The sequence below is a fragment of the Gamsiella multidivaricata genome (assembly GCF_025024155.1).
Source record: "Gamsiella multidivaricata strain RSA 2152 chromosome Unknown BC939scaffold_134, whole genome shotgun sequence".
In the NCBI taxonomy this organism is placed as follows: Eukaryota; Fungi; Mortierellomycota; class Mortierellomycetes; order Mortierellales; family Mortierellaceae; genus Gamsiella; species Gamsiella multidivaricata.
The window spans coordinates 1-63961 of record NW_026251842.1 but is presented as its reverse complement, the minus strand read 5'-3'; the positions used below and the strand labels follow the sequence as shown (position 1 = coordinate 63961).

The 63961-nt window shown below is 48.9% G+C and overlaps 15 protein-coding genes across 15 annotated transcripts; 5 read left to right on the top strand and 10 right to left on the bottom strand.

Moving 5' to 3' along the window:
- Nucleotides 1-4831: 4831 nt before the first annotated feature.
- On the top strand, nt 4832-6361 carry BC939DRAFT_482197 (uncharacterized protein; the record flags this gene model as incomplete). Its single annotated transcript, XM_051559097.1, has 1 exon — nt 4832-6361. The coding sequence occupies one exon, from the start codon at nt 4832-4834 to the stop codon at nt 6359-6361; it is 1530 nt and encodes a 509-aa protein (XP_051406327.1).
- Nucleotides 6362-10951: 4590 nt separating this feature from the next.
- On the top strand, nt 10952-11272 carry BC939DRAFT_508497 (uncharacterized protein; the record flags this gene model as incomplete). The annotated part of the gene is made up of 1 exon (XM_051561008.1): nt 10952-11272. The coding sequence occupies one exon, from the start codon at nt 10952-10954 to the stop codon at nt 11270-11272; it is 321 nt and encodes a 106-aa protein (XP_051406326.1).
- Nucleotides 11273-20395: 9123 nt separating this feature from the next.
- On the top strand, nt 20396-21008 carry BC939DRAFT_469843 (uncharacterized protein). The gene has a single exon (XM_051558049.1). The coding sequence runs from the start codon at nt 20450-20452 to the stop codon at nt 20996-20998; it is 549 nt and encodes a 182-aa protein (XP_051406325.1). The 5' UTR covers nt 20396-20449; the 3' UTR covers nt 20999-21008.
- Nucleotides 21009-25201: 4193 nt separating this feature from the next.
- Nucleotides 25202-27853, bottom strand: BC939DRAFT_469835 (HotDog domain-containing protein). Its single transcript, XM_051558048.1, has 6 exons — nt 27559-27853; nt 26946-27007; nt 26772-26839; nt 25840-26609; nt 25721-25758; nt 25202-25643 (listed from the first exon to the last, which is right to left on the bottom strand). Exons 1-6 carry the CDS (start codon nt 27717-27719, stop codon nt 25288-25290), a joined length of 1455 nt encoding a protein of 484 aa, XP_051406324.1. The 5' UTR covers nt 27720-27853; the 3' UTR covers nt 25202-25287.
- A 761-nt stretch (nt 27854-28614) lies between these two features.
- BC939DRAFT_54584 (uncharacterized protein) lies at nt 28615-31112 on the top strand. Its single transcript, XM_051561741.1, has one exon. It carries the CDS (start codon nt 28839-28841, stop codon nt 31068-31070), a length of 2232 nt encoding a protein of 743 aa, XP_051406323.1. The 5' UTR covers nt 28615-28838; the 3' UTR covers nt 31071-31112.
- A 1989-nt stretch (nt 31113-33101) lies between these two features.
- On the bottom strand, nt 33102-41423 carry BC939DRAFT_469809 (uncharacterized protein). Its single transcript, XM_051558047.1, has 20 exons — nt 41401-41423; nt 40762-41322; nt 40584-40691; nt 37645-40474; nt 37008-37554; nt 36761-36920; nt 36560-36678; nt 36415-36472; nt 36158-36331; nt 35722-36078; nt 35574-35631; nt 35390-35485; nt 35272-35296; nt 34983-35181; nt 34534-34881; nt 34292-34443; nt 34086-34194; nt 33873-33964; nt 33211-33757; nt 33102-33124 (listed from the first exon to the last, which is right to left on the bottom strand). Exons 2-19 carry the CDS (start codon nt 41294-41296, stop codon nt 33338-33340), a joined length of 6387 nt encoding a protein of 2128 aa, XP_051406322.1. The 5' UTR covers nt 41297-41322; nt 41401-41423; the 3' UTR covers nt 33102-33124; nt 33211-33337.
- Nucleotides 41424-43625: 2202 nt separating this feature from the next.
- BC939DRAFT_508488 (uncharacterized protein) lies at nt 43626-45023 on the top strand (the record flags this gene model as incomplete). Its single annotated transcript, XM_051561007.1, has 1 exon — nt 43626-45023. One exon carries the CDS (start codon nt 43626-43628, stop codon nt 45021-45023), a length of 1398 nt encoding a protein of 465 aa, XP_051406321.1.
- A 1482-nt stretch (nt 45024-46505) lies between these two features.
- Nucleotides 46506-47504, bottom strand: BC939DRAFT_54681 (uncharacterized protein). Its single transcript, XM_051561743.1, has one exon. The coding sequence runs from the start codon at nt 47239-47241 to the stop codon at nt 46606-46608; it is 636 nt and encodes a 211-aa protein (XP_051406320.1). The 5' UTR covers nt 47242-47504; the 3' UTR covers nt 46506-46605.
- On the bottom strand, nt 47428-48344 carry BC939DRAFT_55206 (uncharacterized protein). The gene has a single exon (XM_051561745.1). It carries the CDS (start codon nt 48238-48240, stop codon nt 47767-47769), a length of 474 nt encoding a protein of 157 aa, XP_051406319.1. The 5' UTR covers nt 48241-48344; the 3' UTR covers nt 47428-47766.
- Nucleotides 48345-48680: 336 nt separating this feature from the next.
- On the bottom strand, nt 48681-50555 carry BC939DRAFT_54626 (uncharacterized protein). The gene has a single exon (XM_051561742.1). The coding sequence runs from the start codon at nt 50189-50191 to the stop codon at nt 49007-49009; it is 1185 nt and encodes a 394-aa protein (XP_051406318.1). The 5' UTR covers nt 50192-50555; the 3' UTR covers nt 48681-49006.
- Nucleotides 50453-53823, bottom strand: BC939DRAFT_55058 (uncharacterized protein). The gene is made up of 8 exons (XM_051561744.1): nt 53624-53823; nt 53253-53332; nt 53085-53166; nt 52863-52989; nt 52517-52727; nt 51655-51865; nt 50931-51582; nt 50453-50834 (listed from the first exon to the last, which is right to left on the bottom strand). The coding sequence occupies exons 1-8, from the start codon at nt 53676-53678 to the stop codon at nt 50714-50716; spliced, it is 1539 nt and encodes a 512-aa protein (XP_051406317.1). The 5' UTR covers nt 53679-53823; the 3' UTR covers nt 50453-50713.
- Nucleotides 53824-54928: 1105 nt separating this feature from the next.
- Nucleotides 54929-55174, bottom strand: BC939DRAFT_380023 (uncharacterized protein; the record flags this gene model as incomplete). The annotated part of the gene is made up of 1 exon (XM_051551734.1): nt 54929-55174. A coding segment is annotated over one exon (246 nt), but the record flags the coding sequence as incomplete, so codon positions are not given.
- Nucleotides 55175-59141: 3967 nt separating this feature from the next.
- Nucleotides 59142-60298, bottom strand: BC939DRAFT_469734 (thioredoxin-like protein). Its single transcript, XM_051558046.1, has one exon. The coding sequence runs from the start codon at nt 60018-60020 to the stop codon at nt 59343-59345; it is 678 nt and encodes a 225-aa protein (XP_051406315.1). The 5' UTR covers nt 60021-60298; the 3' UTR covers nt 59142-59342.
- Nucleotides 60299-61031: 733 nt separating this feature from the next.
- BC939DRAFT_508483 (mannosyltransferase putative-domain-containing protein) lies at nt 61032-62251 on the bottom strand (the record flags this gene model as incomplete). Its single annotated transcript, XM_051561006.1, has 3 exons — nt 61032-61217; nt 61569-61898; nt 61934-62251. 3 exons carry the CDS (start codon nt 62249-62251, stop codon nt 61032-61034), a joined length of 834 nt encoding a protein of 277 aa, XP_051406314.1.
- A 697-nt stretch (nt 62252-62948) lies between these two features.
- Nucleotides 62949-63906, bottom strand: BC939DRAFT_469732 (peptidase C19, ubiquitin-specific peptidase; the record flags this gene model as incomplete). Its single annotated transcript, XM_051558045.1, has 4 exons — nt 62949-63287; nt 63407-63487; nt 63587-63661; nt 63762-63906. Coding segments are annotated over 4 exons (525 nt in total), but the record flags the coding sequence as incomplete, so codon positions are not given.
- Nucleotides 63907-63961: the final 55 nt, after the last annotated feature.

Here is a 63961-nt window from a genome sequence, read left to right as displayed (position 1 = left end):
TCGTAAAGAAGAAGGATGGATCTCTTAGGATGTGTGTCGATTACAGAGGACTCAACAAGATAACAAGGAAGAATCGACATCCACTACCGCGAATTGACGAACTCATTGATCGCTTCAGAACAGCACGCCACTTCACCAAGCTGGATCTTTTGTCAGGATACCATCAGATGCGTGTTCACCCGGACGACAAACACAAGACGGCGTTCAGGACACGATACGGTCACTATGAATTCAACGTCGTTCCATTTGGTTTAACCAACGCCCCGGCCGCTTTTTCTACCATGATGCGCAATGTGCTAGACCCTGTCTTGGATAAGTGTGTCGTAGTATATCTGGACGACATATTGATTTACTCTAACAGCGAGAAGGAACACTTGCAGCACATCCGGCAAGTCTTAGCCCTCCTGCGCGAGGCAGGCCTCTATTGCAAGTTGTCCAAGTGCTCCTTCATGCAGGACGAGACCGAATTCTTGGGCCATGTTATCTCGAAGGACGGACTCAAGACTAATGCTGGACTCGTGAAGGCGATCAGGGAATGGCCAGTTCCCTCGACTCAGCGCCAAGTTATGCAGTTTCTGGGCTTGACAAACTTCTACCATCAATACATTTACCGCCACGCAGATATTGCTCTCCCTCTCACCACGTTACTAGGCTCCACGACTCCGTTCACTTGGGACAAGCCCCAGCAGGATGCCTTCGACGCTCTGAAAAACGCTGTGACTACAGCCCCAGTCCTCCGCATCTTCGACCCGGCCCTCTCCACAGCTGTCGAAACTGATGCCTCCGGCTTTGCCATCGGTGCTGTTTTATTTCAGACGGATAGCAACGGTGAATCTCGACCCGTCGCATTCACTTCACGCAAATTGTGCCCAGCAGAACGGAATTATCCGACACATGAGCAAGAATTGCTGGCTGTGGTGCACGCCCTCAAGACATGGCGGTATTATTTGGACGGATCGCACTTCATCGTCTACACGGATCATGCGACTCTACAACACTTTCCAACCCAGCCTAATTTGACGCGGAGACAGGCTACATGGATGGAGGTCCTCCAGGAATACGATTTCTGTTATGTTTTGGGCTCACAAGATATAATTGGGACAAAGAGAGGGATCAGAACCGGCCCCGTCCAGCTCAGTCTTTTAAGGCTGAGCTGAAGTGATTCGGTATTGCTCTGGTCTACTTGTTTTATTAAGAAGTGTCGTTCTAGCGGACTGACGACCCAAATATACGACAATTTCGACTTCAGATACAAGCGAGGCAAAGACAACATCGTCCCCGATGCACTTTCAAGAAGACCCGACCACAAGGACGAGAACCCTGCCGGCACAGCATTTAATTCCATGGACGTTCAGGTGGACCTCGACTTACGGAAACGCCCGATCGAGAGCTACCCTTCAGACTGCACCTTAGGCCCAGTATACAACAAGTCGTCCAGCGCAGGCCCAACGGACCGCTACTTTGTTGCAGATGGACTACTCTGGATCAATGCTGGTGGCGAGCCACGCCTATGCATCCCAAACGACAACAAGCTCCGAGCAACCCTCCTCCATGACGCACACGATTCGCCCATTGCTGGCCACCTGGGTTTCGAGAAAACATACGAGAACATGAGACGAACCTTTTTCTGGCCACGAATGGCTCGTGACACAAAAGCATATGTGGGATCATGCGAGCAATGCCAACGCAACAAACCATTGCTTCAGCACCCTGCCGGTCTATTCAAGCCTCTGGACATACCGAGCCAGCGATGGGATACAGTCTCCATGGATTTCATCGTGTCACTTCCCAAAACAAGCCGTGGAGTCGATGCGATCACGGTCATTGTAGATAAGTTGTCCAAGCAGGTCCATTTTTGTGCTAGCCATACCACGGACTCCGCCACCGACGTCGCCCGATTATTTTTCGAGCAAGTCTTCCGCTTGCATGGTATGCCGCGCGCCATCGTCTCGGACCGCGACTCTCGCTTCACAGGCAAATTCTGGACGGCATTAATGAAGATGATGGGGACCAAATTGAACATGTCAACGGCATATCACCCTCAGACGGACGGCCAAACGGAACGTGCCAATCGAACGCTCGAAGAGATGCTGCGCTCTTACATTTCGTATAACCAAAAGGACTGGGATCTGTTCTTGCCGATGCTCGAGTTTGCATACAACAATTCGGTAAACCCAACGACAGGATTTTCGCCCTTTTTTCTCAATCATGGTCACCACCCTCTCGTGCCTGCATCACTTCTGAAGCCGTCCACCACCAACGTGCCATCAGTCTCATACTTCGTGGCTGCTCAGTCGGCTGCTCTCGCTCGCGCCCAGGATGCCATCGTCGCTGCTCAGGACCGCCAGAAGCAGCAAGCAGATAAATTCCGCAGTAACGTGCCGTTCGGCGTCGGAGACAGGGTACCTCTCAGCACAGAACACCTCTCGGTCGCAGCACATGCCAATCGACCCTCAAGCATACCGCCTCGGCCTTCACCGGAGCTCATTGATGGAGAAGAAGAGTTCGAAGTAGAACGCATTCTGGATCACAAAATATTTGGTAGGACACCTAAATGGCTCGTTCAATGGAAAGGATACCCACTGGAAGAGGCAACCTGGGAGCCAAAGGCGCCATTGGTCAATGCTAAGGAGGCCCTAGCAGAGTTCGAGGCCAAGCGTGAAAAGGAGTAACGTTTTTTTTTTAAGATGGGGAGGTGCAACAGGTACAACTGTTTATTCGAGAATGATGTCATGGTCATAACCATGCTGCGCCTAGTTTCTAGAGTATTCCAACACAACTGTGTTTAGTATATAAGAGCCCTTCAAACGTAGGATTAGACAGCAATCAATCATCGAATAAACCTCTGATTCCACCCTAGAACCCCTCCGACTCCTGACTATTTGCAGTACCAAGCAGCCGATTACGAAGACTTCGAGCAGGCACGTGAATTCGCCTGCTACTTGACGGCCAAAGACGCGGAAGATTACGTGAATGATCGTAACGCATTGGAGGGGCAGGATTTTTACAGTCCACGGAAAAAGTGTTAGCATGTTTTCATAATTTCGACCTTTTTTCTTTGATACTTACATCAATACCGCCTACTGCTACGAGGCTTCACGCGATCAATCTCGTATATTTGTTAAGATTACCTGCCAAGTTACGAGCCAATGGATGCACTCTATCCGGCTAATTGAGGACATGAACATATTGACCCCATTCTAACACTTTTTCGAAATATGACCACCCTCTGATTCTGTTAGCTACTTTTCTGCCATTAATAATCGATATGGCCTCCTTTATTTGCGTGAAGCCTCTTCATGCGCTCGGGCATGCTCTCATATAGCTCGTGAATGAATTTGATATCTATTGTTGTCCATATATCCTGAACACGCTCCCAGAGGTCGTCCAAAGAGCTTGGTGCCTCTGGGTACTGATCAAGTCGGTACTTGAGGTGCGACCATAGATGCTCGATCGGGTTGAGGTCCGGAGAATTCGCAGGCCATTCCATGACTGCGATCTTGGATTTCCTAAGGAAGTCTTCGACTATGCCTGCTGTATGCACTTTGGCATTGTCCTGCTGAAAAATGAATTTTGCTGGATCCATACCAAACCAATCCCGAGATGCGCAAAGATAGTCCTTCAGTACATCGAGGTAGGTTTGTGCATCCATACTTCCTGGGATCCAGCAGGCATCGCCCAAGCCATAAAATGTCATGCAACCCCAGACCATAATTTTGCCCCCTCCGCCCTGCTTTGTTTTCTGCACTTGGTGAGGTTGGATATCCTTCCTGTTGGGCTTCTTGTAATAGAATTTCCTGCCGAAGGACGCAATCCTGCTGATTATAGTTTCGTCCGAGAACATCACATTCTTCCAGTCGTCCACGGTCCATTTCAAGTGCGCCTTAGCAAATTCGTAGCGTGCTCTGATTTGATCCGGTGTCAGATCACGCTTCCTAGGCTGGACGTATGCTTTTAAGCCCTCCTGTTTAAGGTAGTTCCGGACACTGTCTACATGAACCTGCACTCCTTGCACCGATTGGATAAGTCGCTGGCCGTCGCGGAGGGTCACGGCTTTTCCTGTGACGAAATGACGAGCAAGTAAGGTCTTGGTCTTCTTCGAAACCTTCGAAGGACGCCCTATTTTAGGGGATGGAACGTTCTCCTTGTCCCTTTGACGAATCTTGGAAACGGAGAAAGTACAGATATGCAAGGATCTTGAAACCTCGCGGACAGATTTTCCTTGCCGAAGTTGGATAATCGCATCGCGTACGGTTTGTTCTCGCAGCCGCTTCATGTTTGATGTAAACTTGGGATGAATGTGGCGTAGGATGGGAGTAGTGGATAACTGTGCAGTTGTATTGTTCTAGTTGCGAGTGAGGATGCAGACCGTAAGGGAAGAGCACAATTTATAGGATTTTTTAAAAAGTGTTAGAGTGCACCTCATGACTTTCGAGATCCTTCGTTCCTCAGCTGAAGGTCATTCAAGCCTGGAACATTCTAGAAAACTCCTTGTAAATTACGACATTGTCCACCAGACATCTCGGTCCTTGGTAATAGCGTAATAGGGAGATAAAGGAGTATAAGTCCAAAATAGCAAAACATGCTAACACTTTTTCCGTGGACTGTAGATGGGGTGAGACACCAAGGTCCCAGTTCTCACCCCTCCGGCAAAGGACCCCCGTACGTGTACGCTACCTTCCGCGGCCGACCAAAACCCCACGAAAATACACCATACCAGAGGAACGAAGTAGACGAGATAGCGAAAGCAAAGAAGGAGCTTGCCGCAGCAGCCATCGGACCGAAAATCGACCGCATCGCACAAAGAGAGGCCACTGAGGCCAAACACCGCATGGAAGTCGACAACTCTGCTCACAATCCCACGAACGATGCCAAGGGAGACCCTCCGAGTCCCAGTCCGCCTCCAATCGACAATACAGCCCGTGGTTCTCCTGTCACTATCGCTCCCCCAGGAAAAGAGTTCGATCGTTCACGTCAATGGATGACTCATGTAGAGATTCCGTCAAGACCACGCCCAACGGCTGCACTACCGAACAAGGCTCCGCCCCCATCCCGAGCGGTCGATACATTCACGCCCGACATCCATCAACGCCCTTTGCTTCGCGCCATCGATCGAGAGAAGAAACTATCGGAACAAGTAAAATGGGCAGACGCATTAAGAGCCGAAAAAGAGGCAAGAGAAAAATCCGAAAAAGAGGCGAAACGACGAGCCAAGGAAAAACAGAAACAAAAACAGAAAGAGATTCAGAGCAACAAGACCCCGGCCAAGAAGGTGCCAGAGAAGAAACGTACCACGACGACCACGACGAGGATAAACAAGAATGATAAGGTTACGAGCCTGAGAAACCGTCTGAAGAAGGCCGTTACGGAGAGCAAGGATGACGATGAACAGCTGGCCAAGGTGGCGGAGATGTTGCCTCGCGGGAGTAGACTCACGTGGAAGGAAAAGCCTTTCGATATTCTGCAGTTTGTTCGGGATGTAGAAGTGACCAAATTGAGTCTAGGACAACTTTTGGCTGTGTCCCCGGCTTTGCGACGCATCCTCGGAGACTCATTCAAGGTGTTGCCCTCTAAAGAGCAAAACGTCCTCCTGGCCAAGTATCCAGGCTTTGGAATCGATAACCATGACCCAGAAGTATGCGCATATTTGGCTCGGACGGACCTCTCCAAGAACTCCACACACCATTTCCTTGCGACCGTGAACGGGCATCTCATCAAACCACTGATGGACGGAGGAGCCTGCGTGAATGTTTGTAGCCCAGAATTCCTCAAACGTGCGAATATCACCAATGTATCGAACCTCTCCAAGATCTCCGTACGATCCCTGGGTGGATTGTTACCAGCTGTTGGTGAAGCCAGTCAGATCCCGTTGAACATAGCCGGGCAGACCGTGATCATCGGATGCATCATCATGAACAATGTCCCATTTGAGCTACTGCTCGGCCGAGGATTCTTGGAGATGACCAAGTGTGTCACACATTGGGATAGTAGCGTCTATCAGATTCAGGTTGGAGGCAAAACGATCCAGATTGACGGCGGGAACGGCTCTGCGCCTGTCGTGGTCAAGGACGAAGAGACGCAACTGCAGATACAACCTCGCGTGAAGAAGGGATACAGAGGATTGTTGCAGAACGAGAACGGCACCGATTCCGACGGATATGAGACCGAAAGTGAATCCAGTGCCACCGAAACATCTGCGTCCGATACATCCTCCGAGAGCGAAGTCGATCCGGAAGCAGCTGATTATTCCGATGTCTTCCTCGCTGCGATAGCTGACCTGCAGACCGAAAACCCCTCATACGCCACCGTCGAGGAACTCATCGCTGAAAAAGAAGCTGGATCAATCCAGGACGTTCTGTGATAGTATCTTAGGCTAACCTTCTGCTTAGCCCTCAAACACGCCCCCATCACCGCGCCTCCATCACCGCGCCTCCACCACTGCGCCCCCTGTATACACTGACTCCGGGAATTGAGTAAATGTTTTCTCGGTTTATCATTGGCGCTCCATAATTTTATAACGGAAGGTAGAATGAACTTACGTTTCATTACCAAATTAGCATTACTACGTCTAAGCAGTATAGTGAAGTTTGAAATCATTCTGACATCATTCCAAGGAGAACGCAAGGTATTTGTCTATCTGCTGCATTTACTCAATTTCCGGCCTCTCATTCCAAAATATTTAAATCGTTTACACTTTCCTCGCCTTACCATCTGCATTCTCGCCGTTTCCCACAGCTTGTAGCTCCTTCTACCATTTTCTCTCCTACGCAATGAAGAAGCTCAGTTCCATCGTTGAGGGTCTCATCATCGAGAACCTAAAGTCCGGTATGACCACAAGACAGATTGCTCGGAAGCACTCTGTTTCTCAGTCCAAAGTGTCCCAAATTGCGCAAACAGTCAAACAGAGCATTCCTCCAGCCAAAGCCGGCCGTCGAAGCCAGGTATCCCCAACCACTCGACGCGCAATCGTACGACGTATCACAAACGGCGATCTCAAAACGGCCGTTGATGCGCAGAAGCATCTCTCTGAGCAACTGGGCATCAACATCTCTACCAACAGGGTCAGAGAGATCTTCAGGGAGGAGGGACTGACGGCAATGCGAAAGGTCAAGCGCCCCAAACTGACCGCCAATCATCGCAGGGAACGTATGGATTTTGTCCGCATGTACACTACCGAAAATAATGAGTAAATGTTTTGGTATAAGTGCCGATAAAATTTTATGCCTCGATATCCAAGACCACTAGTGCTGTGCATGTTCGCCAGTAATATCATGGTCCATTCAGCATCGCGTGGAATGACTACCAGGTGTGTCTAATACAGCGAGCCATATATATCTCAAATTAAAAATTATGACGTCATTTACTCATTATTACCCCCATGCACTTTTGAACCTCGTTTTGCTCTTTCTTCTCCACTTCAGCTACCCACACACTCCTACTACCATAATATCGACTACCTTACGCCACGACTTTAAATCCTACATGAAGAAGCTCAATCATAACATTGAACAGGGGATCATTGCTGACCTCCGGTTGAAAATGACCACACGAGCCATTGCCAAGAGACGTGGAGTATCACAGGCCAAGGTCTCTCAGCTCGCGCAGACCATCAAGGAGACCCTTCCGCCGCGAAAATCCGGCCGCCCTGGGAAAGTATCCGAGGCAACCAAACGTTTGATGGTTCGAGAAATCACAAATGGTACACTTCAAATCGCTGTAGACGTGCAGGAACGGCTTAGTAGAGACTTTGGGACGGACTTGACGGCAGCAAGAGTTCGACAGATCTTGAGACAGGAGGGTCTGACCGCCGTGCGCAAACGGCGAAGGCCAAAACTTACCTCCAAGCACAAGGCGGAGCGCATGGATTTCGTGCGAAAGTACGAGCACTGGACAATCGATGATTGGAAACGAGTCGTTTGGTCCGACGAGACTAGGGTCAACCGCATTGGGTCCGATGGAGTCCTGTGGGTCTGGAAAAAGGGAGGTGACAAGTCTCTGGACGATCGGCTTGTCCAGGAGGAGGTCAAGTTCGGCGGCGGTTCCATCATGCTATGGGGGTGCATGACCTGGCATGGTGCTGGATTCATTTCCAGGATCGAGGGGATCATGGACGCCAGTCTCTATGTCGAAATCCTGGAGGAATGTCTCCCACTCACCCAGCGCTGGTACAAGATCAAGCCTAAGGATATGATCTTTCAACAGGACAACGACTCGAAACACACTTCCAGCACTGCGATGAATTTCTTTAAGCAGCACAAGTACAATTTGTTGTTCTGGCCGCCCAACTCTCCTGACCTAAATCCGATCGAGCACCTCTGGGACTACGCAAAACGCCAGTTAGGCAAGTACCCGGTGCCTCCGAAGGGCATGATTGAACTATGGGAAAGATTTCAGGCGGAGTGGAACAAGATTCCCCCTTCTGTCTGCCAAGGCTTGATTGAGAGTATGCCCAGAAGGATCGAAGCTGTTAAGAATGCCAAGGGAGGCCACACTAGGTACTAAGCAGGCCATCAGTAAACTTGATATCGAAGATGAATAAAAAAAAATAAAAACCATGTCCATGGGAGAAATAATGAGTAAATTGAACAGTTTAAACTTAATTCTGTATACAACGCGCAATAATTTTCTCCGCATCTCCCAAATGCTGTAGATTACTTTTCATTGCACTGGCATGTTATCCTGTAACTATCACCAACTATATAACCCGGGTTCGGAAACAACTGACAAATGTGCTACAAAAGTGAAAATCATTTACTCATTATTTTCGGTAGTGTATGAGCATTGGACTATCGATGACTGGAAACGGGTTCTATGGACAGATGAAACCAGGATCAACCAATACGGGTCCGATGGGAAGGTCTGGGTTTGGAAGAACACAAAAATCGGCGACCAGGACCGGCTCGTTGACGAGACGCTCAAGTACGGAGGAGGTCATCTTTTTATGTGGGGTTGCATGAAATATTACGGGCCAGGCTTCATCTCTCAAATCCATGGGACAATGGATGCTGAGTTGTATGTCGAGATCCTTGAAGAGTGTGTTCCATTGACGCAAGAGTGGTATGGGATCCGGCCACAGGATATGATTTTCCAGCAGGATAATGACTCCAAGCATACCGCGGGAGTATCAAGGAGATTTTTCGAGAAAAAGAACTACAACTTGCTCTTTTGGCCCGCACGCTCTCCAGATATGAATCCGATAGAGCACCTCTGGGAGCATCTCGAGAGGCAACTAGCCAAGTATCCTAAGCCTCCTGAGGGAATGATCGAATTGTGGGAACGATTGCAAGTCGAATGGAACAATATTCCGGCTTTAGTCTGCCAGACCCTAATTGAAAGCATGCCGCGAAGGATTGAGGCGCTGAAGAACGCTAATGGAGGTCACACTGGCTACTGAGAATAATGACTTGGTAGGGACTTGGTGGGGAAAGATCCGAGTACGAAATAAAAACACCAGGGGCCGGAAATTGAGTAAATGACATGGTATCAAACATTTATTCGTACCTTCTTTAGTAATGTAGTAGGCAGTTCAAATGAACTATGCTTGACGCTTTGGAGGCAGCACTACAACATGGTTGAATTTCACAAAGGAGGGTCCATCATATAAATTATTCTGATAAGAAGAATGAAAATCGGAAAACATTTACTCAATTCCCGGAGTTAGTGTATTAGGGGAAGGTGTGATAGTATCCTAGGCTAACCTTCTGCTTAACCCTCAACCACGCCCCCATCACCGCGCCTCCATCACCGCGCCTCCACCACTGCGCCCCCTGTATATTAGTATAAATACCTCTATCTCTCTGTATAATAAAGATCATCCGTTCTAGCCCTTGTCTCTTGTCCCCTGCCTCTCGTGTTCCTATCTCGTGTCCTTTTGTTCCTGCACTTGTTCCCTCCTTCGTTCTGTTGCTATTACACCTGGACAGGGGCAGGGGCGGTGGTGGGGGTAGGTTCGTTCATAGTGAGGGACGAAAAAAGGGACAACAGTTGGTCGATCAGGGTGTGATTTAATTGGTGGATCAGGGTAAAAATTTAACAGAGTATCGTGGTACAGGGAAAACGTGGTTCAGGGACAGAGGGACAGGGTATCGAAAAACCTTTGCTACCATGTAATAGCTTTAGGCAACTGAGGGCAGGGGGTCGAGGTGGACAGGGTGGAATGCGTGCTGTATTTAGGTGGTAACTAGCTGGTCTATTTATCTATGTCTACGGACCGGTTCCGGTGTGGTGCGGTAAATCCACACGGAGTATAGACGGGGTATCCAGGTACAAGGGACGGATACAACACCTGATATGACACGATGGGAGGAATAGGTACAGGACACTCATACGATCATACCAGGCACGTACTGCACGTGCAGTTACAGGATGTGCAAGTAGAAGGACATGCAGTTAGACAAGAGTCAATAGGGTTTGCATTTATAGAAATTTTCTTTGGTCAATAAATATCACAGAACGACAGGACCAAATGGTTCCTGGTCTGTTTCCTCACTATACTTTGCTCAACACTTGCCCCCGCACGACACTCCAAGTCGCTCCACGCATCCCTGTCCCAACACACTGTAGCCTTCGATCGGTATACTCTGCCACAGCTGGCCTTCATAGCATATCGCCCAGCAAGAGTAGAGACGGGACCCGTGTGTCGCGTGCCACGACACGATCGATCGATACTTGGCAAGTGATCGGTCGACTCTTGGCAACGCGTACGACCGTTACACGAAGGCAATGAGAAACATATATATATATCCCGTAGTTCTGTATCTTTTATTCCTTATCTAGCAACTTCAATATATCTACGCTTTCTTGACCCTGTTTCCCAAACTGCATCTCCTCTCCCTTGTTCTGTCCTGCCACGCTTAAGAAGGTCATCTTGACTCTGAATAAGCATAGGTTCGTGACATTGCTAGATCACACAACCTTGACCTTTTTACTATTTTTTTGATTTTGTCCTGCCATGGCCGCTACTCCTAACGCTCTTCAGCTCCTCACCGCCATGGATGCACGCATCACTGCCATTGAAAACGACATTAAGAGTCTCACGACCATCGAACCGTCTCTTCTGTTCCTACACAACCACTTTGAATTCTTCCGAAACCTTGTTAATGGCCTGGATCCGAGACTAGCTATGATTGAGAACGCCGTAACCGTCGGTATCCCCGCCCAAATCCACAAGCAAACCGAGATGGACAAGACCGAGGTGGTTACCCAGGCTAGTAATTTGATCCATGTCGCCATCCGCGCGGACTTACAGTATGGTGCAAAACTGATTCAATGATGCGATGGTTTTTGCGTTGGCACTCGCCTACAAGGAACCAATGCCTCAGCCATCGTCATATTCACCACAAATGTAGCCCATCCAATGACGAACAGGGCTGCTTGCTTTGGAGCCAGAAGTATGCACACCCATTGCTGCATGGCGATTGTGCCATCCGTCATCATTGAATCAGTTTTGCACCTACTCCTTGAATACGAAGAACAGATTTTTTTTTTATTCAAAATGGTACCTCTTTAGTACTTAGTTTGCTTGCCCTTCGCTCTATGGACCGCGCTGAGCCTCCTCGGCATGCTCCTGATGAGTTCCCGGCAGAAATCAACTGGTATCTTGTACCATTCCGTTGATATTCTCTCCCATAGCTCCTTGCAGCTTTTTGGCGGATTTGGATACTTTCCCAGCTGTACTTTGAGATAGGCCCACATATGCTCGATCGGCTTCAGATCAGGAGACTGTGCTGGCCAATATAGAAGGCGCTCATCAGCCTCAGTCATATGGACGGACTCCAGAAATGCCTTGGTGACCTTGGCCATATGCTTCGGATCGTTGTCGTGCTGGAAGATGAATTCGTCCTTGGCCATGCCCCACTCCTCGACAGACATCTGTAGATCCTCCGTCAGAATCTGGATATACAACTGGGAGTCCAGGGTCTCATCGATCTTTGCGATATAGCCAGGTCCGTACCATGACATACAAGACCATACCATGACGCTTCCGCCGCCAAACTTGACTGTTCCCTGGACTGTACGGCTTGTCAGTCGCCCCGGCGCGTCGTCCCAGACCCACTTAATGCCATCAGAACAGATCCTATTGATTTTGCACCCGTCTGACCATACAACTGTGGCCCAGTCCTCTTCCGTCCACTCTTTGTATTTCTTGACAAACTGCATCCGACCTCTAATGTGCTTTGTTTTGAGTGCTGGTCGCTTGACAATCGTTTTGGCCACTAGTCCAGCTTCCCGAAGTCGCCGTCGAACTGTCCACACCGATATAGGTCGTGCCAACATCCTGTTGGCCTCGCTCTTGGCCTCCACGGCAGTCCTAAGAAGTCCGCGCTTCATGTTCAGCTTGAGGTGCTCCACGGTTTCTTGACCAATCTTTCTCGGACGGCCTCCCTTGTTGCTCGGCATGTTTTCTTTGTAACCTGAACGTATTCTGCTAGCCGTTGCCTGAGAGATGGTAAGACGTTGGGCTGTCTCACGAGTGGAAATACCCTCAGACATGAGGCTTATTGCTTCCTTAACAGTGGATGGAGGTACGGGCTTCATTTTTTGCAGATAGATAGAGTAGAATAAGGCAAACAGGAAAACGAAACACAAAATGGGTTCATTTATAATGAATCTGATGAAAATGACGATGGTATTTAAAATTACATAAAAATGAGGTTAAGGTGCAAAACTGATTCAATGATGACGGATGGCACAATCGTCATGCAGCAATGGGTGTGCATACTTCTGGCTCCAAAGCAAGCAGCCCTGTTTGTCATTGGATGGGCTACATTTGTGGTGAATATGACGATGGCTGAGGCATTGGTTCCTTGTAGGCGAGTGCCAACGCAAAAACCATCGCATCATTGAATCAGTTTTGCACCATACTGTACAATGGGTTGAATGGAAAGTAACTATATGCTTTTCCCAGTCAATACTAGGGTTATGCGTGGCGAGCCAGTCCATCCCGAGGATGATAGGGTACTGGCCGAGCTTGGTGACTTTTAGCAGGATCTGTTCATGGTGCTTCTCAGCGAGGGTCAGGCATACAGAGGCTTCATGCAAGACAGGTCCAGCGGTGCTCAAAGAGCCGTCCCCCGTGGTCAGGTTCATGGGTCGGGGGAGGTTACGCACAGGGATACAGTGGTTCAGGAGGAATTTTCGATCGATGAAGGAGCGGGCGGCGCCGGAGTCGATTAATACTTGGATGTTTTTTAAGGGTCCTTGGGTCAGATACAGGGTGGCAGGCAACATAAGAGGTGGCATGGACGGCACCTAGGGAACAGTCCTCCAGCTGCCCTAGGCGCTGAAGTTTTCCGACACGTCGGTGTCGAAAGCATACTCGATCGTGGCTTCTTGGACTGCAGCGAGGCCCAGACCGGAGGGGCGCTTGTTGGGGCACTTGTTGGCAAAGTGGCCGGCTTGGCCACAGTACATGCAGAGGCCTTCTCTGCGGCGACGATCTTTTTCAGCGGCGGTAAGAGGGCCGCGCATGGTTCCTAGTTCCATGTCGTTTGGACCTGGACGAGCAACGGTGACTGGACGTGGAGACGGAGTAGACTGAGGGATGCTGCGAGGAGGCTGGGGTCGCCAAGGCTGTTGGGGGCGACGAGCCGAGGTCAGGCGCAAGTTCAGATACGCGGTGGTAGCAGCCTCAGTCACAGTACTCATGGTGGTCAGGGAATGCCATTGGCCTTGCAACAGGGTGCGCACACCCTCGGAAAGGCCAAACTTGAATTGGAACACGAGAGCAGACTGATTCCAGCGGACCTGGCTTTGCAAAGCGGAGAACTCCGAGATGTATTCTTGCATTGCACTGTCAAGATCTGGACTGGCAGGCAAGTGGAGAATGTAAGAGCAAGAGTGAGTACAGGGCAGGAAAGTATTTTATTGCAGACTGAGGTTTGATTATGGCAGCTAGTTATGTCTTTTATATGTGAATAAAACTTGACTCGGGACCCCAGCTCGGTAGCTTATGTCCTATAAGCTCCCGTACTCGGGACCGAAACATAATGGAATGGACAAGGGTGGACGCGGGCAATCGACTACTTGAAACGGGCAAGCAACGTTAAACCAGTTATGCTTTCCGTGTGGGGTAATTCTGGAGACGCGACGTGATTTGGGCTCGCGTAGCAGACGCAAGGTAATCACAAGCCACTAGGGTCAATTGAGGTGAGCGCAAGTCTGTCCTCAACCTTAATTCGTGACATGTACCTCGTTGCTTAAGGAAACGGATTTTCTCTTCGGCTTCCTGGATGCTCAGGCGATCACCGTAAGCGGCCTCGATAGCGGTCATGAAAGCGTCGTAATCGTTCAGGAGTCCTTCTTCGTCCTCGATGTCTTGGTTGTACAGCGGGGCAAAATGTTCGAGGGGAGGTCCTGCCATACAGCCCATGGCGAAAGTCACGCACTGGTCATCCGATTCAAAGGCAGGACCGAAGCGCTGGAAGACACCGTGCGAAGTATATATGAACCAGGAGTCAATGAGAACAAGAGAGGGATCTTTAATATTAATCCACCGAGAACATTATATGTTACTCGGTGGCTTAAGTAAATTGATAGGACTCGCTGGATCTAATTAAATACACGCGGTGGCAGCATGTAATATGGCTATATGCCACACGACTCCCCTCCTATGGAAGAGTGAGACCTGTCGTGTGAACTCTATATGATGCCACAGATATGATGAGGGAAAAGGGAAAACCTCATGTGTAGTGAATGAATATTATGGTTGAGGGAAAATGTACAAAACCTCGATTGTTGAATTATGTTGTGAGGGAAAATATAAAAAAAACCTCGATTGTTAAATTATGTTGTGAGGGAAAAAGCTCTTGGAGCAAAACCTCTTGTTATGACGCGCCATCAATTGCGGGCACGTCGTTGCCTTGTATAGGGGCTTTGCCTCTGTGTTGGCGTTTTCTTCTGCGACTTTGATTGCGAATCTTTCTGCTTCTTTGTCTTGTCTTCTGGTGATGCATGCTTATTGCCGTGCTTGTTCCAGTATTCTCGGATGCATTGTTTTTCTACGAAATGATCTGCAGGCTCCCAAGTGCATTCCTTGTCGGAAAAGCTCTTCCATTTGGTTCTGTACTCCCACTCCCCCTTTTTAGTAGGATGTGGACGGTGATGGAGAATTTTCTCAACCTCGTAGGTTTTCGTTTCACCAAAATCTTCGAGAACAAGTTTCAGTTGAGAAGGAGCGTACTTTCGTCCAAGCAGGGCACCTGTGCCATCTTTTAGCTCGTATGCGCCTCCAGTTGATCGGCGTATTACGGTATAAGGTCCTTCGTAACGAGGGGATAGCTTGTCGCCTCTGATAGGGTCGAGTGTCATGACCTTCGCGCCTTCAGGGAAATCGTTATGCAGAATGGTAGCGTTAAATCGCTCAACCATTTTTCGTTGTGTTTCCTTAGACTTCTTGTCAATAGCAGGAAAGACGATTGTTGTCATATATTCAAGACGTTTGCAGAGTTCGTCGTGGGTAAGCATTTGATCTTTGTCATTCGAAAAGTTATGGAATCCATTAAATTTGCGTGCAAAAAATAAAGAGAACGGCGATGAGTTGTGCAAAGCAACTATGCGTGTGTTCATTGCTAATTGCGCCATGGGTACGTGTTCGTCCCAGGTATCGCTTTTTTGTTTGAACTCTTTCTTTATAATGTCCACAGCAACCTTGACATGCCTTTCAGCAACGCCATTGCCGCGGGGATGATACGGAGTGACCAAACGGTGTTGGGTGCCCATTTCAGTGCTGATAGTATTCATGAGAGCGTTAACAAACTCAGTACCGTTGTCAGATTGCAAAACACGGGGAAAACCAATGAGACAGAATATGTCAAAAAGGGCACGTCCGATGGTGATCGCTTGCTTATCGCGTATTGGTTTCAGGAACACGAAGCGTGTGCACACATCGACTAGAATCAGCACGTATTGATGACCATTAACTGAAGTGGGAAGTTTCCCTGCTAGGTCTATTGCCATATGTTCACCAGGCAATTGTGCGTGGATGGCTTTCAGAGGGTGATAACCTTTTTGAGCAATATTGTAACGTTGACATTCCGGGCATTTCTTAACCCACGTCAGGCAATCATCTGCTAGACGAGGCCATGTAATATGATCGGCATGAATGTTTTTCACCATGACGTTCGTACCAAAGTGACCAAGAGAATGGGCTTTGTCCAATATCTCTTCACGTTGTTTTTCATCGCTTATGACCTTGTAAGGATTATCCTCATTTTGCAGGACATGCATGTATGCGTTGATGATATGTCCTTTACTGGACTCGTATCGGTTATGCATGGATGCGGGGAACAATCGTGATAAGTGATCAGGTAGGACGTTCATGACACCAGGTCTATACTCGACTTTGAAGTCATAGCTGAGGATTGTTTCATGCCATCCAGTCAGCATCGAGTTCATTTCTTTTTGAGTATGAATGAATGTGAGTGCACGATGGTCTGTAAATAGAGTGAATGACCTACTCCACAGATAGTAATGGAATTTTGTTAGAGCAAACACAATGCCTAGTAATTCTTTTTGTGTTGCAGAATATCGGCGTTCGCGCTCTTGAAGAGATCTCGCCATGAATGATATGTATTGCTTTTCCCATTTATTCTTTTTCTCGTTCCGAGTTTGCTGATAGAGGACAGCGCCAATGCCAACGTTGGATGCGTCTGTTGCGACATAAAATGGCTTTGAGAAGTCCGGAAAGTGTAAGATAGGTGCACCAGCAAGGAGTTTCTTGAAGGTGTTGAAGGCTTCTAGTTCTTCTCTATTCAGCTGGAACGGCTTTGTTACGTTGCGCAGTTTGTCTAATGGAGCAGCTAGTGTGCTAAATAGCGGAATGTACTCGCGGAAAAAATTGAACGTTCCCATATAGGATTGAATTTGTGTGTTGGTGGTAGGAGGAACCCACTGATCAATATTTGCTAATTTCATTGGATCGATACGCTTGCCTTTCAAGTCGATGACGAACCCAAGGAGTACAATTTGGGTGGCATAGAAATGAGACTTCTCCTGGTTGATAATGAGCTTTGCTCTAGTTAATCGTTCAATTACGCATTTCACTTGTTCTGCGTGTTCTTCCCGCGTTTTTGAGAATATGACAATGTCATCAATAAATATAAGGACAAAAGGCAGGTCGCCCAGGATTCTAGTCATTCCTCTTTGGAAGATACTTGATAGCGGTTTGAGCCCGAATGGTGCTCTGCAGAACATATATTGCGTTCCTCTATGCATGAATGCAGTTAAAGGTTGATCATCTTTGTCCACTGGCAGACGGTGATACGCTTGCGTTAAATCAATTGTGGAGTATACTGCATGGCCTCCAATTTGTTGCAAAATATCGGATATCAATGGCACTGGGTGATTATCGTCTGGTAGTAATTTGTTCAGTGGACGCGGATCAAGACAGACACGCCATTTTGTTTTGTTGCCCAGCAAGTCTTTCTTTGCAGCTAATGTCAAAGTATTATTATGAGGGTTTCCAGCTGGGGCCGTGGTGATCACGCCATCCTTTAGCCATTTTTCGACCTGCTCATTAAAGATTTGTTGTTGCTGCTCGGCGAACACGCGCGGTCGTCTAAAAAGCGTTGTGCCTCTGGGAACTCGAAGAGAAACTCTCATCTCTGGTAATGGACAATGGCTCGAACGTGGGATCTCATCGTTTTGCTTGAGTGCAGCCGTTATTGTGGTCAAGAAGGCTGTCTTCTCTTTTTTGTATTCTTCGGTCAGTTCTATCGCCGGTATTTTTAGAGGCAAAATGGAAGGTCGTTCATCGTCGACTGGTCGAGGCAGGCTTTGGGCTGACTCGCGTCCGTCGGAGATACCTCCCATAGAGAAACCAAGTTTGTGGAATAAATCCATCCCAATGACAAATGAGTGCTGCAAATCAAACACCTCAAACGCTGATGTTAAGCAGTGGTTATTGCACTCGATTTCGATGTCTTCGGTGCTTCCGATACGTGCGACATGCATCTCTTTATGCCCTAGATATATATTTCCTTGTGCATTGATGACTTTGATACGAGCATCGTCCACGATTGAGCGGTCAATAAACGACCTTGATGCTCCTGTGTCGATAAGCGCCTCATACTCGTTGTTATCGAAGTAGATGGGCATGATAATTCTGCGTTCGTTCGTGTCATGGGTAGACATAGCAGTATATGCAATGGTTTCAAAGTCGTTGAGTGATGAATTTTCTAGGGTCATGCTCTCGAGATTTATATCGAATTGCTCAATTTTATTATCTTTATCTTCTGATAGCACCGAGTCTGTCAAGTGCGCGATGTTCACAAATTCATCGTCAGCTATTTGCTGGTACTGGTCTTGCTCCGAGCTATTTGTCTTTGAAGAGCAGGAAGATGATAATTCGTTCAGTGAGATGTATCTCTTATTTTCGTTTGCATTTGGAGTGCGGGTGGCATGATACACACCTTTGTCACCATGAGGGCTACGATCATTGCGCGGGCGGTAGCCGTCCCGATTGTAGGGATGGTGACGACCGTTATTATCTCGGTTACTGCTGTCACGAACGCTGTGGTCACGATTGTTGTCACGACTGTTGTACCGACTGTAGCTGTCTCGACCGCGGTCACTGCGACCATTATTACGGGAAGGGCCACGCTGGTTGTCGAGCTTGCGACAGGTATGCTTCTGGTGACCAGCTCGTCCACAGTGCTCGCACTCGATGTGCTCCTCACTGGAGTGGTGTCTGTAGTCCTTGCACTTGGTACAGTAAGACATGCTGCCAGCTTTCTCCTTACTGTTTCTGCCATTACGGCTTTGTGCTTTGACGTCTCCTTGATCACGGAGGGAGCTGCTTGGGAGCTCAAAATCATCTCTAGCATCATCGGGTCCAACGATCTTGCCAAGGGCGGTGCAAAAATCATCGATCGTCTCAGGCGTATCGCGAGTGGTACCTTGATTAGTGTAGAGGTAATGCAGGTTGACATTGGTCATATCCTTGGCTGGGATGGCTTGTCTGAGTAGGGTCAAGATGACACCGTTGTCCTCTTGGATGCGATACTGTTTCACGATGCGCGCAATTCGAGTGGCAAATAAGCGGTAGGATTCTCCTTTGTGACGGCTGATTTTGGTGACCTTGGCCACGCTCTTTTCTCGCTGTTCTTTCGTGAGACAGACGTCCAGGAATGTTCGCTCCATGATGTCTCGAGTGATGACATTTCCTTCGAGCTTGTCGAACGCGGTTTGCAATTGGTCTTGAAAGTTGTTATCGCTGACCAGTAGGCTCAGGTATGTATGACCATATTGCCTGAATATTTCTTCCCCTAGGATGGGACGGACTTGACGAATGAACTTGTCAAAGAATTCGTATGCGGTTTCATCAGCCTTTCCGTTGTACCTTGGCCAGTTGCTCTGTAGCTTAATCGGCAATCCTCCAATGAAGGACTTCTGGTTTCGACGGATGGGCAGGGACTGGTAGTCATCGCTCGCCTCATACACGGTGCTTTCTTTCGCCACGATTCTGGGCTTTTAGGGGCGTCATGGACTCGGCCAAGTTTTCATAAGCTTGCTTGAGCTCGCCGTAGCTGCCGAACGTGATGCTACGTTGCATTTTGAAATCTGACAATTCTTGGGTAAGCTGCGCATTGGGAATGCCACAGTCTCTGGCAGCGCGCGATTGGAGTCGCAAAATGTTCTTGTCCATTCGCTTCAGATTCAGCCGCATGTTTTCGAGCGTGCTTCTGGCCATTTCTAGTTCGCTTTCGTTGTCCGTGTCTTCTTCGGTAAGGCTTTCATCGATCGAAGCATCATAACCTGGGACGGATTCATCAGCGTTGATAGCGGTCCTCTTCTTGAACGAGGGTAGACGAGAAGGAATACAATCCTCATCAACGTCCATGTCTCCGACATCATCATCATCATACTCAGTTGAAGTAAGGACGGGAACGGCTTTATTACGCAAAGGAAGACTACGGTCTCCATCAGAGCTAGGCGATTCTACAGCACTCTCCTGGGTTGGATCCACGGATGCATCTTCGGCAATCTCAGATACGGTTGGAAGAGGCGTAATCATGGCGGCGTCAACGTCGTTGGAGGTTGCACTCGAGCTGTTGTTGTTGTTGCGCGTTTTGGTAGTTGCAGCCAGCTTCTTCTTCTGAATGTTGATCTTCGCCATCGGGATCGGAAAATTTTTCTCAAAAATACCTGTGATCTGAAAATAAAAAGATTGGAAATGAAGATGCTGACGATGTGATTCTGAATGAGGAAAAAGCTGTTGTTCCTGAATGTCTCTGATGTGGTTCCTGAATGTTTCTGATGCTGTGTTAGATCCTCTACTTCATTGAAAAAAATGCGAAGTATATATGAACTAGGAGTCAATGAGAACAAGAGAGGGATCATTAATATTAATCCACCGAGAACATTATATGTTACTCGGTGGCTTAAGTAAATTGATAGGACTCGCTGGATCTAATTAAATACACGCGGTGGCAGCATGTAATATGGCTATATGCCACACACCGGACAACTTGGCTTTAAAAGCACGGAAGGAAAGGACTTTGGCATCACCATTGAACGCAGGCGTGAAGGGGTGCGGGATGTGTGGACGACGAGCGGCTGTCTGGAGAGAAGCGGCAGCGGCGGTAGGCGCGGGGGTTCGGTCCAGGATGGCTTGGACCAGATTCTGGAGGGCAGCGATCGTGTTGGTCTGCTGCTGCATTGCGTCTTGGTTCTGGACTTGGATAACGTTGACGGCCTCGGACAAGGTCGTCAGATGGTTCGCTTGCTGGAGATGGCTGGCAATGGAGTTGGTACGGGCGTCAATAACGGACAAGAGCTCGCGGAGATGGTTCACAAATGCGTCAGGAGTGGTGTTCGGGTCTTGCGCATGGTTCTGCAGGGCACCAAGGAGATTCGCCTGCTGCTGCTGCAGAAGCTGCTGGTGCTGGGTAAATTCATCTTGGGCGGACATGACTGGATTGGAGAGTCTGCAATGTCAGGAACAGACTTGGAAGAGTGGGATATGTGTTATGGAGGAGACAGACAGTGGACAAGGTAAGGAAGAAATGTATTGCAGACTGAGGTTATATGCTATGGATTCTATGGCTCTATTTATGTGTTTCTAGGATTCTTGGTCAGGGTACTCGGATGGCTACTACGGGACGCGAGGTATACAGTACCGGCCAAAACTGGAACAATGTTTTTATATATTCTGCATCGACACACATATCTCAGGACTGCATGATTGGATCGCAGCAAAGCTTGGAATGAGAATGGATATGCTATTCATTAACGTGTTTCATAAGTCTCAGCTCGATTCTGAATGGTACTGTTAAGAAATTGTAACGCCAACATTCTGAACCATTTGTTCCAGTTTTGTCCCGACCCCCCAAAAAACACCCCTACAATACTTCCTCATCAAGATCTCTGGGACGGATGATTTTATCTTTCTGTTTCTTTCACATTTTGTCAATACTATCCTAATCCTTCTTCACAGAGAATATGAAGCCTGTAGCCCCATCTATCATCAAGGAAGCCATAAGGCTCACAAAAGAGGGCTTTTCCACAAGGAAAACAGCTCTCCGCCTCGACATCTCCCATACCACTGTCCGCAGGATCCTTTCCAACAACAAGGAGAACATCCCAGTCAACAAGGGAGGTCGACCCAGAAAGATTCTGGCGAGTGCAGTGGAACATGTCAAGTTGAACCTAAAACGTGGACTCATACAGACTGCTGTTGAGGCCACTCACCAAGCCAACCAACTCAATCCGCAGCCTGTGTCCGTCCGTACAATCAGGAGGCGCCTTAGAGAAGCTGGATTAATCGCCAAAAAGGTGGCCAGGCGGCCGGCACTCAAAAAAACATACAGTCCACGGAAAAAGTGTTAGCATGTTTTGCTATTTTGGACTTATACTCCTTTATCTCCCTATTACGCTATTACCAAGGACCGAGATGTCTGGTGGACAATGTCGTAATTTACAAGGAGTTTTCTAGAATGTTCCAGGCTTGAATGACCTTCAGCTGAGGAACGAAGGATCTCGAAAGTCATGAGGTGCACTCTAACACTTTTTAAAAAATCCTATAAATTGTGCTCTTCCCTTACGGTCTGCATCCTCACTCGCAACTAGAACAATACAACTGCACAGTTATCCACTACTCCCATCCTACGCCACATTCATCCCAAGTTTACATCAAACATGAAGCGGCTGCGAGAACAAACCGTACGCGATGCGATTATCCAACTTCGGCAAGGAAAATCTGTCCGCGAGGTTTCAAGATCCTTGCATATCTGTACTTTCTCCGTTTCCAAGATTCGTCAAAGGGACAAGGAGAACGTTCCATCCCCTAAAATAGGGCGTCCTTCGAAGGTTTCGAAGAAGACCAAGACCTTACTTGCTCGTCATTTCGTCACAGGAAAAGCCGTGACCCTCCGCGACGGCCAGCGACTTATCCAATCGGTGCAAGGAGTGCAGGTTCATGTAGACAGTGTCCGGAACTACCTTAAACAGGAGGGCTTAAAAGCATACGTCCAGCCTAGGAAGCGTGATCTGACACCGGATCAAATCAGAGCACGCTACGAATTTGCTAAGGCGCACTTGAAATGGACCGTGGACGACTGGAAGAATGTGATGTTCTCGGACGAAACTATAATCAGCAGGATTGCGTCCTTCGGCAGGAAATTCTATTACAAGAAGCCCAACAGGAAGGATATCCAACCTCACCAAGTGCAGAAAACAAAGCAGGGCGGAGGGGGCAAAATTATGGTCTGGGGTTGCATGACATTTTATGGCTTGGGCGATGCCTGCTGGATCCCAGGAAGTATGGATGCACAAACCTACCTCGATGTACTGAAGGACTATCTTTGCGCATCTCGGGATTGGTTTGGTATGGATCCAGCAAAATTCATTTTTCAGCAGGACAATGCCAAAGTGCATACAGCAGGCATAGTCGAAGACTTCCTTAGGAAATCCAAGATCGCAGTCATGGAATGGCCTGCGAATTCTCCGGACCTCAACCCGATCGAGCATCTATGGTCGCACCTCAAGTACCGACTTGATCAGTACCCAGAGGCACCAAGCTCTTTGGACGACCTCTGGGAGCGTGTTCAGGATATATGGACAACAATAGATATCAAATTCATTCACGAGCTATATGAGAGCATGCCCGAGCGCATGAAGAGGCTTCACGCAAATAAAGGAGGCCATATCGATTATTAATGGCAGAAAAGTAGCTAACAGAATCAGAGGGTGGTCATATTTCGAAAAAGTGTTAGAATGGGGTCAATATGTTCATGTCCTCAATTAGCCGGATAGAGTGCATCCATTGGCTCGTAACTTGGCAGGTAATCTTAACAAATATACGAGATTGATCGCGTGAAGCCTCGTAGCAGTAGGCGGTATTGATGTAAGTATCAAAGAAAAAAGGTCGAAATTATGAAAACATGCTAACACTTTTTCCGTGGACTGTATTTACGAGAATAAGAAAGGCGACAACACACTCGGGTTAGGGATCTGCAAGGTCAAAGGGACTCTGTCTTGACTCCTGTGTCCAGACGTCGGCATCGAGGGGTACTGTTCTTGATCCTCCGCTCTTGTTCGTTATGAGACCATGATCATTACCTGTCGTGGGGGCAGGCAGGTGATGTGAGCGGACTCGCAGGAACACTTGGGGGGGCACTAGAGGTGCAGCAGTTCAGACGCACGGGTCCCGTCTCTACTCTTGCTGGGCGATATGCTATGAAGGCCAGCTGTGGCAGAGTATATCGATCGAAGGGTACAGTGTGTTGGGACAGGGATGCGTGGAGCGACTTGGAGTGTCGTGCGGGGGCAAGTGTTGAGCAAAGTATAGTGAGGAAACAGACCAGGAACCATTTGGTCCTGTCGTTCTGTGATATTTATTGACCAAAGAAAATTTCTATAAATGCAAACCCTATTGACTCTTGTCTAATTGCATGTCCTTCTACTTGCACATCCTGTAACTGCACGTGCAGCACGTGCCTGGTATGATCGTATGAGTGTCCTGTACCTATTCCTCCCATCGTGTCATATCAGGTGTTGTGTCCGTCCCTTGTACCTGGATACCCCGTCTATACTCCGTGTGGGTTTACCACACCACACCAGTTGAGAAACCGTGTTCGCGATCGCTGTGGTATTAAGTCTTGTAACACAATTTTATATCATGAGAAATAGCAATCTCAAGATCCGAAGTCAGGTCGACTTCACCTTGTCAGCACCCCTACAGACTCATCGCCACCCAGCGTCGATAACTGTCTAACAGCAGTCCAATTTGCACCCGCTTCTGAGGGAGTGACTTTGTTCTGCTATTGGATGCAGACGGTTTCCTTCCAGCGACTGATGTGGTCGGTAGCTCAGAAAATATTCCCAGTGGATGGACAGACTGCGAGCTGGAAGTGTCTTTATATTACCAGGGTTCATTGTCTCGATGGTCCTACTGATTCATGCAGCAGGCGGGGACGCGACGACACTACAGGATGACCCCACTTTGAAGTTAGCCTCAGTGGTTAAATATGGAGAGCTTCCCACCAACAGAACCTCGCTATTGGCACTGATACATGAGGGTCAAGTTGCACTCTTGGAAAAGACCTGGAAGAGGACTATCAGGAATGCCGACTTCAATACCTGAGCGACTCAGACGAGACTGAGTGCGATCCCAAATTATGGCCCTTACTTTGGGCTCTAGGTAATCATTAGCAGGGACAAAATGCTCTGGTGCCCAGAAAGATTCGGAAGCAACCAGGCGGCCTGTTTCTTTAACATAAACATACCTAAGCGGAGCCGATTTTTGGGCATTACCAAAAGTCTTTGATCAGTAGAGGCGAACACAGAATAGTCGAGTTCACTGAACGTGAGGTAATAATACCTGCTGCGTTTCATGGCACCTAGCGCCGTGTTCACATACACTGTACTAATAGTTTTAAAGCATATGCCTTAAGTATCTTTCTTTTTGTCTACCTGTGACTATACTAAAAATTCCATGAGGAGTCTTGTTCGAGGCACGCTCTGATCAGGCGCGGCACCGTCATATCAGCTGTTAAAAAAGCAAAGGAGCATTCATTTTCGTCGTCTGAAGATGGCTGACCTTTACATGGGCGCCTCCGCTTATCATTTGAACGGCCAACACTGCGGCATAGTGCTGGCTATTTGGGGCCTTCTTATCCGCCAGGCAATCTAGGATGGACGCAGAGGTTTATTTCAGCGATCGTATGATGGCACTACTTTAAATGTATTTATGGGCACGACCTTTTTTTTTTTTTTTTTTTTTTTTTGTTGGCACTCGCTTCAATGTACGCCTGTTAAATCCACACCCCGAGAACTGTGCTGGCTGTGCTAGTTGCGTTGGTCAGTATACTCCATCGCATTAGTTCGCTCTATCGAAGGCGAGTGCACAAGGAACCGCGTTTCGCGCTCTGCCAACTCGCGCCTCTGTTCTAGCCTCTTGACCCGGCGCCTCTCTCCTGCATCCGAGAGTGCTTGCTCAAGCTCCGATCCAGGGACGAGACATGGTAGACGGCTTTTCATCGGCTGGATGGACGGGGAAGGCTGCAACGCCACCATCGAAAAAAACGCCTCGTTTGTAAACGTCTGCTTTCCGTTGACAAGGTTTTCGCTATCGACAAAGACGTAGACCTCCATAGACGACCGGAATACACGGGTCACGACAGAACGCATAGTCAAGCAATCGCCTAGAAAGAGGGACAAGAAGGGATGTTATAGAGGAGAGAGTGGCTTACAAGTGGCAGTGTATATAGCATCTACTCACCGATCATGGTCTTTCGATGGAACTGCAGGGAATCAATGCTATGGTGAGAGAGCGGCGCCTTCATTCTTGTAAGTTTCCATAGTAGATAGTAAGCTCGTGCTTTCTTATTATCTGCGTACCTTGCGGTGACTATTGATACTCTCGCAAAACGACTCGCAGAAACGGCTGCGACATTTTCCATCCACTTCATGACCTGACCTCCAAAAGTAATTGAAAGCGAGTTAGCATGCTGTGGCAGTACCAATTGAGCAGACTCTGCAAAAGTAGCTTGCATAGCAATACGCGGTGTCCTGTCCTCTTCAGACGGTGGCAGCTTTAGTTTTGAGCTATTGATCTGACCAACATTCCAACGGCGCATCTGGTCCCGGACGTCGCTCAACAGCTGATCTTGTTCCTCCTTGGCTTCTTTTGACTGTTGAAGGCGAGATTCCCTACGAGACTGCGCCATTATGTACCGTTCCATCTCTATTGGAGTAACGGGTTCAATAGCGGGTAGCTGGATCGATTGCTGATTCAAACCCTCATTTTTCTTTGATCCAGATTTGGCACTGGGAAGAGAAAAGCTGTATCTCCTTGCCGCCGGCGAGTTGAAGAGCACTGCCCTGGAAGCTGCTACATCTTGAGAGGGTTGCTGCTGAGGCGTTTGCTGTGATGGGACTTGAGGTAAGCTGGGCTTTAATGTCATCAAGGGCGGTTGGGACAGCGCGACAAAGGTCAAATAGGCATGGCAGCAATATCGTCGATTTGTGGACAAGAGGTCCTCAGTCATAACACGAACGCCAACCTCCATAGACGTTTTCCAGGCTCTGTTGACACTGGCCTGAATGATGACAATGTTCTGAGTTGTTATTGGACCGAGGAAATGAACGGCATCTACGCTTCTCGTTACCTAGGAAGAGTAGATCATACATGGTACCATCGAACCCACATGTACCATTACGTGAAGAACAAGTATAATGTTAGAAGGCAATTTTTTGCTCGATGCCATGGCATTGTTCAGTATGAAGATTAAAACATGAATGCTGACTGTGGTGTATAAAATGATGCTTACCGCCGGATACACGCCATGTTTCTTGGCTGCAATGCCGGCAGAGATATCGATCCATGAAAGAACGGTGCCTATCGTGGATTCACAATGAAGACGCGCGCAGGCTTGCAATTTAGGAAGCACGGCATAGATATTGGAGTAGCAGGGACGACTGACCACATAAACACACGGCTGTACCTCCGAGACAGAATCCACGTCCGTCGCAATGAGACGGCAACACGAGCTCGGTCATCGTGACCCTGGTGGTGGGATTCAGCAGACGCCATTAAGGGAAAAACAGGGCAGAGCCAGAGGTCCGGATATATCAGAGAGAAATAAACACATAAGTTGGGGTGCTAGGACAAAGCGACCTGGTACTAGGTTTGAGGTATACAGGCGAAATATACAACGAAGACCAAGGCCAGAACCAAGTTTCTGTTTTGTTTTTTCAATGCAGTTTCACAAGCTTGGGTGGCAGCTCGCCACATAGAGTCCCCCTATTTCCAAGTCATTTGTTTTGGCTTCCCCTGTCTTCAGATGTTCCTAACTTCCTCGCAGCGTAAGAGTGCGTCATGAATGAATAAAACGAGATTGAGGAGAGACAGAGAACAGACAGACAATGCAGACTTCTATCATAATTATATATAAATATATATCTTCCCAGTTTCCTTGCTGAGGATCCGGGGATTGAGGGGTGAATGAAGAACGAGGAACGAAAGTAATACACCGTGCTCTTCTTGTCCAAGAAAAAGCAACGCAACACATCGTAATGTAGCGTAGTATAGTATAGTATAGCAGAGCATAGACTTGCCATGACTGCGACGGCTCCTTCGAAAGCGGTATCTCTGGCTGCCACAGAGGCAGGTCGCTGTCGCCTGCGGACTGCTGCTGTGTCCCGACACCAGTGTCTGTTCCTGCTGGGGCTGAGGAGAGGTGGAGGACATCCTTGAGGAAGGTGACCAGTACATCCATTTGCTGCTGAGTGCTATTGTTGGCCCTGTTTTCTGCCCCTTGTTGGTTGTTGGTTGATGTTGCTGCCGCGGCGAGGTGATGGAGGTCAATGGAATGTAAAGACCGGTGACATGTATTCTTCTAATAATAAAAACAGTAACTCAAAACATCGCGCTCTTCATCCCTCTTTCACTCCCACTTTCTCAGTCGCTCTGTTCCTCCTTTTCTTTGCTTGAGCTTCCACCTCACCTCCCACTCATTCACTTGCCTCAGTTCCAGCCTGTTCTTGATTGCATTTACTACTTCGAAACATCCACGCCATCAAATGACCCCATGTATGCACACCATCAACAGCACAGAAAGTACTCAGCGTCGACACTCATACACCCTGGGACCGCAAACTCTCTCCGCATCCTCTGGTGGAGGCGAAAGCGTCGAGATGATGACAGCGGACGAGATAGATACCGCACAGCTGCATCAGTCCCAGGAAGCGATGACGATTCTGGAAAAGTGGGATGACGCCTTCGAGTTTGACGCAAATCATTCCTTCGAACGGATCTTTGAACAACTCCAGTTTCCACGCTCACCCCTTTCCGACCGATCTGATCAGAGCGACTACTTCCAGTCTCAAGCAATTGCACATCCCCTAACCACAAACCGAACCTCAGGGAGTAGACGGCCCTCATATTCATCCTATACCCATGCCCTGCCTACCCCTCCAACCACAACCACTGCAACCACTCTGATGTCTTCAAGGGGAACTCCAAGCATCATCAGCCTCGGATACGGCAGCAGTCAGAGTACGATCAAGCGTCTTGCTGGTTCAGCAGAGGTAACTCCTAAGTTTGGTTCTCACTCAGGCACAGCTCTGTCTCAACTTCCACTAATGCCACTGCGCTGCCTCAATCTCTACCTTTGTCCACTCTGTCGCTCAAGGTTCCTGGCAATCGAGACAAGGTCCCCTGTGCAGCGTGCGCGAAGAAGCACCCGTCTTCGTCGTCGCCCACATCCTCCAGCTCGTCTTTGCCCAGGGCTGTTCCCGCTTCTATTGCTGCGCCACCAATTGTTGCGACCTCTACGAGATCTTTGCTACAAAAAGACAAAGACGGAGGTGACGCTCCAATACCTTCAGCAAAGTCCATGACGACCATCACACAAGAGATGATGCATTCCAATTTACCAGCCTACACAGGCATTATCACACGCATCAATCCCATCAAGCGTGTCGCAGCCTGGGTAGACGACCTAGAGGATCTGGAGGTGCCGGAAGAAGATCTCGATTTTAACCATGTGCGCTCCATCCTCGCGAAATCGCCTCCAGCCCTGGAAACATTGGAGTCCATCGATCTCTGGGATACCGACAGTGAGAATTCAACATCACGGAGCGACGATGTACCCAACACAGAAACACTGTCTAGAGCAATGTCTTCTGTTACAGTCTCCACTATGTCGATAATGCAACTGTCGCAACTATCGCAGCCGTCAGTAAATGGATCAATTCGCCCAGAAAACAGAGGAGGTGTTCAAAGGACGGATTCACGAGCGGGTCTGAGGGCGGATACAGAGGCAATGGAGACTCTGGATGATGACTTTGATCTGCCAGAGGACTTTAACTCGCTAAGGTTACAATTACCAGGGCTAAACAACCAGGAGCCTTATCAGTCTGGATCTATAAAAAACCGATGCCTTCTCAAGAGCCACGTGTCGTTACAGCAGTGGCGGGATTCTGGATCTGATATCGACGACTTTGAATTCGGAACCCCCTTGGACAACAACAGCCTCTCGAGTAGCGCTTCATTTTCCAGGGATAGCATGGTAGATGAGGAGAACTTTTTGGACGGTATCATCTTCCCCGAGGCCATGGAGGGCCTACAGCTCGTCATCAACCGCACCTATCGACCAGAGTTGGATCCGTCTATCTTTGGGAAGGAATCACGCTTTCAAGAGGAGCAGGATGACTTTTGGGACGGGCTCGGGGTTGACGATGACGACGCATTCAACCACAAGGGTCGGAACAAAAACCTGATAGTACGAGCTGCTCCTATGGGTCGAGATCGGAGTGAATCACGCGTCCAGAGGGAGGTGGTGCCTTTGAAAGACTTTGTTGCCTTGCCATCTCGTATTCCGCGTCTTTGCCGCACCCCAGGCGACAATTCGAAGTCTATTACGCCAGCACAAAGTCTTTCAAGGATGCACTCTACGCAGTTCGAGTTGCCGTTACGAGACCTCAGATCTAAATCCTCCATACCGCGGATGAGGCGCTCTAGCATTCCTAAAAAGAATGGGACTAGGTCCTCATTGATCATCTCTTCAGTGGACCCTAGCGAGGGCAGCAGTGCTTGCTCATCCACATTTACTTCTCGAGCCCCTACACCGACGGCATTACAGTTCACAGGCAGCAAGAGGAGTTCCCTGCTATCGAACACGGATGATTTTCCTAGCTTCAAAGCATCATCTTTGGCTATGCGCTCCGTATCCTTCACTGAACCTGCAGAAACCACAAGACTCGACAATCTAAAGTCAGGGGAGCTGGCACTGTCCCTAGCAAACTCTCCCAGAGCGAAACCGCCTACGCCTCAGAACCAAGGAAAATCGTTTTCCGGCCTTCGGACCCTTGTGCGGAAACTAGAACTTGTTCGACCTAAATTCTCCACAAGAAGCCCTATTCCTGTTTTCGAGTCAGTCGCGACTTTAGAATCCGAGTCGAGGCCCCTGGCATTACCATATCCCGCCAAATCGAATCCGCCTATCGAGCCTGAAAACGACTTGAAAGGTGCACTGAAAAGGCCGCCTAATTCACGATCATCATCATGCACAGACTGGGGGTCGCTTCTCGCGTCTACTGAAATTACAAAGGAGAGCCGACCTTCTTCAAGAGCGGGCCTTGTTTCTTTGGGAGATATTTCTGAGGTCTTAGCAACAGACCCTGGGGAGACAGTCACTCCCGTTGCTGCTACAGATAGATTCTCTCGGCGAGTTTTCTTAAAGCGGTCTCCCAAACACAGCACATTTGGTGACGGCTCAGAGCTGGATCGTTTCGACAACCTTCCGACTTTTGGGCCACGACAAAAGCGCGAAGAAGAAAGGCTACAAGCATCGCAAGTTGTAGTCCAAGTTAGGAGACATTCGACGGAGAGGGTAGCAGCATGGTTACGAAAGCCTCAGTCGATAGCTAACTTCAAGGAATTTCACAAGCCGGAAGGTAACGTTGCACAATGGAGCTCTTTGGAAGGTCCCTGGCAATTTTGCGAAGCACCGATCTTACATTGTGACCTATTTCAATTCTGTATTGACAGCGAAGGCCACCGAGTGCGAGCAACCCTCTCCGTCGAAGATCCGCAAATCCAAATCTTTAAGGAAGTCGCTATTTGACATATTTGGACAGGCTGCAACGGCGCCAGAGCCTGCCGAGGTAATTAGATAACAACTACTGCACGGGCACATTTCGCTCTTTTTTGATTCTCATCCCTAATTTTTCTTCTTATTATTGTTGATATAGCTGCCAGAGAAAAAGAAGAGGAAAAGGACATCTAATGGCCCCACATTGATACGGAATCTTTCACAGTCGCGGGTGCGCAAAGTTTCCGGAATGGTCTACAGTCCCAAGGATAGGATGTGGAACGGAAATGACGACATTCTCGATGAATTTGAGGATGAAGATGATGGGTGTGCACCGTCCGAGTTTCCCACTTCACCAGCTAACTTGTATACCATGAACCTGTCAACTGTGAGTGCTAATCGACCAGCGTTGATCTCCAACATGAGCCAGTATTCAAAGCAGCGGACGCAAGTTGCAGGCAAGATGATTTTTGACCCTGCCAGGATGTGTTGGATTGTGAATCCGGAATACATTGTTTTACGGCGTCAACGACGGGACGACCATCGTCGACAGCGCTCGTTGGACGAGACTTGGGGCGATGAACCCGACATTTTCGCTGGACTGAGCGACAGCGACAACGATAAGAGCCAGGAGGAGCGTGTGGACGAAGAGATAGACTTGGATGGAGAAGGAGCAATGGGCTCGAGCAGCGTGGGAAAGCGCAGAGGCAGTCGCCTGTTGTCAAGGCCGTCATTCCAACGGAATTCAAGTCAGGAATACTTGGCGGAGCAAGCGCGTTTACAGGCATGGGCAGAGACGATGAAGCCTTCCTCCTCAAATGAACCGTCGGATTCTCGACCAATATCAATGGGACTCCACTCTGTTGTGTCGAAATCTAGTCGAAAAAGTCTCAACGCGGCGCATCATGGAGGCTGCTCTAGTGGATTCAGCGGCGGAGGCTACAGCAGTCGAGGCGAATTCGAAGTCGGAGTCGAGTTTGACACCACGGACGCTTTCCTGGAGCAATGCATTGCCGCTGAGGCGCAACATCGAAAGGATGCAGGCAAGTTCTTTGCCCTTCCATGCACTCAAACGGTCCTTGATACACAAACGGCGGCCTCGAGCTACTTGTCAAAGATGACGCCTTCGAAGGCTCTCGCGCTAGGAAGAAAGGCGGGCAATTCCAAGAGCCGAGGCTCGGAAAAGAAGAAAATGAAGATGGACGATGGCGAGGAGAAGGAAGGAGACAGCCGCAAGGGCAGGGAGAAGACGGTCGAGCCCGCTGAAAAAGAGAAGGTCGTGCAGGAAAAAAAATTAAAGAATTCCTCTCCACTGCTCTCCTGGCCGCTAAGGGGCAAGTCCAGATCTAAGTCTCTCGCCGCCCATCTCACACGCAACGAAGGTATTTCATCGCAGTCATGCCTTGTTGATACCAGCAGCATGTCGGAGACGCCAAGTTTAGGAGGCCTTGAGGACCAGTCGGGGAGGGACAATAGGAACAAGCGCAGAAGTTTTGGCAAACCAGGACTATTTCACTTTGTCTCCTCCTACTCGTCTACGCCCTCTGCAGCACCCGCTGCAGCAACGCTGGCGGCCCGTGGACGTGGTGGATCGTCCGACGCCTATTTTCATCGTCTACCAGGAAAATGCGACTCATCTCGTGGATCGCTCTCCTTTGCAGTGACACTGGCTATCGCACGCAGAGGTGCTACGTCTTACGATCGTCGTAGAATTGGCAACCACACATTTGATCCGCCAAACAACATCAAGGGTCTTCACGATGACACGTGGGACGGCTCATGGAAGGGAGATAAACACGCTGATGTTTTCAAGGACGAAGACGAGGAAGAATTTGTTGAGCGAGGCTATAGACTTATGTCTGCAGGTCGGGCTCGCCCTCCCACGCATTCAAGGATGGAGCTTTTATCGGAATTCGAGAGTCATACCAGGCGACAGTATCAATGAAGCTATGAAACATTCAATAAAAAACATAGCGATCCTGTCATATTTTATTATTGAGCAAAAGCTGAAAGCGTTACTGGCTGTGCCTTGGTGAAGATAAGGGCTAAGGTCTATCTTTGACCTTCGTAAATACGAGGTAACACGCCTGTAAAAAAAAAATAAGAGCGTGAGGACATTTCTAACAGACAACAACGATGTTGAAGGTTCTCGACTGAATATCTTCCAGCTTACATGGACGATAGGCAAATGCTCAGATGGGCATTCATCGCCTGGTGAGCAGATCTCTTCATGGTACTCCTCCAAGCACGTAATTTTTCGGCGGTCTTTCTGATATCCATCCGGCACCATCGCGACTTTTTCAGAGGAGATAATAGAACTTCGTCAGCATGAGCGAAAAATAAAATAAAAAAAAGGCTGTAAGGTTTATGAACAACTTACCGAGCTCCTTAAGCTTCAGACAGTCATCTCCTACGACTCGGATAACGTCTTCTAGAATCAGCATGCTTAGTGGCATCAGCTTTCCGTTCTCGGCTCTCATATCCTGCGTTCCTACAATAAATACGCCGGTGACTGGCAACTTTTCTAGCGCTTCCATGGCCAAATGCATGATTGCAGTGCGATAGACAGGAATATGGTGGGCCTTCAAGCGTGCTCCTGGAATATGTGCCACCATCCGAAGAGCCGTTATTGCGGGCGGCGGGTAGCAGGGACTGTCCTTGGAGATTTTTTCCTGGTGCGCAATATCATCGGATGTTTCGCTCAAATCCGTGATAAGGCCCTACATACGTTCGAATCCCAGAGGTATATTCACAAAGATAGCGTGAGCAAAATTTTGCCGAATGACACGGTCCAAAAGCAAATCATAGTTCGCGTTTGAATATGACTACGCGTACCAGGGCGAGGAGCATCCTGTTGTTTTCTTGTATTTGCTGAAGTCGATCTCGTTCATAGGACACCATTTCTTCTTCTTCAGGAGGAAGAATATCTGGTTTTACAGAAACATCGGATTATACCATATGTTAGTACTCCTTCGTCATCTTTTTTCTTTTTCATTATTATTATTATTATTATCATTATTGCTATTAATTTTTTTTTTGTGGACGTACCAGCTGCATATTCAGCCCATTGTTGATCTTGAGTTTCTTTAGTTTCTTCAACCTTGAAATCCAGCTTGAACTCCTCCCAGTTAGCGCCGTTTCTTCCGAAACGCTCCACCTAAGTTCATCATAATCATGATAACTCACATGCATAAGCAGGGCTTAACACTAAACACAGATAGGTGTAACTATGCTGCAGACACTGGTGCTCATACCATTCTAGATACGCAAAGAGTTGGAAAGTCATACTCATCGGTGGGCTTAAAGGTCCACACTGACCCCATCACTACACTCTTGCGCTCAATCGGGCAGCTGGGAATAGCCCTTTTTGTGCTTTTGATGGCAACATGCTGGAGCAGCGTAAAATCTGCCAGTTCTCGATTCGATTATTAGTAAAGAATTAAAACCCGTGTTGTAGATTCATGTTATCGAGATTGATTTCCAAATTGTGTATTACCTGGATATAATATCATGGTATCGATTTCGTCCTTGGGTATTTTGCGCAAAGTGGCAATGAACTCATGCGTAAAGCATAAGAAATCAAACTGCACGCAGAGATAGGTGCCCAGTCCAAACATGGCGCAATAGCGCTGACGTTTTACAATCAGCTCTTCGAGCTCGAAGCCCTTGTTGATGTACTGCCGAATCAATTGAAAGCTAACGGGGATATAGAAGCAATGCTCACGGTTGTCACCGATGCCTAACGTGCATCGTCTGCCCATCTTTAGGAGCCGATATGTCTCTCTGATAACCGAGCTCATTTCGCGTTGAAACTCCTCCGCATTACCGAAACGTGACAGATCGCCTGACGCATATACAGAATGTATTGAGCTGTGAGCTGTGCGGACCTTGGCATCTAAAAATCAGCCTAGTTGACAATGAGTAGCATTTCTTGTGCGGCCTTACCATCGATATGCGTCGAGTAGGCTACGCAGTCCTTATATGGGGGATGCGACAGAACATGATCAAAACTTTCGCTTTCAAAGAGCGGCCCTGACAGTTTTCGAGAGTCTGCCTGTAGGATAGTTGGACGATGCTCTGCCTTGAAATTGCCACCCGGAGGAATCGCAAAGGAGCAGTTTCGGATTGATAACGTGATGGCTGCCTAAAATGAGCACGCGCGTGCCATGGTAAGATGGTCAAATGAGGCTCCGACTTTAGAGAACAGCACCGGCTATCACGACGCGTTTCTTACAGGGTTTATATCGACAGCCGTGCAGCTATGCAAAAAGAAGAAACAAAGGATCTTATCAATGGCTGCGCTCAATCATTTACCTCTGTGCAACATATGAACCACATAGTGTAAACCGCACCATCGTCCCAAAAGGAAACACTCGATTGCATCTGTCCCTCGTCCCAGAAAATTGGAGAGGATCTTGTCATTTGGATTGGTGTATTTTGTCACGGCCCTATTATTAACGGAGTAGCAAGATGAGCGTAAGCTGCTTATTGACTGTGCTGGAAACATTTTCTAAGCATTGCCAACACAATAATCACCTCCGCACTGTCTGTGGCAGCCATGTTCCATGATAGTCCGTGCCGGAATGCGTGGCCCCTATTGACGTGGGAATGGGGAGAGGAACAGTGTATCAGATACCATCACATCTATAGTATTTCGTAAAGCAGGTGTGCCTATGTAACATACACCTTGGTGCTCTTCCAGGAATGTCATAGTACGTGGTATCGATTGGGAGTGAGTAAAGCTGATGCTCCGCTGGTCCATACGAGTCAAGGTAGACTGCTTGCGAGGATGAATGATCAAATCGATCTGCAGATACAGCCGTGCGTGTCAAGTAAGGGCTGTGAGAATAGTCCTCTGCTGAAGTGGCATATTTTCCCACCCCCCAATCAGCGTCCTCTGGCGATTCAGCCAGCTTGGAAGGCAACTGATTGAGTTCAAAAGACTCTGATATGTGCGCGGCTCCAAGGTCTGGCTGCATCGGTACCTCATTTATTGGCCCCGCTAAAAAACAAGCCTCGCACAAGAGCACACCGTTATATCCTGACGAAAATAGGTCCGTTAGAGTTAAATTAAATCATGTCGGGATATCGATACATCGGGCAGCATGGTCCCAACGTACCTTTTCTCCATCTTGTAGAAGCTGCCGACCAGCAATACGAACAAACAACTCTGGAAAGGCTTCTTGGCTTGGGTTTATAGCCCAGGTGCTTTCTTTTTAGAGGCGTAGAGATACCCTGCTCGCTCGTTTGCGCCGCTTCTCTTAACAGTTGCTCCTTGTACATGAGCTCAAGTGCTAATGTTTTCAGTTGGTGTTAACATGCCAGCTGATGTCCGACCAGACATGGGTGAGTATGATGACGATATCAATGAACTTACATGTTTTCTTGAAATCCTGCCTGTCATGCTCATGGTCGATCCGGTCATGCGAGAAGCACTGTGAATAGTGAACAATGTAGCATTAGCTGACTTCCATCTGTTAGCTAATGAAGTATATCCTGTCAGGAGCATACAACTGCCGTACCTCTTGACATAAATCAAACGTTTGAAAGAAATCATCGCTGCACTTGATGCATGTCTGCCAGGCGTCCACCCCAAGAATCTTGGAGCACTTGTCGCAGCTAAATGTCTCATTATATGCATCTGTTCGATAAAGAAGACATAATAAATAAATGCTTGGTGCTCTTGACTGTGGAAATCCATACAACACAGCAAGCTGACTGACCTCTTTGCAAAAGAGCACGTTCATGCTGCGGGCACCAGAAGATCACGCCGTCCTCAAAATGTGACATTGGCTTGTTTGTGCAGGGGACATGGAAACTCCTCCCGCACTTGGGATCAAAGCATCCGATGGTTGCGCCCTTCTCCTTGCATAAGGCACATTTCTACCAATTGAAAAAATGTATCAGCGAAAGCACATACATCCTAGATTTGTTTAGGATAACTCTTGAGTAACACTTATAGCCACATACCACGGTTCGGCCGCGCCGCATTGCCACCGTGACATTGTACCAGGTACCGTCCTTTCCTTGGATCACTTCAGGAGAATGCCGCGCACACGCATCATGGGCCCAGAAATGCCTCTTCTTCTCGTGGCCATAGCGGTTCGTTGATGCCAATATAAACGGATAGGGTCCTATAAATCGATCCTTAGATGTGCCATCGTCATTACAGAAGGCACAGACTCTTCGGCTCTTCCACTGCTCCAGGTACACAAAGCCTTGGTCGTTCTCCAAATCCATCATTGCATCGAACATTACTGCCCGTCTAGAGACGGCTTCCAAACTCTCAGACTCTTTGTAAGCCGTATCCAATGGATCCTTTTCAAAGCGAGTAATGATCCCTCCCTTCACGGGACGAACCCCACGTGGTCCAACTATTACTTTGGTGGCAAATGATGATCGCGGATGGTCATGATGTTCAGGAAATGCATTTGAGAAACACCAAAGGCAAAGATTGAACGGTCCTCGTCCCTGCTCTTGATAGTTGGCATCTACTTCGCAATACATACAGTAAATACTAGGACAGCAGCAACGGGTTAGTCAGTTGCCCTAGAAGGATAATGGGCAGCGACTGCTATAATAATGCCATTGCCAATACTGAACTTACCGAAACTGGCTAATTTTGACCTGACATTGAATACAGTGAACATCCATGGCAGCCTCTTCTAATGGCACGCTGTCAGCCAAAGTCGTTATATCAGACTCCAGCAGCGATGAGTCCTGCAGTAGAGTTGTACTGGCGTCAAGGGTCAAATTGGAATTGTCCGCTGGCTCGTTGTTGGCCTGCACTAGCGTTTCTTGCACCAAAGATGAGTCGAATCGAAGCCGTTCACTATTGATATCAATCCACTCGTTAAAAAAGTCTTGGTAGCCCTCGTAATGCACCAATACACGACTGTTCTTGATATCCCGTATGGTCGCCGTCAGCCAGTCCATTTGCCGATCTCTCGCCTGTATCCTAGCGCCGGGCACCATGGCTTGTCTCAGAAACGCAATGTGGCCATCTTCCAGAATTCTCTTTCGTTTCTTGGACCGGGTAAGACTCCGCAAACTTTGAAAGACTCCATTGGCTCCCATAATGTCATCATCGTGGATGGAGTCGAGATCCTTCATTGTCTTCAGCATTCTCTGACCCTTGCATTTCTTGTTGATTTTGTGGTGCTTCCCTTTCACGCTCGTGATCTTCAATGAAGGGGATGTCTCAACCTGGCCAGCTTCATTGAACGTGACTCCACCGATGAATGCACTCGACGTGCCAGGTGCACCCCTTGGTTGCTGGTTTGCTTCTCTACGTGTAGAAAGTGCCTTCACGGTCTCCTGCCTCCGCCGCTCAAAGCTGCCAAATGAAGGAACGCTTCCGGTCGTATAATCATAGGCAATCTGGCGAGTAAATCGAATCGATGGAGTGTCACTCATGTTTCGAGTGGCCATATGCAAGACCTCTTGCAAGGCGGACTCATTCTTCTTCACGCTGGATTCGGTGGCATTCCTCATTTCCAAGGATCGAAGACCTCTGCCGTCATGTCGAGTCTCCAATAGCGCTACAAACCGGTCTCTTGTCTTTGTAAACGTTCTTTGAGGAACATTATCACAGTCGCTTTCCCCACCGTTGCCGGCGCCATCTCCTTGACTCGAACTGCGTTCTTCCTGACTATTACCATTACCATTTACGCTGAGGGCAGCGTTCTTCCTCCTTATCGCGATTCCGGACTGTATGAGATTCGTGCGTGGAGTCTCGACAGCCCTGTTCGTTATTAGCCCAGTGCCAAGAACTTGCTGGATGATGGATATAATCTCCTTTTTTTCGTCCAGGTGTTTGAACTCAAAAATGATCGATGGAGCAAGGACCAGAGGGATAGGATTTCCGAATGAAGGAAACGATGAAGCCGCCGGTGTGATATCTTTGGTGCCTATTCTTCCGTTGCCCGCGCCATCACGTGCATCGCAATCTCCGCGATCGCTCCAGTATCCGTGTTTGGGGTTGCGCATATTAAGATCGCGATAGTTCCGATCATGTAATGGCGCCAACGTGCAGGCAAGGTCTTCATTATTGTCGCTACAAATCGAGAGCTCGTGCAGGATGTCACTTGAGGGCGCAAGGGGCTGGTCTGGTAAAGCAGGCCCATGACCAAGACTAAATGTAGAAGTAGAGGTCGCCAGTTCCGAAGACGTGCTTGTGCTTGAAGCGAAAGGTAAATGCAGTTGCTCAGCAGTTGGGTAAATGCTGTGCTTAAGCTCGCTTTTGGTGGCGACTGATGAGAGCATCTTCAGTGTAGGGTGATCTGCATTTGTGATATGTATTGGTTTGAATCCGGAAAGCTTTGGATATCCATTACTGACATCCGCCCGTCCTTGGCAATTTCTCGCCTGTCCATCGTACTGAATAAAGACATGATCGGAATCAGTCTTTTGGATGGTAGAGTCATGCCGCATCTGAGACTTGTCCAGGGGATGAATCTGGGCCTCGATAAGGATCGTTGATAAGGTGCTCCGAACGTCTGCGGCCGTCGACATCTGCTGCTCTTGCACACTATGAGGTTCGGTTGTAGGCTGAGTGGTGAGCTTCTCAGAACATCCGCCGCCGTCTCTGTCGGTTGAGCCCGGACCTAGAATTGGGACCTGTGTACGTCGCGATCCTGACGCTGCCTCGTTTGTGAAATTTTGATAAGGCGGGATTCCGACAGTCGGTTTTGCAGGTTTTTTCTGGCGCTTAGCTACGTTGACAATGCGTGCAACAGGGTTTACGATATTGTCCTCTTGATCCATCTGCATCGTTCTGCGCTTGACTGGTTTTCCTGTCCTTCGCTGGCCCTGTGCTCCATCATGCTGAATTCCTGTCTCCGATGACGCTGCCAAGGGAGATGCCCTCTCCAAATTGCTCTCATTAAGTGATATTGAAGAGTATGTATCGCTGTTCATGGCCTGTAAAACAGACTCCTTGTGCTGGATTTCATCCACGTTCAATATCCTCAAGCGCTTGCTGTCGGAAGCAATCCATTCGTCCCACTCAGAACCCCATCCATCAAAATGAATTTTGATCTTTCCGTTCTCCAGGTTGACCATGGAACCGAAATACCATGTTCCGTCAACATTTTGAACTTTAACCGCCCGGCCGTAAGCGTATCCGTGGATATTGCAGTCGACTCCAGTAACCGCGTGGCCACCCAGCAGCTTGGATGCTGTTCTCGTGAGAAATGCGCCTGTAGTCTGGAAGTCCGATGGAGTCCTTGCGCCAACACTAGTGGTATTGTAAGACACGACTTTAATTGAGGCTGGAGGACGACCACTGCTGAGGACTGTTGGTCCTGGAACTTTGAAGAGCTGAACTATGGGTGAATCACGGCCGACGCCAACCGCCTTTGGCTTCCTGCCACGTCTTGCTGCTGTGGTTGAAGGAACATCGGGCTGATGCTGCTTTATGTCTTCAACCTCCTTACCTGAAAAAGAGAGAGAGAAAGAGAGAGAGAAGTTAGTATGCAAAGGCCCCCGATAAGATTTGTCAGTAGTGCAAAATGGTAAATATAAAATGGAAAAGAAAGCCCATACTATCCATGTTTTTGATACCAGTCCTTTCCAGATCCGTTGAGCCAAGCTGCATTGTCAATGCGTCTGGAGACCCGCCTGCCAAAGACATCTTGCCTAGTACACCAGTGCCTAGTCTTTGTGAGTTTATAACCTTGAGATGTTGCGGCAACAAGCATGAAACACAGCTCACGCACCCTACCTTGACATTGATCGTAGCGCTTACGAGCTACCTTGCTAGCCTTCTTGGACGACAATGTTGTCAAGCCGTTGGAATCAGAGACTCCCGAGGACTTGCTCCATGCCGTGACCACTGAACATGGTTGTAGAGCGCGACGTAACCCACTACCAGCGGCTGCTTTCATCAGGCTCGCGCACTCTTTGCAAACCATGAGTGTTCCCACTTTGAACATGCCGCCTTGCGCTGAACAGGATTCGCAGGGGGATAGATCCTGCTCTTTCTTCCGTCTACCTCGATTCGCAACTCCAGATACTGGAACTGGGACATGCTGATGGGCTCGACGCAAGCGTACGATACCTGATTGCATGGCTGATGATGGTTGACAAGGTAATGTTATCGGACTGGGTATAGCATTCTTCCTCGGTCGCCCTCGCCCTCGCTTGATTATCCCATCATCAATGGAGGTGCTGGGCAGAGTACCGTGAATATCAAATCCAACCATGCAGTCCTGAGTGGCCGCAACAGCGCCTGCTGGAGCTTGCGCTCTTGATGTCATTGGAGGACGCGATTGCACCCTGGATGCTAATTGCATATTAGTTGCTGCTGCCTTAGAATACCGTACCTGAAGAGTAAGAACTTTCACGCAGATCGGATAATTACCTGAAGATCGTGTGTTGGCTGATCACGAATCAGTCTCCAAGATGAGAAGTGAAGAAAGAGCAATGAAGAAAGAGGTGTGAGGCACAGGGAAGGCGATAGCCGATGCTCCTCTGGTTCAGTAAATTATCCCGCTTTTCCCAGAGGTGCTCCCGCTGTTCCCGCTGCCTCCCCCCCGTTGTTCTGGAGACTTCAGACTCAGCGGCAGCCCAACCTGGACGCAGAGCGCTCTGCAGACCTCAGGAAGAGAGAGCCGAAGATGACGAGCGCTCATCATTGCGATGCAGGCGAAGCACGACTCCCTCATCAGTCATCACCTTGCGACATCAGGTACCACTCGTAGTCTTCATGTTGCCTGGAGGCGCATAGTGTCCCAAAGCAAATGAATCATTGCGCTCTGTACATTTTAACTAATCCAGTGCCTGTCTTTGCGTTATGGCGTCGTCTTTGATGTTAATGCGTCTGTTCAGGAACAGGTACGGCCCTAGAATGGGATAATAGTTGCGGACAGGAGCATTCTCTCCATGTGTAGGCTGCATGCCATCGTTGGCCCCTTCTGCGTTGAAGCGCCAAACGCGGAATAATGAATAATGCAATCGAAAAATGGGCTATAGACACATAGTGTTAAATTAAGGCTATTTTTGTTCTCAAAATCATCCAATCGACATGCGCCTCTCACTCATCGGCACACACTCTGGTACCTGAAGAATCAAGCTGACTGTGTGCAAACGCTGTATTCTCGCGCACACACACACACATACACACACAGAATGGATTGTGTCTGAGATGATGCGCATAGGAGAGTGTGAAGTCCTAGCGGTGGAGGGGGCTAAGGATGAGCGCAAACCGGCTTGTAAAGGTATGTGTGCTCAAGATCTTTGATTGCCAATCCACCAAGGTTTAGTTGGATTAGTTTGTTTGTTGCTTTCTTGCAGCTGCTTTTTACGACTGCAGTTGTTGTTGCGTCAGAGGACACGGAAAGAGCGCGCAAGCCGAAGGTCATGCCAGCGCATGCCCTCGTCTGATTGGACAGATGCCTCTCTGCCCAAGGCAAGCAAGTTCATAAACAAACAGACGGATGCCGCAAACCTTTGTCAAGAGGCTAGGCCGAAACGGACTCTCCGCACAAGACCTAACCCATCCAGCCGTACATGTAGTGTATGAATGAACTGAATAAATTGAATGGACTGAATGAATCGAATGAATTGAGTGGACTGTACTAATGGAGTGGCCCAATGGCAAAGGGGTGGGTGTGTACCTTATCACATCCATAATTTATATTTTGCACGGTGGAAAGTAATCTATACTTGTCCGCATTCTTCACATAGTCTAGGACACTCCGTCGGCTGGTTGCTTATGCCCACAACAACAACAGCAAAAAACCTTTCTCCTTTTTTTCCTCCCCTCTCTCTCTTTCTCTCTCTCTCTCTCTCTTTACCTTCTCGCTGCTCGCTGCTTCCTCCCTTTCTCTCGCGCAATCCTTTTCCTCTTACCCACCGTCTCATCCCTCCCGCCCGCCTATCACCCTTCACTTCCATTCATCGCAATCCTTTCCTTTCTTCGCTGTCTTATGAATCCTTAGCCTTTTGATCCTCGCTACCGCCCTTCATCATTTCCGTTTACAAATATTCTTTACCCACTTTTGAACCCACAATCGACGCCCTCACATAGAGAACACCCACTCCTTCTCCCCGCTTCCCTCCTTCCTTTACGAACCCCCCACTTTGCATCGACTGCAATCCCAATAGCGTTCACTCACTATCCCTTCCAACTTGCTCAGTCTTTACGTCCAATTCTCCCTTTTCTCCAGACCCTGTCTTCACAATTGCGCACAGCCTACACGCCCTTCGTAGTCGTCTCAAGCCTCAGTTATCCGCCCATTTTCTTCAGCTTCACTACTTATCCGAGCACGTTCAACAAGCCTGTATATCATTGAATAAGTTGGTAAGCAGCCCATTCAGTACTGTCTTTCAGGAATATAGCTCCTGAAGTGCATTATTATTTGCTTGACACCCAACCTTGTTCCTGGCGTTTCAAAAAAATCTCGTTGACTGGCTGGCCAGTCTCCTTTTTTGCCCCTTCTGTCTAACGCGGTTGCCCTGGGTGCGGGTGAATTTTGAAGGGGGAGCCTCATACGCCATGTCTTAACCCAACTAATATATCGAATCTCCGCTAATTGGCTGACGCCTCCTCCAACTTTCTTCTCTGCATACTCTGTAGACTGCATTATGTCTTTTGGAACTACCTACTTCACGCCTGCACCCATCGGACGCGAGATGGATTTTGGCGCTCCTGGTTCCCGTCAAGGCCTCCATCAGCGAACCTGTAGCGGCGGTGCCTACGCGGAGGAGATGTTCATAGTCCCCAAGTTGGGAGCTGATCCTAGGGATTTCTATGCTCAGGATGATAAAGACCTTGCCCCGGCTGGTACGGGTGCCAAGCAGCCTCGCGATAGAATGCGCCTTAACAGGATTCTCAATGGCTCTGAACAGCAGCAGCAAAATCCAGCTGACCAGTACCAAGGTTATTCATTCCAGGATAACTCTCCTACCCTCCAGTCCTTCCAAACATCTGCGGGACTGCCCGTCTCCACCTTTCCTGTCTCGCCGGTCGCTTCGCTCTCTCCTATGACCCCCTCGGATGGCTCCCCAGTCCCTGCTGGCATGGCTCCAACCCTGGCCACCATGTCCTCGCCCATGTCGCCCATGACATCTTTTTCGACTATGAGTCAGCCGAGCCTGATTTTCGAGGACGTTATGCCTTATTCATACAATATTCCTCAGTATCACACACAGCCATATCCCTTCAAGCATGCTGGAAATGCTAAGCCAATGGATGAATCTGTGTTTGCTGTGGGTGCGGTCTCTGCCCATTCTCCTCAAGCACATCATTACTGTAGCCAAAGCCCAGATCCGTCAGGCTCCCCAACGGTCCTTGCAGCCTTCCCTCAGCGTTCGATGAGCTCGTTTGTTGACAATCAGTATCCTGTACCCAACTCCCCACCTTCGTCCTTCTATCATGGCCAAAATCAGATTCCCTCTCCCTACAGTGTTGGATCTCACAGTCCCATCTCAACTGGATCTTACTCATCAGCGTACGCGAACCCAGAGACTGCAAACTCATTCACGCCTACGCCTCCTACTACGCCTCACTATGGATTTTCTGGAACGACGGACAATCGTTACTCAGCAGGACCACTGCCGATGTATAACGACCATTTTGCATTCCAGCAACAGCCCACCCCGCGCTCAAACCGATCAACCACCTTCCGTGCCCGCAAGACGCCATATGAACCTCGTACTTCACGAACGTCAGAGCAAGGAGCGGCGGGCGTTGCGCCTGTTCCAAGGCGATTCCAATGTCCAGAGTGCGAAAAGGCATTCCCTACGAAGGGTGAGCTGGCCTCTCATTCTCGTTGCCACCTAAAGGTTCCGGCATTTTTATGCGGGATTTGTGGACGTCCCTTCAAGCGTAGGACAGACTATGTTCGCCACGTTCGAAATGTCCATGAGGAGGTGGGTCGCTACGGCTGTGCCCAGTGCGGCGAGCGTTTCGGAAGGCTAGACAAGTTGAAGCGACACGACAAGCGGGGATGCGGGGCTGACAAGGAGGAGGATGAACAGTGACATAGTGTACATGGATTTTTGCATTTTCGTCGGATAAATTGACAGTTCATAAACATTGACCTGCCTATAATTTTACAATCCATATGTATATTTGGTAAAATCGGACACGCAAGAGCCCAGATAGGCCTGCTTCCAGCGCAGAAACTCCCGCGACGTCTATTATTGGTATCGCGGGCGATGATGAATCCAGCATAGTGCTGGTCCTGATGGTCGCGTGAGAGTGGAGCCAACCCCCTTCTATTGGGATCGAAATTTATAGATGCGCAAGAAATGTCAATTGCAGCGGTGGCGTGGGAGTCTCTAGGCTTTGCGGACCCCTTCCGCTGGACTTTCTGTAAATTCCTGCAACAGTGCAATAATATTTCCTACATTCACTCGTTTATCCCGACTGCCGAAGACCGATCCTACGTTCTCGATAAAAAGACCTGGGGCGATCCCTGGTTCCTATCTGGGGCGCTTCTCCTTGTACTGGAACAACGCCTTCTTGGTGTTCTGCAAGATATGCTGCCGTTTATAACTGGCACGCCAGCCGTTTTTAACGGATACCATCTGCGGAGCTGCAATGAATGTAGAAATAGCCCGCACAGTTATGTCAAGCTTTGCAACGCAAAATATTCAGACAAACAGTATCCCTACAATGAAAAATCGCGCGTCCATATACTGCTTTGCTCTTATTGGACATGGTTCTTTATATACTTGCACACGACTCGTGCGAACTTGGCACAGACTCTCCGCGTTGGGTTGAATCTTTCCATGTTTCTCCAGACTGCCCTGTGGCTTTTGGCGGCATATCGATAGCACCCATCGTTCGCGGCTGTCGAAAAGGAATCCTCGCTCTTTGATAAAACCTCCGCTGCAGCATGAACGTTAGGCGTGTCCCAAAGTCTTTGCTCCTGATCGCGCCAAACTCCCTACTATGGGCTTCGTCGTTCAGTTTGGGTGCCGTTGGCGAATGACTCGAGCGGCTGAGTTTTTTTTGAAGAACCTGTGCACCCGATACTGATGGGACCTCGGTCGCATCGCTGGACTCTATTGCTATCTTGATGTATCCCTTCCTCCGTCAGGACTGTGCCATATTTGAACATACGTACATAATATAGTTTAGCAAGACACATACATTTTGATAACCCGCCAGGGCAGCTATAAAAGAGCCTTCCTGGCGGGGCCATTAAAGACCCCTCTCTTCTCTCGTTACTTATTTCCACTGGTAAAACCTTATTTTATTGCAAGGACCAACAAAAAAATCTGGTCAAGATTTCGATCAGAGTTTCACCTTCACAGTACATTACAATGGATATATTCCTCGAGGATATGATCTGCCTTAGCCCACTTACCAGGGTCGTACGTTCTTTCCAGCTCATAGTGGAGATAGACGACAGGCTCTGGCTTGGACTCACGCATCAAAATATGTTTACATAGGCCGCAAAGGGCGTTTTGATTACCCTTGACGTGAGAAATCGTGCCAAGGGCCACTGTGCGATCGATACGTCGAAAAGGAAGAGTTAACTGTCCCAATCATTGGTAGAAGCGACGAGAGCATCATATATTATTCTCTATATCGGACTCTTGTTTGCAAGAGGCTCTAAAGGGGCGGATGTGTCTGGCTGCTACTATAGCAATCCTCTCGTGGTCTTCCTACTGCTGTGCGCCCTTGGTCGCGAATGGTCATGATGTCGCTGAGGATGCTTTGAAAAAAGGTATTGTCGCGGAAGGTGCTAAGCTGGATAAGTTGATCCCTCCTGTAGTCGATGTGTGCTCGTGTCAGACCAGGGCGGGCTGCCGTGACAGCACCGATGTGCGCCACAATCGCCTGCTGAGCGCATCTGGCTGCGTCTGTTGCTACACATACCATCTCTTGAAGTGTGTGAATGACATGTTTGTGGAACCGGCCCCGCTCTGCCTCGTCAGCATTCATGACATCGGACAAACTGGCCCTCAGTTGTGTCGAAAGAGTGCTGTAGTTCAATACAACTGTCAAAGATGGCATTGGGAGCCGTGTCCATGATGGTTGTTCGATTCCTGGACTTAGGTGTGCTCGTGCCAACGATCTCTGAGGGAATAGCCCTCGCACGTCTAGGCGATAGGTTGGATATGGGCTTGGCTTCTGCTTTCTCGCTTTCATTAGATTTTCAGTTGACATTAAAGTGACCGGGGCGGATGCCTGAATCGGGGTTGGCAGAATTCGGTTTGTCTTGACTTGGTACTGGTTCAGTGTCATGTACTCATTTCATGTTGTCTGTGTGGCGGGAGGATTAGGAGCCGGGCCAATGGGAGGGGAAGGGGAGGGCCGATGTCTCATGGCCTTGAACCGTGCCAAAAGCGTCCACCTCCAGGACGGCGTCGTACATCAGGCCATCAAACCCCATTAGAGCGGAATGAGTATCCGATTTGAAGGTAGCCTGGTCTTCATACTTCAGGAAGAAGACGTCGAAGGCGACATCGTAATGGCTGGCCGGATGTGGGCTCGGCGAATTCAGCTTACTCGTAATAGCACTGCAATCCCCTGCAGAGGGTGAGGCACTGTAAGACTATGCGCATTTGAGATGCTCTTGGTGAGACCGTACCCTCTCAAATCCTTGACGTGGTCATTTTTGGTGACTATGCCGGCTATGATCCACATCACTGCACTGAGATCAAGCCATTGAAGGATATCGATCGAGACTTCGATGCGTTAAACTCGGACCTGTTCTGGGGGCTTTGTCAGAAGAGAGCATCGATCATGTGGAAAGGTAGTCGGAGTCGCTTATCGCGACACACGCAAGCCAGGGTCGGGTAGAGGTACACACGTACGGTTCACCAGTACATTGGCAAATATCCCAGCCAAGGCTTTTGAGGCGGAGTACGAGGTCGGTCGCGGAGACGCATCCCCTGGCGGTTTGCCAGAGGCACTTAGTCTTCTAGATTGTCTTGATAATCTTGCTCTTCCCAGAGTGAAGTATCGGTGTTGGTGGAGGTACAATGCCCATGAGAGGAGCGGCATTAACACGATAATTGGAATGGATGTTGAGGGGGCGTTAATTGGGGTCAGAGGTGGCTGCTGAGCTTGAGTCGAATGGGAGAGGGAGCGGTAGGCATCCCACTGCCGCTTGAGGCTCACTTCAGTTCTCTCATTATATGCACTCCTTTTTTGCGCAGTGGGTGGACTATCCAGATGAAGGGCAATTTTGTCTGGGTAAACGTCTCGGAGAGTTGCAGTGAAGACCACGGACCATCGCATCAGTGGTCCCCGCGTTCAGCTGAGCTTTGGTTTACTGGGCGATAGCAGCAGCTATCTGGTTTTGGACTCGGGCTCTCTCCCCGTTGGAATCCTAGAGAATCGACACCTGAGTTGATATGATGTATCCGTAGTACAACGACGCTACATCGATATAAATGTGCGAATTGATGTCATTAAAAACAGTGCGGTAATAAACGAGCAGAGAAGTATGGAAAATACGGCGAGGTCTAGCGGTCCTAAAGAGACCAATACTCACAAATTAGCTTTGACGAGAGTGCTGTGCGCAACTCGGCTGAGCTTTAAAATGGATGAAGGATACAATAGGATTACGGGATATGAGATATCAGAGAGTTACGGCGCTCAGCCCGGCGCATCACAACAGTAAAAGATACCAGGTTGATTGCATCTGAGGTACGCGCCCTTCTGCTTGCATCAATTCTGGCGGGCAATGGAAGAGCGTCCCACGGAGAGAATAATGAACCGAACTGTTCAGTATCGGAAGGCGATGTCCACAACGCAGTACATTGTCTAGGCTACTGACATTAAGCGAAGGGCCATTTTGTAAATTTGGGGGCTGGCCCTGGACATTGCGGGCATATTTATGGATGACAGAGTCGGTTCTACATATCTCGAGCAAAGAAGTGCAAAAATTTGGTTCAGGCGTGCAGGCGTGCCAAAGGCTGCCAAAAATTTAAATGGATGAAATCATCACCTGATAAAGAACGACTCTCCCCCCTCTCAAAAAAAAAAGCCAGAGGGACAGCTGCTACTTGCGGCTGAAGCCCCTCGAGTTTCTCTTCAGATACTGCTCATTCGTCATCTGAGGCTGGAATCTGCTAGGAAATGCGGCCTGGCCACTGCCCAGCCCATTACAGCCTCCAGATCCTGAACCGGTCCAGCTGCTCGATGGGCCAGTCGTGCTTGAGCTCCACAGGCCCGCTGTTAGCATACTGGCTGCAGCAGCTGCAGCAGCCGCAGCAGCCGACGATGATGACGAAGATCCTTGCGGGGGCTGGAAAGTAAAGCTGCTGAAGCCTGCAGCTGTCAAGTCCTGTTTCTTCTTTTCCTGGGACATCAAATCATGAATTCTGCGCTGATCCAGAAACTGAGCAAACTCTTGCTGCTGGGCCGAAGTTAACAAGAGACTCAGCCCCTGGCCTGGTCCCGAAGTGGTCAACATCCTCTCTACCAGATTTGGGTCCTTTTGCAGCGCGATCGTAAACACATCTGCTAAATCCAGGCCATCATCCTTGCTGCTTGTCTTTAGGCGGAAGCTGGTAGCCCGTATCTGTTGGCGTCGCATCAACCATTCCTGAAGGAGTTCTTGTATTTCTCGAACTTGTGCCTGTTGCGACTGCAGCTCTTGGAATTGCTTGAGTTGCTGTAGTTCTTGTTCCTGCCGAAGTCGTTGCTCTAGTTGAAATTGGTACTGTCGCATCTCCTCCTGACGCCTGGCTTCTTCGCGCTGCTGCGCCATGATCTGTTCCTGGTAGCGGATGTATGCTTGAAGCTGCACAAACTCTTGCGGGAACTCGGCTGCGAATGTGTTCATGTGAACAAGGAAGCCATTAGGGTTGTTCTGCTGCAGTTGGTGTAGAAACTGAAGATACTGCGCACGGAGCTCCTCCTGTTCCTTTTGCAAATGAATCGCCTCCGTAGACATCCATTGACCTGTACCTGGAGTACTGGCGCCCATGATCGATGCAGGCAAAGGGCGGAAGAGTGAAGGCGGGTCTTCAAAGACAGCGGAGGAGTTCTCGAAGGGGTCCGGGGTTGTCGGGTCGAGTGCCATCAGATATTGGAGATCGACATCCATAAACGACTGCTTTGTCGTGCGTCGTAACATGCGAGGGACTGCAGGTGCTGCTGCTTGTTGCTGACCATCAGTGGCACCTGCGACATTCCGATGGCGGCTCTGGAGGGGTTTCTTGGGTTTCACTTGAGGCTTCATAGCTCACGGATATGTGGGGTGGGAAAAAGTGCAGAGCTTGAAGTTAGGGGACGGCTGGCGTTGGTTTCGACGAAGGAGCAATTGAAGGTGGGACAATGCGTGCCTTTATATTGTTTTTTAAGAACGCGTGGCTATGCTCAGCTTCTTATTCGTTTGACCTTTCAGTGAGAGCGCCAAGCCAAATATGGACAGTATCGGGTAGCGATCTCGTTCGACACATATTTATGATGACGGAGTTCTGGCACCTAAATATGGCAATATTATCGGACGATTTCATTTGACACCATCACTATCCAGTGAAGCAATGCGTCCTTATAGGGAACACGACTTGTACACTGATTGCGCCAGGACAGATACTTTCATTGGGATCTCTGCGTAGAAAAAGCCGTCCAGTGGCCTATAAAAATGACCGGAAGGCCTTATCAAAGATCTCTTTCTTGTCTCGTGTCTAATTTATCGTACTGGTCTTCAGTGATTTCTAATGCTTCATGTGCCTCCTGGTCGTCTTCAGAGTCTTCTTCGTCAGCCATCTCTGGCATGTGCAGTGCAGGTGGGCCCCCACCGGATGACAACAAGCAAAGTCCGTTGACATGGACTCTGAATGAAAATTTCACCGATTCCAGCTTCCGAATGTACGTAACGGCTAGTATAATAACCAACGTAGGAAAGACCATATTAGCCTCCGATATCAATCGTTACTGGGATATACTTGAGAACTAACTACCCAACTCAGACACACAAAAAACGCATACTCAAGGAGGAGACAGTAGGATTCATCGGCACCATCCGCGTTCTGTCAGAGCCGCCAAAGTGGACAAGGGTGTATCCCACAATTGGTTCCATCTTCCATCGGTGACCGAACAAATCACCTAACGAGGCTTCGCTTGTGAAAGTGCGCAATTCGTCGGTAGAAAGTGAATCAAAGGTTCTGTCGTCGTCGTCGTCGTCGTCTTGAATATTGGTAGCAACTGATGCCCCATTCTGTTCCAGTATACTGTTGGATGATAATTTAGGACTCGAGGGCTCTCCGCTTTGCGCCGAGCTTGTGATGGCCAGTCCCTCCTCCATGCCTGCAAAAAACAACGTACGGAACTCTCGCTCGGTCATGCGATCATCAATCTCCAGAATCTGGGTGTCCTGCCAGCCCTGGAACCGCAGTTGTAAAAGTTCTTTTTTAAACCGACAATGAACCTTTCTCATAAAATTGAGTCTGAAAGGCGGAACCGGGCGGGATTTTCCATAGCTTTGCATGTATTGTATGCAGGCTGAGCATAGAACTTCACCATTTGAGACCGAAGAGGCACCAGTTGGGAGATTAGGTCCGTCGCCGAGGGTAAATCGAGCAGATGAAGTCGATGCTAAGGCTGCATTGGTGCCCTTGGGAGATTCAGCTTTGGGTCGCCAGGTTAATGTATCAAGCGCCATGCAGTTGAAGCATTCGAGTGGCCTGGAAGCTTTAGTACCGATAGAGCGACTAATCATTCTCGTAACATGAGGCTCGGAGGTCGTTGTCTCCTGTGGCGAACTGAGGGGCGATTCTATCACAGCCCAGCTCGGAGAGAACTGTCCGGTGGTTTTCTGAAGGTGCTGATGTTGGGGCTGGCAAAGTTCGCGCTGCTTCTGATAATCGAAATGGAGTTGATAGCGTTGTATCAACTGCTGCTTTTCCTGATGCTGCTGATGAAGTGCGCTGGACCGTGCGTTAGGATCACTTTGTGGCAGATGTGGGACAGAGCGAGACAGGATCGGAAGAGGCCGTAAGGTCGAGTGATATGGGTACATTTGCTGATGGGGTTGATAATGTCGCTGAATAGTGACGCTTTGCTTCTGCTTCTCCTGCTGCTGCTGCTGCTCCTTTTGCTGCTCCTGGTGCTGTTTTTGCCTCGAAATCTGGGCATCACGCTGCTGATCCAACATCCGCAGGTGTTTGCGAAGATGATATGATCTAGAGTAGTCAGATTGCGCCTGCTGCTGAGCTCGATGCTGGCGTTGGTGAAAGGACTGGCGCTGCTGCTGCAAAACTGTGGCGTTGGCTTGCGTCATTTGAGGAGACTGGTGGTCTGGATTGAGCGGGTGTATGTGGGGTGGTAAAGGATGACTGACCGTGGAAACCGAAATGGTTTGTGGAGTATGCACGCGATGCGTGGCGTGGAGTGCGCTTTCAGGTTTAGAAGGATGAATTGGTCGCGGTTGTATTGCAGGTAGGACGTGCTGTGCAGGATATGGACGCGTTGAAGACTGAGGTCGAATTTGTGAGGCTGCATGTACTGCAGTACCGTTGCTCGAGGGCGGAGAGAATGGATGTAGGTCCACGTATGGACTCACCTTGATCTTTGAGGTTCGTTGTTGATCCCATTCTCGGTTGACTGCGCGTGAATATCGGCCCCGACTCGGAAAATCATGATGTAGCTCATACATATAGGTCTCTGGCGCGCACCAGGAAGGACACGAATGTGTAGATCGATTGACGTGGACTCCGTCCATGGCAATCGGCCGAGATGCCTGCGCAGGCGGTGTTTGAAGGTGGTGATGGGGCCTGTGGCGGTACATCGATTTTTTCAGGTGATGTCCGGTCTCAGTTTCATATCGATGGCTGTATGCGTCGCCATGTCCACACTCACGGCCATATCCGTGGTACCCATGGTACTCATCGGCGGAGCGATCCACTGACCTCTTCCTGGATCGATTGAAGGGAGCATAGTTGACTGTTTTCGCCTCCAATTCGAAGATTCTATTCCTCATGGCCACATACATGTCCTGGTTGAACTCCTTGGGGTCTTCATCCAGGGAAAAGAGCACTGGGGTTCATCGGAGCAGAGCACTTTGTTAATAACGATTGAACATCCCACGAGCGGTACCATATTTAAGGCTATAATGAAGAACTGCAGCGTACCTCCTCCCATGGTCGATAGCGTATGCTGCGATGTAATTGCATGCCTTGTCAGAAAGTATGGCTCTTGCAGTGGGATCGTCCTCTATAACGACGATCGCAAATGACAGACAGCGATTTTAGGACGGGACGGTTGTTGTATTAATGCGTCGGGTGCTTTTACGTTTATACCTTCAGCAGGGATGATAGTGCATCAGTGCCGTCTCTATTGGGTCTTGACTCGTTCACTTTGGCCAGTGATGGAGAGGTGTCTAAAAGAGGGCATTACTTTATGAGAAACCCTTCCTCTCTGCCTTTACAAAAACGCGAGATACCAGCAACACACTCCCCCTCAAACCCTTATTTTGCCATTAAGAGCCATTTCTTCATTCGCTCCAAGTAAGCACACTCTCAATAATAGATAAAAAAAGTTGCTGGTTTATGTCATGGCTCTTATTCATATACAGTCAACTCTGCAGAGTTGACCGTAACTCCAGAGTAACGGAGTAACGAAAGGTATAAGGTAGATGTAGCGACTCTTAATAGGAAGCATTATGTGTTACCTTGCGTCTGCTGAGGTTCCTGCAGTGGCCATTGCTGCTGTGTAGAGGCGACCATCGAATACGCTATAGCCAACTCTTGTGAAGTATACGATGCTGCAGCTGCAGCTGCAGCTGCCGCGGTGACTCCTTGTGGTATTGAAGAGTAGCAAAAACCATCATGCTGCAGCTCCGGATCCTTGTCGCCTTGGTGATCTTGCAAAGCACAGTCGTTCTCTTGCCTGTGATGCGCGAGAAACGAGCGATTATTTACAGCAGAAAATGGGGGAGAAGGTGGAGGTGTTGAGGCTGAGTTGTCTCTTGATTCGATATCCTTGACATTAACGGTGGAAATGATAGGGTGTGTGCTCGAAGACGCCAGCTGTGGAGAAGATGGAGGAGTTGACGCCAGTCTATGATCATTACGGAGTGCTGCTGAAGATACGGAAGTCGGGGAGGGAATACCTGACACAGGTGAGGATATTGATAATGATGCTTGGGCCGATTTTTTACTCTCGGGAACGATATCTCCACTAGTTGCAACTGCAATAGATGGAGCGAGGATCATCAGTGGTGAAGAAGGTGAAGGAAGGCTATATGAGTGTGGATCCTGGGTGCGAGGAAGCGCTGGGCGAAGTGTATCGCTGTGAAGGCCACGTGCACTGAGACCGAAGCGCGAACTTGAGGTTTCTGAAGAAGGGGCCATGTAAGCTTGAGCTGATGTTCAACGAACTGATGGGAGGAGAGAGGTGGATGACCATCGTGAGAGGTGAATGTGGAGGCAAATAGTCGTTACAGCCGGTGGAACGATGCACCCACTTTTTTTATGGAGCCTTTCGGACGATCACGAAATTGATCCTATTGGACAACACTAAAGTGGAGACCCAGAATTGGGATCCAGCAAACTTATCAAATTAGATGAGTTCCGGCTCTCATGGCAGCCCAATCGCGCCTGTCTTGCGCCTTTTCCCCGAGCTAATCCCCGCTCTAATACCGCCATCATCACTATTCCCGCCAGTCAGCAAGTACTGGAGTCATCTTCAAGCTCCCAACCTCCAAAAATGATGCCACGGAGGCTCAAAAGTGAAATGAGGATCACGTTGGATTAAAACGAATATGGAAAGGATGTTTCAACGCCCAGGCATTTTATAATACATTTTGACACATATAACATTCTAACATGCTTGCATCCCAATTCTGGATTGTAGCGGGCATTCCTGGGCATGGCGTATGCGCTGGAGAGCCCTATCCTCCTTCGGATTTATCGTCGTTCCCTCCAAGTTCATTATAAATATCAATGGCAAAGGAGAATCCGGCCACTCCGCAAAGTTTTTGGTGTCGGTGTAGAGCATCATTTCTCATAAAGCCAGCGCCGCAGATTCCGCAAGAGTATGGCTTCTCCCCTGTATGAAGACGTGCATGTCGCTCGCGATCATGGCGTCTTGCGAAGGCAAGGGGACACACTTCGCAGAGAAAGGGTCTTTCCGAAGAGTGAGTCTTCATGTGAGAGGCCAGATTGTAGGCCCGGGAAAAGACCTTGCCGCATTCAGGAGCTGTACATTCGAAGGAGGTGGGATTGATCTTTCTTGGCTTCTTGATGGTGGAAGGACGAACGCGTCGACGGCGTTTTGGGACGGATGGTGCAGATGTAGAAGCTGAGGCCGAGCTCGATCCAGAGGAGGGAACTGATGATGCAAAGGGCGTCGAGCTCGTTACTTGATTTGGAGAGCTGGCGGAGGATGACGGCAACGAGAAGAAAATCTGGCGCCTGAGGGCATCTGGTGACAGACTTGGAGAGATTTCGCGGGTAGGCGAAAGCGAAGTCCAGGATAGAGGGGGGGATTGAATTGAGGACGACGTTGAGGTGTCAAATTGCTGCAGCAGGTCTTCATTTTGACCGAAGAGGTTTAAGGACGAAAGCATCATCAAATCCATATCTTGCTCGTACAATGGGATTGTGGTTTGGAGCGCTGGTTGTTGCAGTTGTAGCATAGAAAGATATCGGTCTAGCGTAATAAGGTCCGAAAACTGTTCTGGAAGAGGAACAAAGCGCTCTCCTCCAGGGACGATGTATGAAGAAGGAGAGCTTGATGCGTACTGAGGCGAAGATATCGTTGCTTGATGCTGGCCGTGTTCCGCGGGAGCAGAGATCTGGTGTTGTCGATACTCTCGGTGCTGTAGCATCGAGAACTCTTGCTGCGTGTCTGAAAACCCAGGTTGTTGTAAATCCAGCTGAATTTGCTTTGACTGATGGTAGGGGGTGTTGAGTGTGGGGCAATGTGGCATAGAAACTGTCCTTTGCAGCACCATTGGATGATGAGGTCTTAGTGCTTGAAGAGGGGCCATAGCTTTCCCCTGAGTACTGGTATGAAGGTTATGGAATTCCTGATGTTGCTGTAGCCGCCAATCCTGATTTTCTTGGTACTGTTGCTGTTGTTGGAGACCTAAAAGCTGCTGTTGTTGCACATGCTGCTGCGGTTGTTCCTGCTGCTGCTGCTGCTGTTGTGGACGCATTTGACGTTGACTAGGCGCCGAGAAGATACCATATTCGTCCTCATCTTCATCGTCCTCCGCGGAGTCGGAAAGATGGTCCTTGAGCGATGGGTCGGGAGACATAAGGCTGAATAGACTTTGGAGATCAAGACTGTCGGGTAGACACGGCTGGCACAAGGAAGTCAGGGTATGATGTCGCAATGCTGGAGAGATCAATATCCTGTCGACACGCTGGCTGTGGGGGTTGATGTTGCTGAGTGTCTAAAGAAACCGCAGAGAGCAGCATGGAATGCTGGTAGCAAAGTTTTTTGAATGATAGTACAATAGTACAACAGTACAACAGTACAGCAATACAACAGCACGAAACGCGTCTCGAGAGGTCTAGGTGAGACGAAGACTGGCTGCAGGACAGCAGCGAAGAAAGGAAAAAAATGAGAGAGGGAGGGGAATGGAGGGTATGCGTGCGAACAGCGCTGGATGGAACAAGGGTGGAGGCGCAGTGGAGAAGCAATGAAATATTGAAATAGAGAAGCACAGGTTAACCAGTGCTAATTCGGATGAGCACTGTGAAACGAGCGGGAAGGCATCGGCTTTTATATGCATCTGGCCTTGGAAGATAAGTTAATTTGATGAGAGCAACCGTTTTGTTTCCGTTAACGTTACTGACCGCATAGTCGGCAATTCCTGAGAAGCATGTCTCACAAACATCTACCTGCCACTAATCCCCAAGCTCCTGGTCTTTTTATTTTCTCAACAAGATCAGGGAAGATTCTATGATTCGACTGCTGCCATTCTATGTACCCTGGCATCAATGCATGGCTCTATTTTTTCGCGATGCATGGGGCCATTGGTTGAGAACTTCTTTTCGCTTTCCCCTTCTGTGCCGCCGACTGACCCTTCAAAGGATCGTCGCAGTCCGAAGCCCTTTGAGAATGGAATGTGCCGTAGTCAACTAATTGAGCATCATCGGGACCCACTTGAGCTAAATCGAAACGCAGGTTCCCTTTCCTGGACGTGCGGTAGGACTATCGGTTACACAGCCGCCCTTAGATAATTTTTCAAAAGTTGTGAAGTTTTGGAGTGGCATTCGTCTAGGGGGCGAGGAGGGAAAAAACCTGGCCTGAATAGGCTATTCCCGAAATAACCCAGTCTATCATGTTCATAGCAATTGCTCGTCAATCTCTTCCTCGTATCGACTCAGCCCAGCGATTTGGACTACGAAAAGCCCCCTCTGTCATTTCTTTGTGGTTACTCGCACATTCTTTGTTTAGTTTCCACGCCACTCATTCGTAGACTACACTCTATGGACGTATCTACTTCGCCTCAAAGGACCGCGCTCCACCAGTGCTTTCACTGATGCACTCTCTCCTGACTCACCTTATAGAGCTGCGTCGTTGTACACATTGATGATGTTCGCGGAATGGTTTGAAGCTATGGAGTGGGTGAGAACAAGAACTCTTGAGATTAATCGAGCAATGTAATCGATATGTTCATGCTCATGCTACTTGAACCTGTGCGACAGGAAGCAACCGCAGTGGGATAAGCTAACTTCGTCACTCAGTATGATTTACTTTAGCTGATTTTCTCCTTTTTCTGCCATACCGCCTTCTATAACTTTGTGACAGCATGGGCGCAGTGAATTCCGTTTTCCTAAAATGGTTTTTTATAGTGTTCTACTGAAAATACCGTTGTCAACTGGGAGACGTCCTTTGAATCTGGAATGAACAATCGATATGGTGCATCTCCTTACCTCAAGTCCACTTTGTTTCTTATGGACCTCGGATAGAAGCTCCCATAGAAGATCACGCTATTATTCGGGATGCTGACAGGAAATGATACCACTGCGATGGCCGCTTTGAAAATGACAACCATTACGACACCGTAGACGCTCGCTTTTACATCCACTAGTCGTATCGCTCCAGCTGATAGATCGGCCCTTGAGCACAGCTGGGAGCGTAATCAACCACTGGGGTTAGTACGGCGCAGATGGGCTCAATAGTCAACGATCCGAGAAAAGATGATACCAGAAGCGCAATAAATATCATTTGAAGCCTCTGATTCTATTCCGTTGGGCTGGTAGTCTGATGCATGGCCGCTAGGTGCGGCTGCAGGATACCAATGGCAGCAATGGCCATGAATTGACGGCTGTAGCTAACATAGCAAGAGGTGATAGAGTACTGCATGTAATTATTGGTCATCATTAACTTCTCCATGACCCTCCCTAGGATGTTTATAGATCGCCATCCCGTCTAACATAATGCTTGACATAAAATACCCAGCCCGATGCATACATCGTCATGACGCGCCCGAAGAAAACATAAGATAATTTGGGTAATTTTTTGGAGTAGCTTTCCTGCTGCAGAAGGGGGCGGCGCATTTGTGTTTCAATGCCAGGAGAGCTAAAGGAATTCCTAATTGACTTTATTGGCCAGTTAAGGACGCGATGACCCAGTGGGAAGAACTGCGGCCACTCGAATAGATCTGTCTAGCTATTATTCCGCGGAAAAAAGCCTGTTAATTGTGTAGCGAAGCTGGGTTTGTTTGCTGTTACACCGCGAAGGACGATCTATACCAATGCTAGATTTACCAGAAAGCAATGTGCAACAAGAGCCCGGACTGCCATCGTAGATCTTTGATGACCCATTCAGCGCTAGTCCCACAGATTTTTTTGACGGCCTGAAAAGGCAAGCAAAGTGTGGACTTACTCTAAAGTAATGGGAGCGTGGCAGTGCTCAGGGAAGTCCGAAGATCAGTTTCTATTCGCTGCATACTGAGCCAATGTCAATAAACGGGATGCCATGAACATTTTTCTGGATGAAGAACCCTGTCCGGGGCTATTTCAAACCATCGCATCTTCAAAAAAGGATCAAGGCCTCAGGTTGCGCAGAGCGTGATAAAGAAGCCAAAGAAGATCACTGGAGATATTTATTGATTCCTTTTTTCGGGCGTAAAGGCAAGAATCAATTGCCTTCCGTGAACGCTAGGCCCGCCATCCAGCAATTGCCCACAGGATGGGTATCTATGGCTACTTTATTAGTAACAGTAGGATGTCAGTTTTAAGGAATCTTCAATGTATACAAAGAACGCGCCGTCCGCGCGCGTCGGAGACGAAAAGTGGAGGAAAGAGTCGAGCAGATCAAAATGGCGTGTTCGAGTCGTTTGGTTAATAAATATTTTATTTACAGGAAATGATTATGGCCTTTTGGATCTGGATATACAAGTGTGGCAAGGTAGCGTGCGAGCGCCAAGTTTAGGCCTTCTGAGTGCCAGGCTGGGCAGCGAAGCGGAGGTAGGGCTTGACAGTCTCAAAGCCAGGGAAGAGCTTCTCGGCCTCCTCGTTGGAGACAGAGGGGTGGACGATGACCTTGTCACCGTGCTTCCAGTTGGCAGGGGTGGTGATGCGGTTCTTGTCGCCCAACTGCAATGAGTCAACAACGCGCAGGATCTCGTCAAAGTTGCGGCCGGTCGAAGCAGGGTAGGAGAGGGTCAGACGGATGGTCTTCTTGGGGTCAATGATGAAGACGGAGCGGACAGTGAAGGGAATGCCCTTGGCATCGAGGTTAGTGATATCCTGGTAATCCAACATGTCGTAGAGGGTCGAGATCTTGCGGTCGGCATCGGCAATGATAGGGAAATTGAGGTCGACGTCGTTGACCTCGTTGATGTCTTTAATCCACTCCTGGTGCGACTCGAGGCCGTTGGCAGAGAGGCCGATGACCTTGACGTTGCGCTCCTCGAACTTGTCCTGGAGACGGGCGACGACGCCGAGCTCGGTGGTGCAGACAGGGGTGAAGTCGGCGGGGTGGGAGAAGAGGATGACCCAGGAGTTGCCGATAAAGTCGTGGAACTTGATGGGGCCCTTGGTGGTCTCGGCCTCGAAGTCAGGGGCGATGGAGCCAAGACGGAGGGGGTTGCGGTCGGGAGACATAGTTGCGAGTGTGGAGGGTGAGTATGGGGTGTGAAGGTGGAGGGATGAGGGAAGGAATGAGAAGAGAGAGATCCTTTTGGAGAAGACGGTCTTTTTATAGTCGCGTCTGCGTCGTTATCGCGCAGAACGGGAGAGTGGTTGGACGCATCAAAATGCGGATCGATTTCGCCATCGAAGGAGACGAGCGATGAACAGTCACTTTCGAGGGAGAGAGATCGAAGAAAAAAAGAAAAAGAACCCGCCAGAAAAGGGCATACTGTATATGGGCCCACTGTCCCTTAGTCTATGCCAGTTAAACTCTGTGTGCGCGTGTGCACGCAAACAGCGCAGGAGCTCCCCTCCCCGATCACGCCATCGTGCTCTCAATAAAGGAAAGGACGAGCGAGGCAAACAACCGGACGCGTCTTAACTCCCAGAAGTCCATTAGATACAGGATGATACCATCAATGCAATCCCTCTCTCTGCAAACATGTACCTGAAGCTAAATGCTGCTGTCGAGCAAATTGGACAATACTCGTCCGATCTTGCGCCTTTTGTTGCTGCCTCAAGATTAATTAGGATTTATCGCGCCGCAACGGTGGCCATCCCATCTTTTGTCCTTAAACCGCTCCTCTCCTCTTCTCACATTCTTTCATGTTCGCAACGTCCAAGGTCTATCTATATCTCTGTATTTCTGTATCTCCCGCCTTCTTAGGCTCCTCAAATCGGTCTCTCCCTTACAAGTTCCACCTTATAACTTCATACGACTCAGGGAATGAACACTGTTAGATCTTGAATGGGCCACCTCCAAGCGACTCTCACGGAACACAATGGAATAGACACGCTGACAAAGGGTATCCATCGAACAAGGCACGCAAAGAAAAGACGCATCGACTCTTTTTCTTCAGCTGGTCCATGACAATATCATCTCAAAATGAAGAATGACAATCTACGCACATACGAAAAAAGGAGATAGGGGCAAAGGAAGGAGCGCCATCTTCATTTATTATGTCGCAGGGATAGGATTTCAGGTCAGACAGCTTCATTGTTGCCCTTTCCGCCTTTAGCGTCCTCGGCCTTGACGAGTCGTGCAATAGGGAGAATGTCTTTGACCTTTGGCTGGTTCAGCTCTTGAGCCACCGCTTGGTCATGGCGCAGCATCTCAAACACCGTCAACCGTAGGTTCCATTCGACTTCCATCAATGTCCCGTGAAAAGTCTTTGCCAAACACGAGTGTTTAATGTCTCAGACCCTGTGTTCATCTCGCATCCAGGGTGTGTGCTTCAAATACGGAGAGTTATCCATGGGTTTGTCTCGGACCAGGCCGTTGTTCCATCAGAGCGGCTGGCCTTTGTAATTGAAGTGAAGTTGATTGCCGCAGACACGGTCTTTCTTCATTGGAATGGATCCATATCGTGATAATGACGATGCCGATGATGGGGAGGAAAAGGCGTTGTCGCTGTTAAAATAAGGACCTGAAAAGTCATCTCCCCTCTTGTAAGGTATTGCATTACCAAGGTCGCCGATCACTCCTCCACCAAAGCGAATTAATGAATATCGTTCCTGTACCATATCCATTCCGATCCAAAACTCCTTCTCGCTCCAGGCGGATTGGAATGCCGCCTGATTCCGCTCCAAGAAGTCATTCATCTTGCAGATTGCGAGAAGACCCAGAAAGTGCTTTTTCTTGTTCAGTACGATCACACCAGAGTCTTGGGTTTGATCACCTTTGGAGCGGAACCAAGGCGTTTTTGAAGGGCGGTTTGAAACCGAGGGCAGTGACGAAGCCAGCCATGCTCTCTTATTGACACCGGCCGTTTTATTGAGTACAGTCCAATCGTAAAAGAAGACCGTGCCTACTTCCTTGTAGCCTCCATCCTCGAATAAAATGGCCGGATCCTATAAAAAGTAGGCAACTGGCCCATGAGAATAACCTCGTAGAACTGCGAGGTCAACATGGCAAAGGGCTTGATCATCGGTCCCGAGATCTGTACCAGGTGCTGATCGAGTCTCGTCGTAGTGTCGATACCAGTCATGTTGTCAAACCTTTGAAACCATTGCCGATTCTCCTTGCTCAGATCCCGATCTCCGGCGAAGTAGATTTCGATCGGAAGCTCGGACTCAAGGACCTCGCGCAGGACTTTGACAGTGGTGCGGGCGTAGATAGAATGCTTGTCGCCCACACACATCATAATATCTCTGTTCTTGACGTTCTTTGGAAGGCGAAAGCTTTCCGGTACCCTAGCATCCATTGTTGACTCTCGATGCAGGTCTAAGCTGGTACCATGATATTTTAAGGATCCACGGGGACAACGAACGCTCCATCCGTTGGAATAGTTCGATAGCTGGTGCGACCTTGGGCGGCGGATGAACATGGAACTGGTCCTGCTGATCCTCGTCCTCCAATTGATCGTAATATGATCTGAGAAAGTGCTCAAGTCCCGCAGTCTCTTTGTGAGATGTAGGAATGAACTGTTGGTCAGTCATTTCGTGCTGCTGATGGCTCAAATCCCGAGCTTTTTGATTCCCTTCAGATTCTGTTGGGCGCGACTGTAAGAGTGGGGAGGCGATTAGAAACTGGGTACGCTGCGGCCTTCTGGGGTTGACAATGCCCGAGTGTCGCCTCATGTCCATGACCGAATGTCGTCAGGACTATAGATGGCAATGTGATGGGTGTAGTAAATGTCGTGGTGGCAGGCCTCCACAGGGACTGACTGGACCTGACTGTCTTCGTCAATCGAGAACTCGAAGGATCCCTGGTACTGCGAGATAAGAGGAAGAAAAGATGATGATCATGATGATGATGCGCAGATTCTGACCCTCGCGAAGACTCGATGCAAGGATCGCAAGGACGGACATGACCATTGCATGGGGATGAATGAGAGCAGGAGCGTGAATTTGATGTTGCTAATTAAAAATAACAATAATAATGAAGCCGGGCAGAATACAAAGAAGACACGCCGATTGACTATCTATGCATATATTCATTCAAAAGTTGAGACCAATAGAGTTTCAGGAACGAACTTCATGGACAATTTGTGCAGCCGTGCACGTGAAGAAATGCCTACGCATAACCTGTCCTTGCCGGAGGAATCGATGCCCCGGGGCCATGTTTGGCACTAAGCTTTTTTGTATGCCCGTTTTTCTGACGATGGTGCTGGTGCTGATAACTCGCATCTTGTGAGTGTTGCTGCCGCGGTGAAATAGAGTGCACATTGCCTCGAGCACTATTGCGCATTTGACCCGAAGGGAGTGTCTTGGGATCCGGTGCATACAAGTCCAGAGTCGCTGTAGTACAAAGGAGCAACATGGGCACCTATATCATTAATAAACGAGCACCTTGGAACTTTGGTGCCTTGATGGCGAGATACATTTTTGATAGGAGCAATAGCGCTATGATCTGTTACCTCGAACAAACTCTGGGCCGCCGCCGTAAATGTCATACAGATATCGCCATACACTGTTGTTAATTCCGCGATAGTCTAAACCTGAGCAACATCAACGGAGCATGACTGAGGTCAGTTGGCTGCGATTCCATCCCATTTATGCATTAATTGGCACTCAACCCCACGCACTCCTTAACCCACCTCGCTTCATGCCTGCTCGAGGCTGTCCGTTATCCTTGAGAAACTGTGAGTTTCTGATGGGACCAGGGGGCCGATCTATGCGACGAAGTGTACAAAGTAGATATGAGATACAGGAGTGAATTATCTGGGACCCCAATCCTAGTTTTGGATAGTTTACAGCAGTTGTACGACATACCTCCAGCCTTGAAGGCATGCCATTCCTTAAGCCAGTCAGCTCCAATGAGATACCAAAGCTGACCCTCTCCAATAGCATTAGAATCCAGCTTGGATACATCCTCGTCCTCACGCCTCCTTCTCTCATCCAGCTCCATTTCCTCGCGCTAACAAGCCAATTAAAGATAAACGACGTGTTAGTGATCAAATTCCGTGTGAAAC

Excerpts from the sequence above, each read along its gene's own strand:
- BC939DRAFT_54584 (XM_051561741.1), top strand. The coding sequence starts at position 28,839 with ATGACGACCATCACACAAGAGATGATGCATTCCAATTTACCAGCCTAC.
- BC939DRAFT_469809 (XM_051558047.1), bottom strand. The coding sequence starts at position 41,296 with ATGACATCAAGAGCGCAAGCTCCAGCAGGCGCTGTTGCGGCCACTCAG. Across the intron at positions 36,679-36,760 it reads ACGTGCTCTTTTGCAAAGAG|ATGCATATAATGAGACATTT; the intron begins GTCAGTCAGCTT and ends TTTATCGAACAG. Across the intron at positions 36,079-36,157 it reads TTCTACAAGATGGAGAAAAG|GATATAACGGTGTGCTCTTG; the intron begins GTACGTTGGGAC and ends TATTTTCGTCAG.
- BC939DRAFT_55206 (XM_051561745.1), bottom strand. The coding sequence starts at position 48,240 with ATGCGATGGTCCGTGGTCTTCACTGCAACTCTCCGAGACGTTTACCCA.
- BC939DRAFT_54681 (XM_051561743.1), bottom strand. The coding sequence starts at position 47,241 with ATGACACTGAACCAGTACCAAGTCAAGACAAACCGAATTCTGCCAACC.
- BC939DRAFT_55058 (XM_051561744.1), bottom strand. The coding sequence starts at position 53,678 with ATGGTCGCCTCTACACAGCAGCAATGGCCACTGCAGGAACCTCAGCAG. Across the intron at positions 52,728-52,862 it reads TTCAATCGATCCAGGAAGAG|GCCCCATCACCACCTTCAAA; the intron begins GTCAGTGGATCG and ends GTACCGCCACAG. Across the intron at positions 51,583-51,654 it reads AATGATTAGTCGCTCTATCG|CTGAATCTCCCAAGGGCACC; the intron begins GTACTAAAGCTT and ends GGCGACCCAAAG.
- BC939DRAFT_469843 (XM_051558049.1), top strand. The coding sequence starts at position 20,450 with ATGCCACACACCGGACAACTTGGCTTTAAAAGCACGGAAGGAAAGGAC.
- BC939DRAFT_54626 (XM_051561742.1), bottom strand. The coding sequence starts at position 50,191 with ATGAAGCCTCAAGTGAAACCCAAGAAACCCCTCCAGAGCCGCCATCGG.
- BC939DRAFT_469835 (XM_051558048.1), bottom strand. The coding sequence starts at position 27,719 with ATGGATGTACTGGTCACCTTCCTCAAGGATGTCCTCCACCTCTCCTCA. Across the intron at positions 27,008-27,558 it reads AAGGAGCCGTCGCAGTCATG|GGTCACGATGACCGAGCTCG; the intron begins GCAAGTCTATGC and ends TCCCACCACCAG. Across the intron at positions 25,759-25,839 it reads GTATCAATAGTCACCGCAAG|CATTGATTCCCTGCAGTTCC; the intron begins GTACGCAGATAA and ends CTCTCACCATAG.
- BC939DRAFT_469734 (XM_051558046.1), bottom strand. The coding sequence starts at position 60,020 with ATGTCTCCCGACCGCAACCCCCTCCGTCTTGGCTCCATCGCCCCTGAC.